This window comes from Prionailurus bengalensis, chromosome B2 (genome assembly GCF_016509475.1).
Source record: "Prionailurus bengalensis isolate Pbe53 chromosome B2, Fcat_Pben_1.1_paternal_pri, whole genome shotgun sequence".
Lineage (NCBI taxonomy): Eukaryota > Metazoa > Chordata > Mammalia > Carnivora > Felidae > Prionailurus > Prionailurus bengalensis.
In genome coordinates, this window is record NC_057349.1 from 34,568,666 (window position 1) to 34,629,613 (window position 60,948).

General features: G+C 40.1%; 1 protein-coding gene across 2 annotated transcripts; it reads left to right on the plus strand.

Annotated features, from left to right (window-relative positions):
- Positions 1 to 22,398: 22,398 nt before the first annotated feature.
- KCTD20 (potassium channel tetramerization domain containing 20) lies at positions 22,399 to 60,399 on the plus strand. Of its 2 annotated transcripts, none has more exons than XM_043592988.1 (8): positions 22,399 to 22,571; positions 45,097 to 45,302; positions 47,916 to 48,189; positions 50,986 to 51,088; positions 51,445 to 51,565; positions 53,074 to 53,271; positions 55,060 to 55,170; positions 56,469 to 60,399. In XM_043592988.1, the coding sequence occupies exons 2-8, from the start codon at positions 45,143 to 45,145 to the stop codon at positions 56,759 to 56,761; spliced, it is 1,260 nt and encodes a 419-aa protein (XP_043448923.1). In that variant the 5' UTR covers positions 22,399 to 22,571; positions 45,097 to 45,142; the 3' UTR covers positions 56,762 to 60,399. The 2 variants fall into 2 exon arrangements, with proteins under 2 accessions (XP_043448923.1, XP_043448924.1); XM_043592989.1 differs by having other exon boundaries at positions 22,437 to 22,571; positions 47,942 to 48,189.
- Positions 60,400 to 60,948: the final 549 nt, after the last annotated feature.

The following is a 60,948-nucleotide window of genomic DNA, read 5'->3' on the forward strand; positions in this document are numbered from 1 at the left end:
CGCGCGCGGCGGCCAGAAGCGGTCTCCCGCGCGGGCACCGGCGCGCTTTGTTCGCTCAGGGCGACCGACCAGAGCGTGTGACCAAGAGACTGGGCGCCCGGAACACCCTGCCGGGCACCTCTGATTACCCTGCGGCGTGGCGTACTTGACGCCGTACTGACACCTCCGTGTCCCTCTTACACCGCCCCCTTCAGCCTGCACACCCCCCTTCTCTAAACGCTTCAGCGTTTGGGGGAGAAACGCGCTGCTGGCTCCTGGGCCAGGGAACGAGCGGAAAGGACCTGGGAGGCTTGGGCCTGCTGCCACCTCACCCTGAGCGACCCCTTGTCTCCTATTGTTTGGCAGTCCTTGGACGCACACCGGTGGCCCACCAGGCTACAATACTTGTCACAAATAAGATTTCACAGTCATAATAAAATGAGAGTTCTAGGCACGGAAACAAACACGTAGATTAGGTTGTTGGCTGTTACTCTAGAAATCAAACTTAGTAGCTTTATTAATTCAGCCTCCTTATGCTTTCGAGGTGAAACTGATGAGGAAAACATCTTGGGTAAATGTGGCAACCGCCCACACGGCACCTCTGAAGGTGCTTGAGGAGGAAATCTGCGAGGATCAAGTGGCATAGCGAAGTGTGAGAACATACCGAGAAAAGTTTACAGTAAAATATACGTTCCAGAACAGTGATAACTTTAGGAATATGCTAAAAACCACTGGATTGTGCCCTTTAAAAAAACTTTTTTTTTTCAACGTTTATTTATTTTTGGGACAGAGAGAGACAGAGCATGAACGGGGGAGGGGCAGAGAGAGAGGGAGACACAGAATCGGAAACAGGCTCCAGGCTCCGAGCCATCAGCCCAGAGTCCGACGCGGGGCTCGAACTCACGGAGCGCGAGATCGTGACCTGGCTGAAGTCGGAGGTTTAACCGACTACGCCACCCAGGCGCCCCTGGATTGTGCCCTTTAAAAGGTTGAATTTTATGGTGTATGGATTACATCTCAATCTAAAAAAAAAACAAAAGATACGTGCCAGAAGGTATTCCCAGGTGACAGAATCTCAGGCTCTGAAAAATTATTGTTGACATCTGCACAAATCAAAATTCAATATTTTAGTCAATTTAGTTCTTCCTGGAAAACAGATACCATGTCTGATATGGTGGCTGGAGACTATCAGCCTGAAATGTCCACCTTCTCAGTGGCATATAATTCTTTTGAAACTGGATAATAGTTTGAGATTTGCTTTAATTCTTCCTTTCGGGTGTCTAGCATATTCTTTTTTTTTTTTTTTTTTTTTTTTGATGTTTATTTATTTTTGAGAGAGAGAGACAGAGTGCAAGCGGGGGAGGGGCAGAGAGTGGGAGACACAGAATCTGAAGCAGGTTCCAGGCTCTGAGCTGTCAGCACAGAGCTGGACGCGGGGCTGGAACTCACAAACAATGAGATCATGACCTAAGCCGAAGTAGCACGCTTAACCCACGGAGCCACCCAGGGGCCCATGGCTAGCATATTTTTAATCTAAAAGTCTAAAACCCCATAAACTTAACCCCAACACTCTCTAATGCCCCTCAAAACGTAAAACTTTAATTTTCCAACATTCAAGGGCATCTAGGAATCATGCAAATTTTTGCAAAACAAAAATGCAAGTTTATCTTTCCTTCATGTTCTTTCCTACATCGGCAAAATCAAAGAGGAATCGAAACTGAATTTTCCCTGCTTAACATTGCCGGGTCAAGTTACAGACATGTTTTCGTTAAAGGACAAATTGGATCTGTTTTAGTTAATTTGCGATCATCTTCATGAGTTGTCGCATCAACAATTCAGAACTAATAGAAACTAAGAGATTTAATACCATGAAGCAAAGTCAGTTTTAGATTTTTGCCACCTAAGAATATTGATGAATAGATTTACCACTATCTTCTCACAATTAATGTTTAAGTAATCTATTTAATGTCCAATTTTATGTCCTCAACACCAAGAAAAATATTTATCTCAGCTTAAGGCAAGTAGTATCTTACCTGGGCTTCTTGACATGGCTGAAACTGGCTGGGAGCTAACAAGTCGGGTCATGTACTCCTTCTGAAAACTGTATTTCACCACAGGGATTTGCAACAATTTGTTACTTTGGGAGAGGGATTCAGAAGTTCTTTAGGTTCACAAACAATGGCATCATGTTTTTCTCTGTTGAAAAATATATCTTCAGAGAATTTCCCCCATCCGTATATATTCAGTATGTTTGATGAATATTAATGTTCCAACATTACAAGCAGCCTTTATTCTATGCATAAAAGGGTTATGGTTTTGAGTGGAAAATGGAACAGGGTAATTAAGGTCTTTTTCAACTTAGATAAACATCTTTCTATGTTGTTCGTCTTTAGATCTAACACCACCCCACATTCTCATCTCCAAACAGTTTTCCTTCATCTTTTCAACAGCCACATTCTACCACGACAGCAGTCTAAATTAGTATGCATAGATAAAGGGAGACGAATTAGTGTAGCCAAAAGAAAATAGATTAAAAACCTAGAGATGGGGAGGATTGGAGATGAAATACATTTTGTCCTACTACCTTGTATGTGTGTGATTTTGTATTATCTCTTTAATTCTCCATATACATGTAGTCCGTCCCTACAGACACTAATGAAGACTATTCTCCACCCCCCCGCCCCCTTTTTTCCAGTATTGTAGCACCAATCCAAAATATTGAAGAATTGAACTGAGATTTTCATTGTTTACCAGTACACTTAATTCTCTTGACTTAAAGGTTGGCCACAGAGTTTCACTTTCTAGTTTTTTTATTTTACCTTCCAAATCTAAGCAGTTACGGGAAAGGGAAGGAATGGTTACGAGAAGCCAGACAATAAAGAACAACCAAAGAAAGTAACAGGAGAGGCCTTCAAGAGCCTTAGATCAGTGCTATCCAGTAAAAGATGTGAACCACATATGTAATTTTAAGGTTTCTAGCAGCTACACTAAAGTAAAAAGAAACACGCAAAATTTATTTTAATGATATATTTTTTAACCAAATATATCCCCCAATAAATCCAAATGTTCTCATTCCAACAGGTGATCAATACACAAAATTATTAAAGAAATATCTTACATTCTTGTTAACGTACGTCTTCAAAGTCCAGTATATATTTGACACTTACAATACATCTCAACTCAGACTAGCCACGTTTCCGGTGCTCAGGAGCTACATGTGGCTAGTGGCTGCATTGCAGCTTTAGGCAAAAAATCAAGAACTAAAAAGAAATGACTGAAAGTAAAGCAATAGGCAGCTTTCTGAGCTATGCAAACCAAGAGCGGGTGGGAATCATCAAGAAGAATTCTGACTCAGTTTTCAAATGTACTACATTTTCCAGTGCAGAATGCTGCTTGAATATTGTGATTTTTGTAATTTGGGCCAGGTTACGGAAGAGGGAGCTATGGGTTGGAGGGTTGTAAGTGCCTGGGCATTTTTGGTATCTTGGGCAGCTGGACAGTATTTTTTAAATCTCTGTGACTTACTTATTTTGTAACTGAAAGTTTGTACGTCTTCATCCCCTTCACCTATTTGAACAGCTTGACATTTTAACTATATTCATTAGGCAAACTTCTGATCCTAATTTGACTTCTCAAGTAAACTTTACATTGGAAAAAGGACATGCTCTCCAGCTAATGCATCACGGCCAAATCAGCCCTGAATAAAATTATTAAATTAGTAATTAGTCGAAGTTGACAGTCAAGATACAGAGTGAGGTTCTTATCTGAAAAGAGCCAGATAGCCTTACCCATCAGTCCATTGCGAGATTGTCATTTTGTACTATGTATTCGTATGACATTGCTAGAGAACTCAGAATAAAATATGTAATTGTGACCTTTTAAAATAAACAATCAAAATAAAGTAAACAATCAAGAATGTTGGAATTGAGGGGCGTCTGGCTGGCTCAGTCAGTTAAGCATCTGACTTCGGCTCAGGTCATGATCTCACAATTCACAGTCTGTGGGTTCGAGCCCTGCATCAGGCTCTGTGCTGACAGCTCAGAGCCTGGAGCCTACTTCAGATTCTGTGACCCCTACTTTCTGCCTCTTCCCTGCTGGCGCTCTGTCTCTCTCTGTCTCTCTCTCTCAAAAATAAATATTAAAAAAAAAAAAGAATGTTAGAATTGATTTTCCCCAAACAGGTTTTCATTATCATTTTCCCCAAACAATTCTGCAGGATGTTGAGAGCTTATTTATTGAAAAATAATCCATAGTAATTATATTTTTCATCCAAAATATACTTTTAAATATATGTAAGAAAAGCACTATGCTCTTTTATAATTAGATAATTAGATAATTGCCTTTAGGAAATAGTGTGCCTACCTGAAAACACCAGCAAATCCCATGACTCATGAAAGCATGATAATGGATTTGCACATGGAAGAGAAGCAGCTACTGATCTGATGTATGTTGTCTATTTAATAATCATTGGTTTATGCTTGTCTTATTATTTCAATAAGCATTTAGATATTTTTCACTCAATAAATTATTTTATCTACTTTGGAAGCTGTTCTGACTTCAAGTTTAAAGTACATATGAGACTAGAATTTAAATTAAAAAATGGGGGTGCCTGGGTGGCTCAGTCAGTTAAGTGTCTGACTTCAGCTCAGGTCATGATCTCATGGTTCATGAGTTTGAGCCCCGCGCTCTGTGCTGACAGCTCAGAGCCTGGAGCCTGCCTTGGATTCTGTGTCTCCCTCTCTCTCTGCCTCTCCCCTGCTCACGCTGTCTCTCTCTCTCCTTCAAAAATAAATAAACTTTAAAAAAATTAAAAATAAATGGGGGTGCCTGGGTGGCTTAGTCGGTTGAGCATCTATCTGACTTCGGCTCAGGTCACAATCTCGCGGTTCGTGGGTCTGTGCTGACAGCTCAGAGCCCGGAGCCTGCTTCTGATTCTGTGTCTCCCTCTCTCTCTGCCCTTCCCTTGCTTGTGTTCTCTCTCTATCTCTCTGAAAAATAAGTAAACATTTAAAAAAAATTAAAAATAAATACATAAACATTTTTAAAATTTTAATAAAAAATGAAAATAAATCCTAAAAAATAGGTATGAGTGAAGTTTTTATCATTTCTTACAGCAAGTAATTCATGTATGGATTTACTCGTTTTTATTTTATTTGAGAGAGAGAGAGAGAGCATGAGCAGGGGAGAGGGGCAGAGGGGGAGAGAGAGAATCTTAAGCCCAAAGTGGGACTCTATCCCACGAGATCATGGGATCATGACCAGCCTGAGATCATGAACTGAGCTGAAATCAAGAGTCAGAGGCTCCACCCAGCTGCCCCAGGATTTACATTTTGCTGCCTATGTATGGTAAGCTGAATAATGGTCTCCCAAAGATGTTCACATCATAATCCCCAGAACCTGTAGCTATTTCACCTTATACAGCAAAATAGATTTTGCTGATGTGGCTAAATTAAAGCTGTTGAGAAATACCTAATTATCATGGATTATCTGGGTAAAACCTAATCCTATGGGTCCTTATAAGAGGGAATCAGAAAGGTCAGAGTCAGAGAAGGAGGTATGACAATGGAAGCAGAGGTCAGAATGATATGAGAAAGAGTCTATGAACCTACGAATAGAGGAAGCCTCTGGAAACCAAAAAAGGCAAGAAAAATGATTCTCCCCTAGAGCCTCCAGAAGGAATGCAGCCTTGCCAACCCATTTTATATTTCTGACCTCCAGCACTATAAGATAATAATAAATTTGTGTTTTGGTCACTCAGTCTCTGGTCATTTATAACAGCAGAAACTCATACACTATGCTGATCTGAGTGCACGTTACTATCAGTGCATTTTAATTTTACTTTTTTTATTGTTGTAATGTTTATTTATTTTCGAGAGAGAGAGGAATGGGCAGAGAAAGAGGGAGACGGAAGATTCTAAGCGGGCTCTTCGCTGACAACAGAGGGCCAAATGCGGGGCTCGAACTCACGAACCATGAGCTGAAGTCGGATGCTCAGCCAACTGAGCCACTCAGGCACCCCTAGTACATTATAATTTTAAAAGTGTTCATTGTAAAATAAGTTTGGAGGGGCGCCTGGGTGGCGCAGTCGGTTAGGCGTCCGACTTCAGCCAGGTCACGATCTCGCGGTCCGGGAGTTCGAGCCCCGCGTCAGGCTCTGGGCTGATGGCTCGGAGCCTGGAGCCTGTTTCCGATTCTGTGTCTCCCTCTCTCTCTGCCCCTCCCCCGTTCATGCTCTGTCTCTCTCTGTCCCAAAAATAAATAAACGTTGAAAAAAAAATATTAAAAAAAAAAATAAGTTTGGAGATGGACAAGAGTCCATATTATAGTATTTCTGTAACAATAATTGAACAATCATAAAAACTAAGATCGTTAAACTCTAAATAACTACTTCTTGGTTGGTAGTAACTGTGAATCCAGCTATAAATCTTTTTTTTTTTTTTTAAGTAATCTCTACACCCAACTTGGGGCTTGAACTCACAACCTCAAGATCAAGAGTTGCATGCTCTACTGATTGAGCCAGCCACATGCCCCTAGCCACAAATTTTTATAATGAGTAATGTATGTTGATTAACAATGAAAAATATATATATTAATCCCTTACTAAATGCTAAGTATTGCACTATAGCAGTCAGCAAGACAGAAGTGGTACCTTCCCTCGTGGAGGTAACAATCTAGCAAGGGAGGCAGACATATATATACTTAATTAGAATCAAGGTAGGTATTGTGAGAATATACTATAGAGAGTGGACCTAACCTAGTCTGGGGGGTCAGACAGGACTCATCTAAGAATGATGTTTAAGCCGGGATCTAAAAGATGACATGGGGTGGGGGGAGGGGGGGGCGCCTGGGTGGCTCAGTCAGTTGGGTGTCCGACTTCAGCTCGGGTCATGACCTTCCAACTTGTGGATTGGAGCCCCGTGTTGGGCTCTGTGCTCACAGCTCAGAGCCTAGAGCCTGCTTTGGATTCTGTCTCCCTCTCTCTCTGCCCCTCCCCTGTTCACACTCTCTCTCTCTCTCTCTCTCTCTCTCTCTCTCTCTCTCTCTCTCTCCTCTCACAAATAAATAATAAAACATTAAAAATAAATAAATACAAGATTACTTGGAATTGGCCAAGAGGGAAGAGGAGGGAGGGAAAAGGAATGTGTCAGAGAACCAGTACACCACATGCAAAAGCCCAAAGGCAGTCAAGAATTCAAGGCACTTGAAGAACTAAAAAACAGTGAAGGCTTTTCAATTCAAGATAGCAGAGATCTTCCCCTATCACTTCTCTCAAAAATAACAAGGAAGAGGGGCGCCTGGGTGGCTCAGTCGGTTAAGCAGCCGACTTCGGCTCAGGTCATGATCTCGCGGTTCTTGAGTTCAAGCCCCGCGTTGGGCTCTGTGCTGATGGCTCAGAGCCTGGAGCCTGTTTCAGATTCTGTGTCTCCCTCTCTCTCTGACCCTCCCCCGTTCATGCTCTGTCTCTCTCTGTCTCAAAAATAAATAAACGTTAAAAAAAATTAAAAAATAATAACAAGGAAGAAAAGGAAAAGACAGAGTTCATTTTGATTGAACTGGTAGTCACCCCAAACTGCAATGCGTGAAAATAGAAAATGGAGGATTTAGCAGATGCAAAGAAGGTCAAGCCAAAGTGGTTGGAGAAGGAGAAACCAAGGAGAAGCAAAGGCAAGTCACCCTGAGAAACCCTGGGAAGACTCAAGAAGTTAGAGAAATGGAGATGGGAGGAATGTAGTGCTGAAAAGGGAGATTTGTTTGAAAATTTGTTTAATAAGTGGACAGATCCCCACATCCCCACTCCACCTGATATCATCAGGCTATTCCTTTTACCTCCACAGGAAACAGGAAATGTCACCTCTGGAGAAAGCAAACCAAAGGAGTTCTAGATGCGGCAACACTAGACATAGATCAGAGTAAGAGGGAGATATCGAGAGGAATGAAGTCTGAAACTGAAAATGAGACACCCAGTCTGTTTCTTCTGCTCAGATACGGACGTTTGCAGCCAAGTGCTACTGTCTAGCAAAGAATAAAGGATACATCTCAGCAAAAAATGAACCATGCCAGAAAAAAAGAGCCACAGATACTGACATTTGGGGGTTCCTAAAGAAACAGCCTTTAACTGACAAGACTCAAACACACACTTGGGGCCTCCAATCAACTTTTAGGACTTCACTCTTAATATATGAATGGACAAAAATCAACAGATTTTCTCAACAGAGAAAAACCTTCAACACGAGAAAGTAAAAAAACCTCCAATATGTAAGAATCAGGAAAAGGAATCACAAAAAACAGAGACAACAGGGAGCATAAAAATACTTCCAAGAAATTATAGAATCATCAGAAAAATATTGTATCCAGGAAACAAGACCAGGATCCTAAAAGAGGAAATAGTCTAAGGGGAGGAAAGAACAACTGAAAATTACAAATATTAAAACAAATTAATATTCAGTAAAAATCATATATTGAAAGATAAAGACAAAGAAATCCTCTGAAATAGAATAACCTTGGAAATTGTTACAAGTCAGAAAAAGTCATGCGAACATTCTAAAAAATAACTGACTAATCTTTTTAAAAAATTAGTATTATAGACAGATAAAACGGTAGGCAGATGGGGAACATTGCTCTAGATTTAAAAAGACTAAAGAAATAAAACAACAAAGCGCAATGTGTGAACTTTGGATTCTGGCTTTTTTTTAAAAAAAGAAAGACTGCTATAAAAAAAAAATGGTATTGAGGAACTCATGTTACTTTTCCTGAACACAATAAAGCTATTACAGGAATACAGAGATCGCCCTTATTTTTATTTATTTAATTTTTGCCCTTATTTTTAGGAGTTACATTTTAAAATATTTGGGGGGTAAAATGTCAGGTTGTCTGCCACTTACTTTCAAATGAGTCAGTAAAATAGTTAAATGAATAAAGCAAATATGAGGAAACGTTGACAATTTGTAATGTAAATAGTAGTTATACGCGTGTGAAATATACTACACCCTCAATTTTTCTTTATGTTTTAAATTTTTCAGAATAAAAACTTAGAGATAAAGTCATGAACAGACCTAAAATTTAGTAGACCTTTGTGTTAATTCATAAGAGTCGTGGCCTCTTTGGAAAAGAGTTCAAAATGGAATGAAACAGTAAATAAATTGGCTGAATCCAATCAAGTGAGGTAGCTATTATAAGTTCTAATCAGATTAGAAAATTAGTTCATGATATAACTGAAATCCTCCTTAGTTTTGGTAGAACAGTTTGGGTGTATAAAGGCCAAGTGAAACCAAACCTATATTTGCGATATCCAAGAGAAACTGGCATACGAGAGAACTAACAATCACTCATATTTCTGAAGGAGTAGAGCTGATTGATTAGAAAACAGGATGATAGGGAGATGCCCAGGTTTTTGTTGAAGCAGGTAAGTCGATTATGGTGGCAGTTACTAAACCAGAGAACTCCAGCACAGAATTAATACTTGGCCTTGTTTAGTGGTAGATTTTATTTTGGGAGAGGGGTGTTGGTGACAGGAAATGGTAAATTGAATATATTCAATGCTGTCCCTGAATGAAAGTCATTCAAGTGAAGATATTAAGTGAGCATTTGCCAAAACAAATTTGGAGCTCAGAAGAGAGATCAGGGCTGGAAATTTAAATTTGTGAGTCATTATCCTAGCGAAGATGAAAAATGCTACGTAAGTAAAAAGAACACCCTTGTGTTCAATCACTTAAGAGAATATTCCTTGAATTCCTACTATGTGCCAGGTTCTGTGCTAGATGCTAGGTTACAACAGTGACCAAAAACTTTCTGGTACAGAATATATAGGTGGACTCCACTGTGAGCAGTACCAGTCCCCACGGGCTGTTGTTGAAAATGTTGTTGTGTATTTGTATAGTGATATTAGTAGAGGTTTATATTCAGATTTAACAGGGCCAATCAGGTACCCTAGACCTACTCCAATGCCTGTCAAGATTCTGCCCGCCCCCCCGAAAATTGTACTGCAACCTGTATACTATATTTACGCTGTTCCTCTGGCTATTCACAAAAAATAGGCAAAAAGCCCATGTATAATTATCTGAGTTTAGAACTTAAATCCGTTTCACACATAAACCCCAAAATTATTTGTGTGGGTTTTACATACACCGGATTTTCTAAGAATTCATCTACAGCATAAATCCAGAGAAATCAAGAGAAACATACTTTCACTGTTATTGTTTTTCTGAACTTTACCAAAATGTGTTTGCTATATCCGAAAATCAGATCATAGACTACAGCGCCGCACATGGTAATTGAGCTCCTAGTTTAACATACCTTTCCAGACTGTATTTGTGGCTGTCACATTCCCAGTGATTCTATATATAAGTGCAACCAAATGACTACTTAATTGAGTCTTCTCTTGTATTAAGCCTGAGTATTAGCACACTGAAATATGTACCATTTTATGATAACTGCTATTGTAAATTACTTTCCTCTCATTCTCCTCTATGAGAAGGGCGTTATATAGATTTTTTAAATTGGATTTGTACATAGTTCCTATGAACCATGCATGTCATTCCAGGAGAGAAGAGGAGGTGTGACAACATAGTTGTTTTAAAAAGTGACTTTCAAAGTGTTCTATGGTCCTTGCATTGTCCCAGAAGAGGTAAAAGTACACACATAAATTTATGTTGTATCTAGGAAGCTACACTTTTTATATGATGTAAAGTTAGATAGACCCATACGATTATTGGCCCCATGTTGCTTCAATGGCTCCATGAGATGGGGCAGTGATGACAGTGTGCTAGTTCCATCCCGGGCTTGAAGGGGCCTAGTGTGCCTCTGCTTACACACTTGCCATCTCCAGGAGAAGAGTGTGCCCCGGGGAGCTGCTGCCCTTCAAACCGAGCACCAGAAAGAACATGAAACAAAGACAGTAACATATCAATAGGCTAGAGTTAGGGGTTCTTTTTCCCTCTTTTTCCCAGAGGAAGAGAATTAGAGACTCTTTATTCCACTCTCTATTCTCCAAATTTTCTAAATGAGCATAGATTACTTTTCATTCTCAGAAAAAGAAAAGGTGCTTAGAGAAATGAAATCATTAACTCTCTTCCAGTAGAGTGATACATAACTGGTTTCTCCCAGGACATGAATTTACCAGAGTGCACACAGTAGGCAATAAACGTTTGTTGATGAAAAAAGGAACACTCCTAACTCTTCTCTCCTGGCCTCCACTGCGAATCTTCTTTGTTCTTAGTCTTTCTCTCCTTTCTAAGACCAGATTCCTCCTTTCCTCCACTTCCAGTTTCTCTCTCCCTCTGACTCTTCCTCCTTTGCTAACTCTTTGTCATTCTTCTTTCTTTGCCTTCTCTCCACCTCTAACTTTTTCTTCCCATGTTTCTCTCCCTTTTTTCTCTTCTCCCTTTTTTCTTTCAATGTAGTATATCTCCCCCCTTCTTTCTTCTCCTTCCATCAGAATTCTACCTCTCAGCCATAATAATAATTACTTATAATGTTTATTGAAAGTTTATTATTTACAGAAATTTATCCTGTTTTCAGTGTTTGGATAATTTTTTTTAAATGTTTATTTTACACACACACACACACACACACACACACACACACACACACACAGAGTGTGAGTGGGGGAGGGGCAGGGAGAGAGGGAGACACAGAATCCAAAGCAGGCTCCAGGCTCTGAGCTGGCAGCAGAGTCCCAGTGAGATCATGACCTGAGCTGAAGTCGGAGGCTTAACCAACTGAGCCTCCCAGGCGCCCCTAGTGTTTGGATAATTTTAAAATGTAAAAATATCTCTATATTTGTGCTTACTTTTTAAGAATTATTTTAATGACACATTAAGATTAATTATTTTAATGACGCATTAAATTAAATTGCTTTTTAATTATGTGTGACTCTTTCTTGACTTTTCAGTGGTGGGTGATTCTAGGCAAAAGTTTCACTACATCAATTTATACCTCTCCAAAGAAAAGGACCATCCTCCAGTGACCTTCGAGTCTTGGAAATTCTGCTTATTTGGACAGACAATATTTACACACATACCAAGGTCATTTTTAAGAAGCTTTTGGAGCCCAGGCCAAATTCCACTTTCTGAGATGCCTGGATGGTTCAGTCAGTCGGGCATCTGACTCTTAATTTTGGCTCAGGTCATGATCTCGTGATTCATGAGACAGAGCCCCGTGTTGGGCTCTCCCCTGATAGCACAGAGCCTGCTTGGGATTCTCTTTTTCTCTCTATGCTTCTCCCGTTCTCTCTCTCTTCCTCTCACAAGAAACATTTAAAAATTACTGAATTTCATATTAAAAAATAAAAACTCCATTTCCTGACACACCTTCCTATACATATTTCTACCCACGTAGAATCAGGTTACAATGAGCATTACAGGTAAACTTGAAAGAGGAAATAAATCACAACCATGGGCTGGTCACTCATCCTCTTTGGACCTTAGATTCCTTTTTAACAATCGAAAACCCTGACATTAATGATTTCTAAGGCCCTTTCCTTAGAACGAAAGGCATTTTGTGACTGAATCCCAAACAATGAAATTTCTAAAAGGGAAACATGAAACCAAAGGGATAGATTTTCTCAGTAAGCCTAGAATTTCTTTTCTTCCTTTCTTTTTTTTTTTTTTAAGTAGCTCCACGCCCAGTGTGGAGCTCAACAAGGGGCCTGAACTCATGATCCTGAGATTAAGACCAGAGCAGAAATCAAGAGCCGGACGCCCAACCAACTAAGCCACCCAGGTGCCCCAGTAATCCTAGAATTTCAAAGCTAAAATGGCTCTATGGAGTTCACCTAATGCAACCTGAAATAACTTCATCTCTTTGAGCCTTGATTTCTGTATCTTTATTATGGGACTATGTCCTGCCAGGCTGCTAGGAGAATTAGAGTTAATATCTGCCTACTGTTAAAAAACAAGACAACAGACCCAAAATGGAATTGCTTATGCTATGCTCCATATCACCAAATGGAAACTTAATTACAGGTTTGGCTCTCTCAGAAATGGAACCTTAAACCAGTCAATCAGGAATCACTGATCAGCACCCATTAGGTAATTTGTCTAATAGACCCCTGTAATCCCCTAAAGGAAGGTAACTTTGCAATAACCAACCTGCTTTTTTGCCTAGCAATAACTTCTTTGTTCCCACTCACTTCTGCCTATAAGTCTTTCCTTTTTACAACTCCTCAGAGCTCCTCTCTATCTACTGGACTGGATGATGCCTGGTTCAAATCAGTTTTTGCTCAAATAAGCTCTTCATGTTTTTAGTTTTATTTATATTTATTGAAGAATAATTGACATACAATATTGCTTTTCCAGTGTACAACACAGTGATTCAATATTTATAGATTTATGAAATGGTTACCACAGTAACTCTAGTTACCATCTGTCACCATACAAAGTTGTTATAATATTATTGACTATATTCCCTACCTTGTACATTACATCCCGGTGTCTTCTTTATTTTGTAACTGGAAGATTGTACCTCTTAATCCCTTTCACCTATTTCATGCATCCCCTCCTCCCCCGTGGCAAAAACCTTCAGTCTGTTCTCTGTATCTACGAGTATGTCTCTGTTTTGTTTTGTTTGTCTGTTTCTTAGTTTCCACATATGAGTGAAATCATACAGTATTTCGCTTTCTCTGTCTGACTTGCTTCACTTAGCATAATACTCTCCAGGTCCATCCACGTTGTTGCAAATGGCAAGATTTCACTCTTTTTTATGACTATAAACTCTTAAAGTTTTTAATATCTTTTATCAATTTAATATCTTTTAATATCAGTTTATCTCTTAACACTACCATATGGAAGGTAGTCAATAAATGGCAGCTATCATTTGATCTAAAACTTCTAACTTTTGGATAAAAAGAAAAAAAAAATCAGACCTAGAGGTGATGACTGCCCTACAAGTGACCAGGCTGATACCAGATGCCTGGTCTCGTTAATCCCTGTTCAGCCTTTTCTCATTTTACTCCTCCTCAAAGTCAATTTCTTTATTTTTTTCTTATGTTTATTTATTATTGAGAGAGAGTGAGAGACAGAGCATGAGCAGAGGAGGGGCAGACAGAGAGGGAGACACAGAATCCAAAGCAGGCTCCAGGCTCTGAGCTGTCAGTACAGAGCCCAAGGCGGGGCTCAAACTCACAAACTGTAAGATCATGACCTGAGCTGAAGTCTGACGCTTAACCAACTAAGCTACCCAGGCACCTCTCTCAAAGTCAATTTCTAAGCACAGGTATCCCCCACTACCCGAAAGTAGAGCGTTCTTATGAAATAAAGATAAGAAGAAGAAATCTCCAGTAATTATATGGAAAAAATGTTGAGCATTCCCAGACCCAAGAAAATAACCTCTCTTAAGCCTCTCTGACACCTTAAAGATACATCTTGCTAATAAATACATGACATAAATGGAGATAAAGCCAGATGCTCTTAGACACAGTTCGAAGCTATGGCAGCTTGATGCTGAGATGCTGAGTGTGGTTCCGGGGGAAGAAACTTGTGCTGAGTGTATACACTGCCTCTATAACAGTTTGTTGCAAAACAAATGCTGAACACGATTTCTGTTTTTTGCCTTTTTAAAAATAAAAACAAAATTCCTCTTTGGAGTTCTTTCAATTGGTGAAAACAGGTACTAATACAGGTTTTTTGTAAAAGCAGAGTAGTATCACTCAACCTTTCAAAAACCAAGGGATACTTGTATCTGATCTCGATCCCCAAGCCTGAACATCTCATTTTCAGCATCTTAGGGCCTACCTGCATTTACAATAAAGAACAAGAGGGAATAACCCAAATTGCTGTTTAAAGTGCTTCAGAGACTCAGAGCAAGAAGAGAAACATTCTGAAATTGCTCTTTTCAACCTTGTTTTTACGTTGCTGTCATGTTATTAAAATTCAGAGTGGTTGATGGGAATGCAAGCTGGTGCAGCCACTCTGGAAGTATGGAGGTTCCTCAAAAAACTATTTTAGTATATGTGCTGCCGAAACGATCACAATTCCTCAAAAAACTAAAAACAGAACTACCCTACGACCCAGCAATTGCACTACTAGGCATTTATCCAAGGGATACGGGTGTGCTGTTTCGAAGGGACACATGCACTCCCATGTTTATAGCAGCACTATCAACAATAGCCCAAGTATGGAAAGAGCCCAAATGTCCATCGATGGATGAATGGATAAAGAAGATGTGGTATACACACACACACACACACACACACACACACACACACACAATGGAGTATTACTCGGCAATCAAAAAGAATGAAATCTTGCCATTTGCAACTACGTGGATGGAACTGAAGAGTATTATGTTAAGTGAAATTAGTCAGTCAGAGAAAGACACAAATCATATGACTTCACTCATATGAAGACTTCAAGAGAAAAACAGATGAACATAAGGGAAGGGAAACAAAAATAATATAAAAACAGGGAGGGGGACAAATAGAAGAGACTCATAAATATGGAGAACAAACTGAGGGTTGCTGGAGGGGTGGTGGGAGGGGGGATGGGCTAAATGGGTAAGGGGCATTAAGGAATCTACTCCTGAAATCATTGTTTCACTATATGCTAACTAATTTGGATGTAAATTTAAAAAAATAAAAAATTAAATTAAAAAAAATTCAGAGTGCTTGGGGCACCTGCCTGGCTCAGTCTGTACATACAGCAAGAAACCCTTGATCTCAGTGAGTTCAAGCCCCACTTTGGGCATAGAGCTAACATTAAAACAAAACAACACAACACAAAACAAAAGAACAAAGAGTGGCTAAGGAAGGACTGAGTTAGTAGTTTCCCATAATTTCTTCAGCCAGGTGTGTATGTATATGTGTGTATTTGGCAACCCTTTTAAAATAAGAATTTATGAGGACACTTACTTGCTGTACCATTAAAAAACTGCACTAAAGACACATCAGGTAGAGAACCAAATGCCCTCTTAAGAAAAAAACAAAAGAGGGGCGCCTGGGTGGCTCAGTCGGTTAAGTGTCCGACTTCGGCTCGGGTCATAATCTCGCGGTTCGTGAGTTCAAGCCCTGCGTCGGGCTCTGTGCTGATGGCTCAGAGCCTGGAGCCCGTTTCGGATTCTGTGTCTCCCTCTCTCTCTGACCCTCCCCCGTTCATGCTCTGTCTCTCTCTGTCTCAAAAATAAATAAAGGTTAAAAAAAAAATTAAAAAAAAAAAAAGAAGAAAAGAGGCACTTGGGTGGTTCAGTCAGTTAAGCAACCAACTCCTGATTTTGGCTCAGGTCATGATCTCACAGTTCATGGGATCGAACCCTGCATGGGGCTGCATGCTGGCAGCAAGGAGCCCGCTTGGGATTCTCTTTCTTCCTCTCTCTCTGTCTCTCGTCCTCATGCGTGCACACATGTGCATGCCCTCTCTCTCAAATTAAACTTTTTAAAAACTACAAAAATAAAAGTAAAATAAAATAGCAACTCGATTGTTACCAATGATTATGGATAAAAGGAGAAAATACTGAAACTATTTTGTCACTATAACATAGTTTTATTTTATTTTATTTTTATTATTTTTATTTTTAATTAAAAAAATTTTTATTTATAGCTAGGTAACATATAGTGCAATATTGGTTTCAGGAGTAGGATTCAGTGATTCATCACTTACATACAACACCCAGTGCTCATCACAAACATGGCTTTATTTTCATTCAAACTGCACAATGTTGAGGAAAGCAGTATATTTTGATATAAAAACAACTTATGGTTGACATTAAGGAGGACAACTTTATCTCATTGGGTGTTCCTTTTAAAGATAATATTTATTTGGGGCGCCTGGGTGGCTCAGCCAGTTAAGTGTCTGACTTTGGCTTAGGTCACGATCTCCCGGGTCTGTGAGCTTGAGCCCCACATCGGACTCTGTGCTGACAGCTCAGAGCCTGGAGCCTGCTGTGGATTCTGTGTCTCCCTCTCTCTCTGTCCCTCCCCTGCTCACACTCTGTCTGGCTCTCTCTCTCTCTCTCTCTCTCAAAATAAATAAACATTAAAAAAAAGTATTTTAAAAAAAGATAATATTAGTTTGGATGGAACATGTGCATATGACATTAATAGTCAACTATACTTCTATAAGAAATTGTTTTAAATAAAAAAATAACAAATACTAAGAGTACCTCAAATTTCTCTAGTGCTTTCAATTATATACTCTTGCATATATTTTGATTATGTTTTCTTCCTCATAACAAGCTCAAGGAAAACATGTTATCATGTTACAAATTAGGAAACACAAGCTTGTGTGTGACTTCCTCAGCCAGTAAGTGTTGGAAGAGCCTTAACCTGAGGTCATCTGGCTCTTTTTCCAATGTCTTTTTCACCACATCACACTGCCTTAGGAATCGGATACCACTTCATGTGTTTGTACTTCCTTTTTCATGGAGTTTGTACTGTCACAAGCACGGTGATGTACTTCCAAGTGGGCATTGCTACTCCGAATAAACAAGAACACTCTGTTTGGGCTCCTGGTTAACAAGCAGAAGAAACCTTCCTGAATCTCCCTACTTCCCATCATTTATCTTACTGTTCATCTGTTTTTCATGATAAAGTTTCCTAAAGAGTGAAGGTAAGGGGCCAGGACACATACTTCAGTAAACAGATTCTGCCTTATCTCAGTTACTGAAATTTTGAGGGAAAGAGCAGGTATGGTTTGAGCAAGGTAAAAGAATGTCTTGGTTTTCTGTGGTGGGTCAGTGGGTAACTGGAGTCTCTTTTGCAAGCCTAAAGTTTACTGGTTCAAACCTTAGTTTGAAGAATATATATTTAAGGGCCTATTTGTTTTCTTTTTCAGATGTAGTTCATTTAAAACTCTTACAAAGTTGGGGCGTCTGGGTGGCTTAGTCGGTTGAGCGTCCGACTTCAGCTCAGGTCACAATCTCGCGGTCCGTGAGTTCGAGCCCCGCGTCAGGCTCTGGGCTGATGGCTCAGAGCCTGAAGCCTGCTTCCGATTCTGTCTCCCTCGCTCTCTGCCCCTCCCCCGTTCATGCTCTGTCTCTCTCTGTCTCAAAAATAAATAAATGTTAAAAAAATAATAATAAATAAAAAAACTCTTACAAAGTTAAAAAAAAAATTCCCAGCATTCCCAGTATTGGGTTCAAGTGAGACTTCCGTGTTCATAAACAGAGACAATGTGTGCTATCAGAGCTGGTGCATGGGATTTGGAAGGTCAGAGTCTATAAACTGTAACACAAGTAATGAGAGATAAACATATTATCAGTTTACACCCAGCGTCTGCCGTAGCCCCAGGCTAACGTATTTCTACATTTTCTGACTCTCCTATTCTGGCTCCCCATAGGACTTCTATTTACAGAGGTTTATTTGATTCTTGAGTCTCAAGCTAAGCATTCTATGCCCTTTTAAAAAGTTCAAGAATTCTGAGATGAATTGTCCTCCCATGTGAGAGAGCGAGGGAGGGAGCTCTTGCCCCTATCAAAATCTCCATGGGAAATGTTATAGATTACTCTCCTGACCATTATAGGAATCTAACCATTAAGTTTCAGGGAACTGTTCCTTATCTTTCATCATTCCATTTACCTTTTCTCTAACACTCAAAATATACTCTACTACCTACTTATCCCTTACCGTCTAAAAAAAGACAATAACTCAAAACTGTATTACAACATAGACTGTCTTCCCAAGGATTTGGGCTTTTTTTTTTTAAGCATTTTTCTTCTTTAAATAATTTAGCCTTAATAGTGTTCCAGGAAACCAAATGGATACATTGGAAAATAGCTAGGTATGGAGAAAATACATTTCAGCTCTTGGGTAGGACTGGCCTGTCTCTCCAACCTTTTTTTCCTTTTAATCTTTTTATCATAAAATAAAACACAGAGGGGCGCCTGGGTGGCTCAGTCCATTAAATGTCCAATTCTGGATCTCAGCTCAGGTCACGATCTCATGTTTCGTGAGATCAAGCCCCACACTGGTCTCTGCGGTGAGCGTGGAGCCTACTTGGGATTTTCTCATGATCTCTATGCCCCTCCCCCCTCAAAATAAATACATTAAAATAGAATAAAATAGAATAAAATAAAATAAGATAAAATAAAATAAAATAAAATAAAATAAAACACAGAAACAGAAGACACTATAAAGGAAATATTTACCTTAAATTATTCTAAGGCAAACACCATCCCCAGGTGAAGAAACTTTGCTACCTACCCTTAGAAGCTCCTTCCAAGGGTCCCTTCTCAATCATTTGCTACCACCAGCACCTTGTAAGTAACCATTATCCTAACTTTTATAGCATCACTTTCATTTCCTTTTTTCTTTAATGATTTTTCCACCCAAATGTTCACTCCTAGACAGTATAGTCTCTCCCTTAACACACAAAACACAGTTAAAATTTTTTTTTGATATATCTTTTAAGTCATTTTTTTTTAACTCTATAATCTTGAAGAACGGAGGCTCTTTGACTTGTAGTTTCCCATAGTGAGGACTTTGCATGATCATGATACAGTTCAACATATTCCTGGGTTTCCTACAAACTGGCAGCGGGATCTCAAGTCTATATCAGATTCAGGTTTGATCTCTTTAGCAGCATTTGAAGTGGTGGTGTGGTCTTTCCTCAGGAGGTACATAATGTCTAATTCTCTTTTTACGATCCTAGCTGTTAAGGCCTAATGCCTATATTAATTCACAGGGAGTTAACGAAACTGGGATATTCCATCATTTCTCTTTTACTTAATAGTGGAATACTCTTACCCGGATTCACTTTCCCTTATCTCTTACTTGGTTACCCAAATAACCAAATTTAACTTTTTAAAGTTGAAAGCCTGCTATCCTCGGCTACATAATTCTCCTGAGATCCTACCTTTGAGTTGTGGCTACATGTTTTGTTGAATTTGTAGATGAGACATTGTGAGACTAAAAGGCTTACCGAAGTTGTATGTAAGGCAGATATATACTAATAAAGATCCAGTAGCAAATTCCAGCCACTAAAAACTTAAAATTCATGATTCTTTGGTTGATTATGTTTTCAAGGTCCACTCTTCGTTTCCTTTGTGACTTTCATGAAGAGATTGTTAACAAAGGGGAACTGATAGAAGTGAAGGAAAAAGGATTCTTGTGAATATATTTTGGGTTAACTGCAGGGCTCCAGCCCCTCTCCAGAAAGTCAGAAATTAAATAGCTATTTACATCTACATTTGAGCCAATTTTGGACTTACAAATGAAAGTGATTAGTCTTTTAAAAAGTCTCCTTTTTTTTGTACGTCCACAGTGATCTAGAAATCATACAACCTAAATCATTTAGTTTTTAACAATGCAAATATAATTACTTTGAGAGTTCAAAAATCTTGGGATTTTTGCATTGTTTTTACATTTACTACATACGATGCACTATGTAAAAAGGATAATTAGTTTCTTATACAATAACTGATAATAGTTATTGCTTTGAAAATATTTTCATTCTGAGATACAATCAACCTTAAACGGTTCGGTGTTAACAGCTGAAGGCATTTAAGGTGCTTCCTAGAGGCACTGAGGAGTTCAACTGGAGGCAATTATTAGACAGAACTGCCATATGCTCAGTGGATGCTGAGCAAGAATTTGGGGGGCAAATGATCTAGATTCTCAGCCCACCAGCACCACTTCATAGTTTAATGACCTTAGATTCTTGTTTATGTCTTGTTTTCCTCATTTGTAATCTGAGTAGTAAAATCCATCTCCCAGAGTTGTTGAGAATTTTAAGCAATGTAAAATAGTGGAAAAGGTGCTTTGTAAAATTTGCTGGTAGTAGATATCATATTTAAGGAGACTCATCACAGTTGATCAGATAAACTGTATCGCCTTCTGAATTAGCCATTACGGAAATGGAAAATTCCAGGTCTGCCAATGTGACATTAGAAAGGGTTTTCAGCTTCAGATATGAATGCTTCTGAGAGATTCATGTTTGGAGATACATTAACTTATAAATAAATGATAAAAATCAGCATAAACCAGTGCTTTCTGTGAATATACGTTTCTCATTTTTCACCTCCTTGGTGTCTACCCCAAAAAAGTGCTAGATCTGATATTCTATTCATTATATGAAATTATAGGCAAAAAGAGAACAATTTAGTCTTAACTATTAATTAAAAGATGCAGTCATTAGCCTGTAATGACTTGTCTGGCTTTTGTGCTAGATTTTTGTATATTACAAGTCTGCAGAAAAAGTTTTCCAGAAAGGAAGCATAACATTGTACTTTATAGAAATGGAAATAAAGGCATTAGTTTGAACAATCCTCTATGTTACTTTGGTTGTAAAGTTCGGATCCTAAGATTGTCTAAGACCTCTAAGATCCAATTATAATGAAAAATGTATAGCTTCGGTTTTCGAAATTAAAGTTATTGACCCTGACAATGCAATTTTGCTATACAAGTATCCAGCAACCATTTGCAACCTATTGGAATGAGAATCAAAACAGTTTCCTCATATTCCTTCCACTTCAATTCTAATCCTAATCTGTAGCCCCAAATTAGTTTCCAGAGACTTTTGTAACAAAAAAAAGTTGACTCAGAATTTAAGAAATCATGCTATTAACGTATATGGTTTTCAACAATTTTAAAATAAAGCAGTTTGCATAATCAATATAACTTTATAACTTTTAAAAACACAAAAGCCACTAGAAACGAGGACAATAGGGGCACCTTGGTGACTAGGTTGAGCATCGGACTCTTGGTTTCTGGAGGGGTCGTGATCCCAAGGTGGTGGGGCTCTACACTGAACATGGAGCCTGCTTGGGATTCTCTCTCCTCCTCTGGCCCTCTCCCCTGCTCTCTCTCCCTCTCTCTCTCAAAAAAAAAAAAAAAAATTAAAGTCAAGACAATAAGGATTGATGCTATTTCTTTCCTTTATGTTTTCAGCACCCGTTTTATAGAACACGGACCATACATTGCTTTTCGGGTGTTGAAATATTTTACTAGCACAACCAGTTTTCCAATAATCTGCTTCGGTTGATTTAATGTTTATTTTTGAGAGAGACAGAGTGTAAACGGGGGTGGGCAGAGAGAGAGGGAGCCACAGAATCTGAAGCAGGCTCCAGGCTCCCCCCCCCCCCCCCCGCCTTTCTTTGGCCAGAACGTATATCCAGGATAGTTTTTAAGCAAAACGTGTTTAAGGACCTCCGTTACTCTTGCTACGTACCCCCTTCCCCCAAACGCTCGGAGAGATCGGGGCTCCACAATTCTCTTTAAGTATTGCTGTCCTGGGGCTTTGCGAAGATTATTTAACAACCCAGGTAACTAGTAACTTTCCGTTTTATACCTTTAATAATTGAGAGGGGGCATCCGCAGCTCAGAAATCGAATCCACCCCAGCTGCGCTGGAGTGAGAGCGTCCTCCCACGGACGGGGGTGGGGGGGGGGGCGTGTCAGGAAAGAAAGAGGACACCTCTCCGCGGCCGCCCGGGCGGCGGGCCGGGAGCCCGGCCTTCCCGGCGTGCCCCGCGCGCCGTGGGGACTCTTAATGTGAAGCGCCGGGTGACTCAGCCGCGTGGCCGCGCCGGCCAGGGCGGGGGGCGCGCGCCGCTGCGGCACGGCCGGTCCCCGCGGCGGCTCCTCGCGGCGGCTCCTCGCGGCGCGGTGTGCGCGCGCCTCCCGGGCGGGTTCGGGCCCCGAGCGCGAGAGCGCGGCGGGAGCGTCAGGTAAGTGGCGGCGCGGGCACCCGGTAGGGCGAGTGTGGCGGCGGGCAGGGCCCGGACTCTGCCTTTGTGGCGGGGGGAGGGGGGCATCTCCTCGGGCCGCCGCTCGGGCGGACGCCCGCCGAGTCGGACCCCAATTGAAAGGCCGCGGGGGACTGAAATCCCCGCGACGAAAAATGTCCGCAAGTGGGTTTCGGGCGCCGGTTTTCGTGCTTAGGATAAAGTCTTACAGTCCGCGGAAGGGGGTGGCACCTTCTCGGGAAATCGCGAGCACAGCCGCGGGGACAGCTGAAGTGTAACTTGACTGTTTTCTGCAGGCCCGCGGTGCTTTCGTCCCGCCGGCAGAGAAATGACGATAAAGCCCCGAGTGTTTACTGATAACGCGTTTGCAGACGCGTTTTTTGTTGGTTGGTGGGTTGGTTTCTGGCAGTGAGTCGAACTCTTTACAAATTAGGTAGTTGGTCGCACTTCTTATCAAACTCTGCCTGAAGCGGAGAGTGCGTTTTGCTCGCACTCCACCCCTGCTTCGGAGTCTTCTCTGCCGCTGGCTTTTCGTTAGTAGCTCTGAGTGCAGAAGCGCCGGGCAGAGCATCTGGGTGATCTTTTCTTTCAAGTGAAACCATGCTCTTTATAGCAGTGACTTCAGGTTTACAAGCCTCGTTCTGCACTACCAACAGACCTCTTCGATTTTGGACTGTGTGATTCTTAATTGAAAAATTCCTGCGTTGAACCGGTTTGTTTTTAAACGCGAAGCCAGTGAACAAACAAAATGGGATAAACAAGGCCGTGGAGGAACTGGTTAAGCAGTTCGTGAAAATGCATTTTCCAGGTCCTTACGTTGTGCCCCCGTTAGCTGTTGAGCAACTAGCTGCAGCTGCGTTAGTTAACCTGCGAAACGGAGGTGTTTTTTTTTAATGGTCCCCCAAAACAAAGTGGTGTAGTCGAACGTAAAGAATCCGGAGTCCAGAGAACCTCACCCCAATCCCTCCCACCCCCTCATCCCCCAATTCTGGGGCAATAGTTCACTAGTGTAAGTTTGCTCATAAAAATGCCAGTACCACTCCCAGAATTTGGGTTCTAGAGATCTGTGATGGGTCCCTGAAACTGCACTTTAAGCAGGCACCCCCTTCCTTGGTCTGTTATACCACACTTTAAGAAACACCACCGTGGGGCTGCCCTGAGAATTTTTAGAACTGCCCAACTCCCTTACCCCGTTGTTGATTTACTCTCCCTTCCCCTCCCACCAGTCCTAAGCCAAGAAGCCGGCTTCTCCAGAGGGAAACTTAAGAAAAGGTAGTGCTTTCTTGGACTCTGACACCAGGGTAGGAAATGACTTCCATACATATTCTGATACTGCCTTGGTGGGTGAGAGATAGCCAGCGCCTATTAATCTGTGCTTTTTCCTTCTGGGGGCGGCTTCGAGTATCATCAGAATTTAAGCGACACCATTAGGCCACATCTTCTCATCCCAGTCTGACCATTAGAACCAGGGCAGCCAGTGCCATGTAATTCCTGTGGCCTTGAGCCCTCAGAGTTCATGGTACCTAGCAGTACTGGTAGCATTTATGAGGGCTTTCAGGTCAGCTGACCTCTAATTCAGTCATCAGATACCCAGGTAATGCCTGTTTTGTGCAAAGCCCTGGAGGAGGCCACTTGAGCAACAACATTGCAAAGGTGGCACACAGTTGCATTGCTTCCTTGAGACGAAAATGAGGACTGAGTAACCTGTGCTGCTGAAAGCTTCTTCTGTTTCTTAGATCCTCCTGAGATAGATACGAAGGGGTGAGGTTAGAGTTAGGTGGTTTGACATTTTTCTGTTTTGGGTGTCTTTTTTTTGGTCTCCTCTCATTAATCTCTTTCTGCTGGCTTACAGAATGTCAGTGTCTTTCCTTCTATAGCCCTGGGCTTCCTGATTACCGTGCCTTCCCTCTGCCCCTGAATCTGACCATGCCTGTCCCTACATGGCTAACTGGAGTAAAAAGCTTAGGGAAGTTGTTGGAATGCTGAATGACCTCTTGCGGGAAGACCCAGAATCGTGGAAATCAGAGGCTTTGAGATCTAAGGAAACCTATTACAAACTTACATAGTGGAGTCCTCATCTTTCAGGTAAAGAATCTGAGTGATGAGGTGGCAGAGGAAAGGACTCCTGGCTCCTAGCTGAGTGTTCTTCCACTAAATCATCTCAAGACAAATGCTTCAAAAATGGAAAAGGTTGAGAGAAATTCAGTTATAAGTAGATGAAGAAAATGGAAAGACTTCCACATGACTACAAAAGTAGTGTTTGCTGGAAAAATGGAGATTGAACGAGAATGTGATCTAAACATACAAATCATGAAGAGTGGGAGTACTAAAATAAGGACTCTGAAGCTGGAAATAAGTAGTAAAAGTTCAAATAAAAGCAAAAAGTTACCTTGTACTCCCCAAAGACATTACAAACTTAGTATTTTTTTTTTTTTTTCAACGTTTATTTATTTTTGGGACAGAGAGAGACAGAGCATGAACGGGGGAGGGGCAGAGAGAGAGGGAGACACAGAATCGGAAACAGGCTCCAGGCTCTGAGCCATCAGCCCAGAGCCCGATGCGGGGCTCGAACTCCCGGACTGCGAGATCGTGACCTGGCTGAAGTCGGACGCTTAACCGACTGCGCCACCCAGGCGCCCCAGTATTTTTTTTTTTTTAATTCAGTTAAGCTTAAGATACTGGTGAATTTTTATTAAATAGTAGATGTTTGAGCAATGTCCAGAATGTTTTGAAGTTGTCACATAACTATACTGTTGTCCTTATCAAAGTTACTCAGTATTCTGCGGGAGACAGAATATAAAACTGATATAATCTGGTTAAATATATTTTCATGAGGGAAATGAGGTTACTGGGGTAGTATATGCATTTCTGGAAGGTAGAAGGAAAGAGGTATGTATGCAAAAAGAGAACCTTTTGATATTTTTGCTTGCAGTCCCCAAGTTAAATATTATTGGATTGTCCTTGTATATTCATGAAAGAATTAGAAGAGTCAGTGCTTAATAATTAGACATTATTATGTGCCAGACACTGTACTAAATGCTTTTACATCCGTTCTTGTATTATCTCCATTTTATAGTCAAGGAATCTAAGATACAAACAGCTTAAGTTTGCCCACAGTCTGTTCAGACTTAAATCTGCCTGCCTCCAAAGGCATTAAGATTTATGCTCACTTCATTGGGTAGTAGTTAAGAATGTGGTAATTGAAGCCAGGCTTTCCTGGGTTCAAATCCTGGCGCCTTTATTTACTAACTTGTATAAAATACTCCTCAGTTTCTATGTCCCTGAAATAGAGATTGTCATAGGTACCTACCTCAGAGGGTTATTAGGGATGAATTAATTTATGTAAAGAGCTTAGAACTGTGCCTGACACATAGTAAATTCTCAGGAAATAAATGTTGGCTTTGGTTTTGTTTGTTTGTTTGTTTGTTTGTTTAATTTTATTTCAAGGTATTCTTTAGATTCAGATTGTGCTTTCTACTCAGGCTTTATGATAAGTATAGATGTAAACTTTATCTCTGTTCTTACTAAAACCGGGGGAACCTTGCTAAAATTTTAGAAAATACTAGGTACAAATAGTGCAAAGATCTGTGACTGGGACCAGAGGGTTTGGTTTCTATTTGTTTCATAGAGAAGGTTGTAAGGATCAGATGAAGTAACAAATACAAATAAAATTTAAATTGTATATGCTATGCAAATGAGAAATACTGTTATTAAAATTAGAGAGCAAAGTTGCAGTATATTATTGAGATTATTAAAAGAACATTTAACTTCCTTAAAACAGGTAGTGATCTATAGCTCTATATGAAGATCACAGTCTGTACCATAAAATCATCTAAGATTCCTTCCATGTGTTTGTTCTAAATCTCTTTTTGGTGGTAGAGCATGAAATAGAATTTTTGCAGTTGTTTCTGTATATAAGTTTGGTAGGACTACCTAAAAAGTACCACAGACTAACTTAACCAACAAATTTTTTTCCTACAATTCTGGAGGCTGGAAGTCTGAGATCAAGATGTCTGCAGGATTGGTTTCTTCCGAGGCCTCCCTCCCTCCTTGGCTTATAAATGGTTGCTTCTTACTGTGTCTCCTGTGGGCTTCCCTCTGTGTATGTGTCTTCATGTCCTCTTCTTAAAAGTCATACTGAACTAATGACTTCACCCTAATGACTTCATTACCTCTTTAAAATCTTACTTTCCAAACACTCACATTCTGAGGATTTAGGAGTTGGGACTTCAACATCAGAATTTTGAGGGGAACACATTTTTTTAGCTCATAACAGTCTGTTTAGAGAATTATATGCCAGGTAATCACAGTGCTCCATTGCCCTCATTGTTGAGCACCCAGTGCCCCGGGGCTGAAGCAACATCCTTTATCCTGTGCCTGCCTACCTATCCTACCTTCCACCCGTTACTTAGAACCATGCTTGCAGTTGAGTACCCTAAGAAACACATGCCTCTGCATGAAATCATTGCATTTGGATTTAAAGCAAATTATTGTCATCCTGTCAAATAATCTGCTTAAGAAACTATTCCACATATTTTAACCTAATAAATTCCTTATTTGTTTCATAAGCGTATTTGTTCTTTCATCTAAATTGAAAAATTTCAAAATCTCTTATGTAGTAATATTTTCTTTCTCTTAAACTGTCTTAAGCTTTAAAAAAAAAAAAAGTTCTGGGGCTCCTGGGTGGCTCAGTCAGTTAAGCGTCCAACTTCAACTCAGGTCACGATCTCGCGGTCCGTGAGTTCGAGCCCTGCGTCGGGCTCTGGGCTGATGGCTCAGAGCCTGGAGCCTGCTTCCGATTCTGTGTCTCCCTCTCTCTCTGCCCTTCCCCCATTCATGCTCTGTCTCAAAAATAAATAAACGTTAAAAAAAATATTTTCTTGAGGAGTTCCCTGTTTTTACAGAGAATGTTTTCCTTTTTTCCCATTTTAAAAGTAATAACACTTATCTTAGAGACTCAGAAGTATTCAATAAAATACAATTTAAAAACACATATGATGAGCCTACAATTAAGGGAGAGTAATGAATATGTTCAGTCTTTTTTCCATGAATATATTTATTCTAACCTGCCTTTTTTAAACCTAATAAATCATACTGTTTACTGCTGTTTTAGTTATTAATCTAAAACATTTCTTATTAGTCTTTAATGTGGTAAATTATATTTTTATATTAATTTTAGAATGTTAAGCCAACCTTATAATGTATTATCCCTTTTTATATATCTGGATTTGATTGTTTTTAATAACGTTTAGGATTTTTGTGCTTATGTTTATAAGAGAAAATAACCTCAGAAGATGAATTGGAAAATATTCTTCCTTTTTCTATTCTCAGGAAGAGTTTGTAGAAGATTAATGTAGTTTCTTCCTTAAAGATGTGGAAGAATTTGCTAGTCAGGCCATTTGGTCCTAGAGTTTTCTTTATGGAAAGGTTCTAGTTATGGATTATGGTTCTCTATGTGTATACGTGACAATAATATATGCCATCTATATATAAATACATATATATGTTAAGATAGTTATCATGGAGTTGGCCTATAGGATTGTGGCCGTCAGGAAGGGCAGGTTGGAATTCTGAACTGTTGAGGCTGCAATCCACAGTTGAATTTCTTCTTTCTCAGAGAACCTTAGTTCTGCTCTTACAGCCTTGCAATTGACTGGATCAGGCCCACTCAGATTATCTAGGATCATCTTCCTTAATTGAAGTGATTATAGACTTTAATCACATCTGCCACATACTTTCACAGTAATACCTAGATTAGTGTCTCATTGACCTAGGACTGTAGGCTGAGCAAGTTTACATATGAAACTGACCATCACAGCTTCTCTCCGGTCTAGTCTTGGCTCCCTTACTAATTATTTGATGCCTTCAAGCAGTTGTTTTTTCTGCTTTACCCATTTTTCTGAAGGGTGTATTATTCCAGGGGATAGGACTAAAACTAAGCATGGAAGACATGGTGGGTGTGGGGAGGAAAGCAGACTTTGGCTCAACCCAAGAAGAAGAAAAATGTTTCCCCAAGGATTGCTTTCCAGCTTTTGAGTGAGCAAACCAAGAGACTTTTTATTTTTGGATATTTTTAGTTAGGTTACACTGAACTGGTAGAAGTGTTTTTTAGTCCTAGGTGATTGAGATCCAGATTTTTTGAGATTCATGATTGGTAAAATTATGGGGGAAGAGATTGGAAGCCCATTTAAAAAGAAATCTGGCCATCATTTTCTGTCACCATTCTTTCATAAAAGAAAAAGCATTTAATATCAAAAAAAGAATTACAGGTGTAACTTAGGTACAAAGGATAGTCCTTCTCAAGAAAACATAACACTAACATATACTGTAATCCTTCACATTTCAATATTTTTGAAATCCTGATGTATATTAAAGTCACATATGTATCTAATATGCTAGTGTTTCTTTTTCCTAAAAAGCTATTAGCAGATTGATGATGTCTCAGTCAGTGTCAAGTGTCTTTGAACTGGAGTAATTTTGTGTGTGTGTGTGTGTGTGTGTGCGCTGCACTGTTATCATTTCTGCTAAGTATTCAGTGAAAACTTTGACACTAATTGGTACTGGGCCTTGAACCATCTTCTCACACAATGATTTTGGATTGTCTCCAGAGTTTTCAACATGATCTATAGCTACAGTACTGATCCATGGGTCTGTCCCCAAGACCTTCATATACACACTTTCTTGCCATACACACACTTAGCTTTTTCCTGTAAAATGGCCTACTCTGTTGACTAATACATCTTTAAATTTTTTAATTGCACTGGCTTGTACTGTTCTTTTCAAGACCTTATTGCTAATAGCATATTGCTTTGATATTTCCTGGAAGTTTGTATAAGTAATCTTTAACAGCTTGTGTATCTCTTCCTTTATAGGATTTTAGGTTTTTAGCAAGCAGAAGAGTGTCCTGGACATTAGGGAACTCACCCCAGAGATTCTATAATATGTTGACTGACTTCTTCTTAGGAGTCATAGACTTTGCCTGATCTGTTATGTGCCATGGATTGTTCTTAGCATAAAGGTGTCACTAGCATGACCATAACTCGTTGAATCCAATCAAAAGATGGAAACACCATGTGTAGAAATGACAGAATTTCATTTATCCAGTTTTTAGGTAATATAGAAGTCCTCTCCTAGCAACTATTTAAACAGAAAAGGTGCTAGATATGCCCATTATTGGCACAGAAAGGTTGTATGCCCAAGCCGTAGATCTTGGGCTTGGAATTATATTTCTAAACCTATACAGTTTACGTAGAAATCATGAAGTAAATCAGCCCTATAAGGAGAGGTAACATAACATGATGGTAACAGTAGACTGTGAAGCCAGAAGCCTGGGTTTGAAGCCTGGCTTCACTATTTATTAGCTGTGTGACTGTGAGAACTTTCCTTAGCCTCTTTCTTCCTCAGTTTCCTCACCTATAAAATGAGGGTAATAATGGCACCTACTTCATAAAGTTCTGTGACTATTAAATAACATTTATAAAGGACTTAGAACCATATGTGATACGAGATATGTGTGAATAAAGTTTATGGCCATCTGTACTTAAGATGTAGGGCTTGTAGTAATTTGACATATTGAACAACCTCAGCTGATTAATTTGTGATCCTAATGTAAAATGTGTTCTTGAGTCATTAGGTTTTAGATTCAATTATTAATTTAAGGATGTAAGAAAACTTTGCTGTTTGAAAAGAGTGTTGAAATATTTAAGAACTTCTTGAGATACACTAGAATTCATCAGTTTCACTTTTTAGATTTACCAGTTTTTTCATTACTTGAAGATTTGCTTGGTAGGCAAAGTGCTAGAACAAAAAAAGAAAATACGTTAAGATTGTAGATATAGTTTGAAATCTTTGATGGAAACACAAAACTTAGGATAGTGGTTATAGGGGATTCAACTGTATTGTCATATTTTGTATTTTAAACTGGGTGGTAAGTATAGATTTTTTATTATATTGTTTAAATCTTTTTGTTTCCAGTATAGTAGTTTTTTTAACTTGATAAATTTGTAACAGAAAGTAAGGGCAGTCTTAGTTACAAGTTGAACACAAGGTCTTAAGTCTTAATTTAAATCCAAGTAACTATAATATAGCCTCTTTGTGCATAAAACCTGTTCTTGGACGTAAGGTATATTGACAAAAAGGTACCGAGGGCAGTAAATTGGGGATGTCAAGTAGAAAAGACAGGAAAATCTGTCCGAGCAATTACGATCTTGTGACTACTGTCGTGCTTTTATCTGCCTGCCTGTTAGCCTGGCCTCAGTAGTTCATAGGGGAGAAGGAAAGAAAAGGGAAGGAATCAGCTCCAGCCTTTCCATGGAATTGGCATGTCCTCTTCTCTCCTGCATGTCTTCTCTCATTGTGGCTTTCTTCCAAGATAGAAGAAATGAGGAACAGAAGTGGTTCTGCCAATAGACGTCTTTGAATTTTATGTCTTCTCCAACTTGTGCGGTTTTTTGCCTTAAATTCTATTTTGTAAGCTATTAATACAGCTTCACCAGCTCTCTTTTGGGTATGTCTCTCTTTCCATCCTTTGCCCATTTTTCTGTTGGGTTAGTTTCATGCATTTTTATAACCCCTCATTGAATATTGTGATAACTCTGTGTAGTATGTTGCAAATACAATTTTTCAAATCTATTTTTTATAGGATCTCTTGCCATACAAAAGTTTTTAGTTTTTTGTTTTTGGGAGGGGGTTTGTAATCACATGTGTCTTTCTCTTCTTTTTTAGCTTTGGGGTTTTTGGTCCTGATTATAAAGGCCTCTCTACCCCAAGATTGTAAGTCTCCTAGAATATTCTTCAAAAAGAATATTGTTGTGCTTCAGTCTCTCGTCCATGAAATGAAAGATTATACTAAATCATTTGTTCCCAAACATAGCTAGTCTACAGGATCACCTGAGGAGCTTGTTAAAAATTCATTCTCAGATCCTACCCTAGACTTACTGAATCAGAATCTCTGGGGAATGGGGCCCAAGAGTATGTTTTTAACAGGTTCTTGTATGTAACTCTATCAGTTAGACCTGAGAACCACTGGACAATATAATCACTTAGGTCTCTTATTCCAAAAATGCCACTTTTCTGTATTGTATAACTCTCGTGTTTTGATTTTTCTCAACTAGATTGTAAGCTCTTTGTATGAAGGGAGGACTATGTCTTAAGTACTACCCTTCTTGACAATAACCTATTGAGATCCTGTTATTTCACACTTAGACAATTCCAATAGCCTCTTCTTTTAGCTATTCCAGTCCATCTGTGGCTGTATTTATCTTGAAGCATTTATCTTCAAACATATTGAACATGAGCCTTCCATATGTAAAAACTTTGGCTACAAGACAAAATTCTATTTTACTTTATAATTCAAGGCCCCCATAAGTTGGCTCCATCTTGTTTTTCAACTTCCCCAGGGCCAGTATGTATAGTTATCTAAGTTGTGCATTGTATAGCTTCTTAGATGATGGGGTTCCCTGGAGTTGTATGATATGATGGTGAACCTGATTTCCCCACCCTTTCACATTAACCCTTCACTCTAGCCTGATTAGTCTCCCACCCACCCCATTTTATGTAGTGATAAAGCCTTGTTCACTTTTACTTTCCTGCCTGTTCTGTGCCATCTGCACTATCTGGCCTGCCCTTTCCTCTTTTCTCTACCAAAGTTCTACATATTAACATCTGCAGAGTGGAGTATTACATAGTTATAAAAAGAATGAGGGTGGTTTCTAATCACTCGTTTGGAGTGAATTCCAGGATATATTGTTAAGTAAAAATCGCAAAGGACAGGATTGGATATGTTGTTCCATCTTTTGTATAAGAAAAAGAGGAATTAAGAATTTATATGTATATACACATTTTATCCTAATTTCTTCAAAGAGAAACATGAAGGATAAACAGAAATTAATAAAACTGGTTATCTGTAGGGAATAGATAGGGAAAGATTGGAGGGAAAAGGGAAGGGAAAAACACTTCTCTCAGCATTCCTTTCTTGTAACACTGTAACTTAAACCATGTAAATGTTTTACATAGTAAGTGTAGAGAGAAATAAACCTAACCTATAGGACATACAGAGAAAAAATAACTTGAACATATCATACTGATAATACATCAGGCAAGAATCATCAGTAGATTGCCAAAAGGACAAAAAGAACTGCCCCCCCAGTAGACTTAAAACTTAGTATGTTTATTGTGAGTAATAATATTGATATTATAATTTTGAAACTAGTTTATGAACCAAGATTTTCATTGTAAGGGAAAAGATGCTAATATAAAGAAAAACTATAGTGTTGAATTTGAGTTGAAAGTATCAGTGTAAATTCTTGCTTGTTTTAAAAAAAAAAAAAAGTCCCCAGCTTTATCTACTGAAATGGCCTAGAAGCAGTGACAACCCAGTAGCTGTGAGGACAGTTAGTGCTCAGATCCTGATTTATAAATGCCATTGCCCACTAAAAGGAACAAAGGCTCCTGGCAAAGTGGCTGATTCCAGGTCTGGGGCAGAGATGGTAAAAGGTGCGCTTGGAGAAATCTTATGCCAGAAGTAGCCTCAAAAGCAAATAGAATTGTGTTAAAATGACAGACAATGGCTTGAAGAGAACCCCACTAGCCATATTTGGGACAGTTTAAACCAAAAATTGGGGGCAATTTTTTAAAAATCATGGTAATGGATTATTGTAATATACTAGATTAAAACAAATCTTTGAGTTCATAATGATACTTAAAAGGGAGAAATAAAGGAAAAGTGTAGAAATAGTTGTACTTCATGGAAGGCTGCTATACAGTAGATGTAGGAGGAACAACACAGTTAGAGAGCCCTCATTTTGTAGTCCCAAATGTAATAACTGACTCAGGCAAGAATCATCAGTAGATTGCCAAAACCACTGGGTGAAAGGTTATTGGGAGATAGAGTATTACATCTCTCTTTACAGCGGGGAGAGATCTATAGTCACCATTTAACCAAGTGGCCAAGCTTTTCCCCTATAGTAGGGTATGGTGGCATTATGTCTCTAATGTGATGGCATTTGGAAGGATACAGCTGCCATCTATGTAGTATTCTTGTTTAGACACATAGGAGAAAATTTTTTACTTGTGTGGAAACACTGAGATCCAGGATGTTGGAACTGACCTAGTCTCTTTTAAAATGTAAATTTCATTTTAAAAATAGATGGAGAGAGGGACTATACGAGATTTAAAAATTTGGAACAACTAGGGGCACATGGGTGGCTCAGTTGGTTAAGCTTCTGTGCGGCTCAGGTCATGATCTCACAGTCCATGGGTTTGAGCCCCGTGTTGGGCTCTGTGCCGACAGCTCAGAGCCTGGGGCCTGCTTAGGATTCTCTCTCTCTTTCTCTCTCTCTCTCTCTCTCTCTCCCTCTCCCCCCTCTCTCCCTCTCCCCCCGTCCCCCACTCGTACTCTGTCTCTCTCTCTCAAAAATAAATAAAACATTTAAAAAAAATGCAAGAAACAAGCCTTAATTATGGATCCCCAGAAAAGTCTATAAAAGAAAATATGAAACCAAATTAGTAATTTGATTATGGATTATGTGTTGAGATTATGGAATTGTCCATTTTCTTAGATGTGAAAATGGTACTGTTGTGTTTTGTAGGGGAATGTTGTAATTCTTAGACTGTGCATACTGAAGTATTAGGGATGAAGTGTGATATCTGTCATTCTCAGGTGATTTGGAAAATCTGTGGAGGGGGAAGGAATGCAAAGTGCACCCCAATGAGGCAGGATGATCATTGGTAAATCTGAGGGGTATACACCTGTGTACTGATTGTAATGATTTTTCTATTTTCCTGAAGATTTGAAGTGTCCAAAAACTGGGGGAAAAATCTCTTCAGAGCCCTGTGTAGATTTTGTCTGATGAAGACTTCCTTTTCCCAAGCACACCAGCTAGAGGTGATTTTCTCATATGAATTTTTATGACTTTTATGTTTCTTTTATGATTCCCAAACCTAAATGCATATGAGAGCTGCCTAAGTTGACTTTTTAAATTTTTTTTTTCAACGTTTTTATTTATTTTTGGGACAGAGAGAGACAGAGCATGAACAGGGGAGGGGCAGAGAGAGAGGGAGACACAGAATCGGAAACAGGCTCCAGGCTCCGAGCCATCCGCCCAGAGCCTGACGCGGGGCTCGAACTCACGGACCGCGAGATCGTGACCTGGCTGAAGTCAGACGCTTAACCGACTGCGCCACCCAGGCGCCCCTAAGTTGACTTTTTAGAAAAAATTACGAACTGCTGGACCCCACAATGAGCCTATGTTAATATACTCTGGGAAGATAGGCCTGACAATCAAACCAAGGCTTAGGACCGCTTATTCTGTATGTATTAGTTAAATTTATCTTTTTCACATATTCCCACCTAACCAGCATGGGAGCTTAGGATCAGCCTTGTAGGTGTCCCACAGTCCTTTGCCCCTTTTTGCTGGCACAGTGTTATGTGTGTTCCACACAGTAGATGTTTGGTAAATACATGCTGACTATATATGTTCGCTAATTTGTTGACAGTCTGAAGAGGTTACCAGAAACGTCTCTAAATTCTGAGAGATTAAAATAACCTAGCTGATAAAAGTGCTTAGTCAATTCAAAAGATTCATTTGAAAGCTGTCTAGGTTTTAGTTATAAAATTACAGGTTTGGTTTACAAAAATAACATGCCTGTTATCGGTAAATATTTGAAATTAAGAGTTACCAGTGGAATCATAAATGAATTTCATTACCTCTGCAAACAGACATATTCAGAATCCAGTACTTAACAAAAAAATACAGATACGCAGATAAATAAAGGGGTTGTTAGTATTGGAATTGAGATGAGGGATAATGTGGTAGCTAGGTAATAATGCAAGAAAGGAGAAACAAGCAGAGATTAAAACTTTTATGAGTATGATTTTTATAAGCTTGAAGCTAGGTTTGAATATATGAATAATAGTAACAGCTAACAATTTTTCAGTGTTTACCATATGCCACAGATCGTACTTGATCTGAAGTATTTGTGATCCCTAAAATAGCTCTTCCAAATAGATGGTATTATTAATTTACAGATGAGAAAATGGAATCTCAGAGAAGTTAGTCATGTGCCCAGATTCACGTAGCTAATAAGTGGTGGAATCACGAACCAAACTATTTAGTCTAGCTTCAAAGCACTTGCTGGCAAATACAGGAGAAGCAGGATAGGGTATGGTTAAATATAGCTTCCCTTAATTTGAGACTTTGTGAAGAAATGGTATGGTAAATGGGAAAACATTTTATAGCATCAGTTCTTTGAAAAGAAATCTAAACAAGGGGCGCCTGGGTGGCTCAGTCAGTTGAGCGTCCGACTTCGGCTCAGGTCACGATCTCGCGGTCCATGAGTTCGAGCCCCATGTCGGGCTCTGTGCTGACAGCTCAGAGCCTGGAGCCTGCTTCAGATTCTGTGTCTCCCTCCCTCTTTGCCCCTCCCCTGCTCATGCTCGCTCTCTCTCTGTCAAAAATAAACAAACATTAAAAAAAAAAAAATTAAAGGGGCGCCTGGGTGGCGCAGTCGGTTAAGCGTCCGACTTCAGCCAGGTCACGATCTCACGGTCCGGGAGTTCGAGCCCCACGTCGGGCTCTGGGCTGATGACTCAGAGCCTGGAGCCTGTTTCCGATTCTGTGTCTCCCTCTCTCTCTGCCCCTCCCCCGTTCATGCTCTGTCTCTCTCTGTCCCAAAAATAAATAAACGTTGAAAAAAAAAATTTTTTTTTTAAAATTAAAAAGAAATCTAAACAAGATAAAGCAGTTAGGGGAGAAGGGTTGGTGTTTACTAGGGGTTAAATAGTTGCATAGGCTCATAGGGAGAGTATATAAGAAGGGCATGTACTGACCAGTATTCAAGAAGTACAGTATCATAAGTTCTTTTTCTGCACAGAAGCAGTCTTCTGGTGTAGCTGCAATATTAACCTAGACTGCATAATCTATCTTTAATCCACATAATGTATTTGTATGTGTTAAAATAGCTGAAGTAAACTTAGTTTTACTTTTGAATTAAAAATTTGATTAAACATTGTCTCAACAATAAACAGCAAAATTAGTATTAATAGTTTCAGTTATCCATACATTTTTAATATTTCATTGGAATGAGTTATGGCAGTTATCTTTTTAGGTAAAGCAAATTTTTACTTCCTATAAAAAAAAGAACAAACAGGGGCACCTGGCTGGCTCAGTTGGTGGAGCATGCAACTCTTGATCTCAGGGCTGTGGGTTCGAGTCCCACGTTGGGTGTAGAAATTGCTTAAAAAATGAAATCTTGGGGCGCCTGGGTGGCGCAGTCGGTTAAGCGTCCGACTTCAGCCAGGTCACGATCTCGCGGTCCGGGAGTTCGAGCCCCGCGTCGGGCTCTGGGCTGATGGCTCAGAGCCTGGAGCCTGTTTCCGATTCTGTGTCTCCCTCTCTCTCTGCCCCTCCCCGTTCATGCTCTGTCTCTCTCTGTCCCAAAAATAAATAAACGTTGAAAAAAAAAATTAAAAAAAAAAAAAAATGAAATCTTTAGGGGCACCTGGGTGGTTCAGTTGGCTAAGCATCTGACTCTTGATTTAGGCTCAGGTCATGATTTCATAGTTCGTGGGTTCGAGCCCCATTTCGGACTCTGCCCTGACAGTGCAGAACCTGCTTGGGATTCTCTCTCCCTCTCTGTCTGCCCCTCCCCTGCTTGCTCTTTCTCTCTCAAAAATAAATAAATAAACGTTTAAAAAATACTAAAATAAAATCTTTTAAAAAAAGGAACAAAGCTACATTCTGGGTAACAAACTAGTACAGAGAATCTGTGTACAACTTCTATCCATTAAATGTAATGTTCTAGGACTCTTATCACAGTAATTCTAAATTAATAAAATATATTACTCATTGAAGAAAAAACATAAATAGTTAAGACATAATTTTAAAAGTCAGAAGAAAGCATTTCCCTGTTGACAACTTAGAAATATCATTTTAGAACTTCCAGATAAGTGACATAGAAAAATGATGGCAAGATTGTTAAACTGAAATTATACATGACATTGGCACAGAAATAGATGGATCAGTGGAACAGAGTGTAAAAACCAGGTCAAGCATTTATCATATGTCAGTATTTGATGAAGGTGACACCTCAAATCAGTATGGAAAAAATGGACTCTTCAGAATACATTAACGCAGTTAATTGGTTAACCATTTGAATTTCGGTAGATCCCTATCCCATGCTATATACAAAACAGATTCTATATGGGTTAAAGATTATAAAAAAAAACAATAAAACAAAATCAGTTGAGTGAAATTTGGTATAACCATGTAACAGAATAATATGTACCATTGAAAATGATGTAAGAGTGTGATTATTGACCTACAGCCAAAATCATGTTATGTTGAGAAATGCAGCATAGTATTTACAGAATTTCAAATTGTGAAAAATAAAAAAATATTTATGTGTTTATGCTTAGGAAAGTCTGGAAGAAGAATTATGGGTGATTTTTGTCTTTTCGGTATTTTCTGCCAGAAACAATAAACCTGTACTACCTGCGTGCAGGATTATTCTTTGTTTTTTAAAATTCTGCAGGACTAAAAAAGCTAAAGAAAAGTTTGACGATAGAAGAGGAGGATGTGGTATCTTCCTGAGGAGAAAAATGGAAAGACACAGAAGGTCAAGTGCAAATGAAGTTAGGCAACGGAGGCAAAAAATAGTTTGTAGAATTCCAGAAACAGTACACGGTGTGATTTCACTGAATCAAAATGACAAAGGTAACTGAAATCAGTAGAATCATACAATAAAACATAATAAGTATATTCAAAAGTGGAGGATGAGCATGATGAGCTTAGAGAGCTAAATAAATGCTAACTAAGCAGTTGTTCAAGGGAGATTTACACCAATCTCCCCGTTTATCACTTGTCTTTTGTATAGTGCTTTGTGATTTTTGAGAGCTTTTCCATGCATCCTATTTGAGAAAGGTTTGTCTAGCTTCGTAATGGCAGATACCATCCTCTGTTTTTATGGATGAAAACAGTGAAGCTTATAGAATGTTTTGGTGACATGGCTAGTTAATAATGAAGCCAAAGTCAGAACCTGCTTTGCTTATCTTGTGGGTGGTCTTGTACGATTATACCTTATTCTCTCACAGACATCCAGGGAAATGAGAGCAAGTCATGGGAAATATCCAGTGATTCTAGTCAAGCCTGAAAAACTGGATGTGAATAGATCATGGCTATTACCTAATACCTACCCAGCAGGGTTGTCTTTCCCCACCCACTCAAAACTTTTAAGACTTTCAAAGGTGAAATTTTAGAAGTATCGATGAAAGTTTTAAGTGAACTATGATAGCTCATTTTAATGTAATTTTATTAGATTAGCAAAGATGAAGAAAACTGAAACGCTGTTAGCAAGGGTTCTAGAGAATGGATGCTCCATGCTGCTGGAAAGAGTTTAAACTGGTATATTTATAGAGGACAGTCTGGCAGTACCTATCAAAACTTAAAAATTATTTACCTTTTTCCATATCTGTTTTACTTCTAGGAGTTTATTCCAAGAATATAGTGGGAAGATGCCCAGAGTTAACATGTGCAAAGAGTTCACAGCTTTGTTGATTTTTAAAGTATTGCTGTCTTTCTATATTGGCTGAAATTTTTTCAGTGAGTACTTAATGGCTTTTATGAGTAGTGAAGTACTAACAATGCTATTTCATGGAAAAATATAACCATTCTATTACAGGATTCTTACATTACTACCATAACTCCTACACGTTAAGAACAGCAGCTATGACCCTGGATATTACTGACTTTCTCTTTCATTTGTGACAAACAATAGTTCTATAATCAGTAATGGATGAAAGGCAAGATGGTTTGGGGGAAGCAGTGTGATTGGATGGAAAGAATATGGGAATCCAACAACCTAAGTTTAGAATCTACCTTTGCCCCTTAGCTAGAGTTAGGATTTGGGGCAAATTGGCTAACCTCTCTAAAACTTGATTCCCATCCCCACCCCCAGTTTGAGTGAGGATAATTAAAGCATCTCTCCTGGGGTTGTTTCTGTACCAAATAAGATTAGGTTTGTAAAATTTCTTTGTAGACTCCCTGATTTGGGAATAAAACAATAATCAACATTTATTGAATGTTACGTGCCAGGCATTGTACTAAGTGCTGATTTACTCCTTATATCAACCCGGTGTGGTTAACAGTTACTTCCTTTTTGTCAAGTGAGGAAATTGAGACTCAGATTTAGGAACCTGCACAGGGCCACAGTTATAAAAAGTAGAACATAATGGAAGATCACACTTGGAGAGAAATGTACCAAGAGATCTCTAAGAAGTTATTCATGCCTCACCAGTCTGCCAGAGTTCAAGGAGATGCATACATGTGAAGGGAGGACCCAGTGGAAATAATTTACTCACAGGGGTCTCTTTCTTTGCTCATGTAAATAGCTAAATTCTTATGGGTTGAGAAACAATGTAGGAAACTCTGATATTTAGAATGTTAAGAATAGAGTTTATATGGGCTTGAGACTGGAATGGTCTTATTCAGTATTCTTAGAAATAATCTGGAAAAAGGAAAACCAGAATTCCTTAAATAGAAGACTGAATTTCTTCTGAGATTGGAACATTAGGGTCATACTTGCAAAGGGGGTGAATAGAACATGACAGAAAAGCTTCAATAGAAGTTGTTTAAAATATATATATACCCAGAGGGGCATCTGGGTGGCTCAGTCGGTTAAGCGTCCGACTCTTGATTTCAGCTCAGGTCATGATCTCGCAGTTTATGAGTTCAGGCCCGCATCCAGCTCGGCACTGACAGTGCAGAGCCTTCTTGGGATTCTCTCTCTCTTCCTCTCCTCTGTGCCCTTCTCCGTGCGCGCGCGCGCTCTCTCTCTCTCTCAAAATAAATACAAACTTTGGGGGAAAAAAACATACACCCAGAGTACATTCCGAAAATGGTAACCTCTTTGCTACCAGTTAATGATATCTTAGAAGGTGGTCATGTAGATATTTTAGATTATCTTCTACCTCTCTTGTCTCCCACTGCCCTCACTGTTACTTTTCTGGCTATCACCCGAGAATATATGTGAAGCAAAATGGAAAATCTGTTCACCTTTAATAGAAAACATTAGCAGGGTTATTACTATGTATAAGTAGAAAAACATAATGTAACTAGGCCAAAGTCAATGATAGGTGATTAAAATAGTTAAAAGAACATAGTGGTTTTTACATAAGAATGGACACAGGGCCTCAGTCGGGTTAAGCCTCCGACTTCCACTTCGGCTCAGGTCATAATCACATGGTTTGTGAGTTCGAGCCCTGTGTCGGGCTCTGTGCTGACAGCTTGGAGCCTGGAGCCTGCTTCAGATTCTGTGTCTCCCCCTCTCTCTGCCCCTCCCATGCTCATGCTCTGTCTCTCAATGATAAATAAACATTTAAAAAATTTTTTTTTAAAGAACAGATGGAAAAGACTGGGATTTGTTTGAAATGAAGGTTTGGCACAGATGTGATTACTTTCTAAATCTGATTTCTAGAGTACAGATGAAGGGTACATTGGTTTATGTAGCAAATTCTGTGGCATCCTGCCTTATCACCACCCAGATTACTCTGAAGTTATTAAAAAAAAAAAAAAAGGATACTACCTTTTAAAAGATCATACCCTTGTGGGATGCCTGAGTGGCTCACTCAGTTAAGTGTCTCTTGATTTCAGCTCAGGTCATGATCTCCTGGTTTATGAGATTGAACCCCTGTTGGGCTTTGCACTGAAGATGCAGAACCTGCTTGGGATTCTCTCTCTCTCCTTCTCTCTTTGCCCCTGTCCTGCTTTGCACACGTGTGCTTGGATGCTCTCAAATTAAAAAAAAAAAAAAAAAAAAATCATACCTTTGTACCATTAACAGTCTGAAAGCATTATGCTTTTGAGATAGATCCATGTTAGGGTTGTTTGCCCCTGACCACTTTACAACTAGATTTTAAAATCTATTCAAAAAATGTTGAATAGTTCAGTGGCAAGATATTGAACTTAATGGCACAGTGATCCATGTAATTATCTTACGTTCTTCAGAAATAATTGGTTAGAGGAAATTGCAAGTAAGAAAAAAATACATAGACATTATCTAGAGGTTATTTTGGATTAATACTCGAGATGATTATGTTCTAAGGAGAAACTGTGGTGTGTCCATTTTAAGGTGTAAGGAATATGTGGAGATAGTTCCACCATCAAAGATTGTATGTAAATTTTCCAAGATGGGAGATTATGATGCTGTTCCAGGTCAGCAAAATGAAGACTTAACAAAGAATGGGCCTTCATGCGAGGTCTATGATATAAATAATAAATATATTTGCGTAGTTCTTTACAGTGTATAAAAATGCTCTCCCATACTGTGTAGAAGTGAAGCTTCAGCCAGCTTGTTGGATGTTAAGTTTTCTCTGCTTAATGGCTGTATAGTCTGAATTCTGTTATTAATATATTTCTGACTCCTAGTTCTTTTCTGAAGCAGTCTCTTCATTTACTGTTAAGTGTGTCAGGGGGTGTCATGATCCTTTAGTTTTCGTAATTGTATGTTGCTGTGACTTTAGGACTGTGTTTTGACCAAAGATAGTTTTGTAGCAATAGAGACTATATTATTGAAGTTCTTTGCTTATTTATTTTTTCCTTTTTCCTAGATCTGTTCTAAGGACCAGGATTCATTTGGGAGATGGTTACAGAATTGAACCATGATAGGCATTGAAAATATAAATTCAAAGTTGAATGAAACACCAATCCTGAAAGGGGAGTAGTAGTATGTTTAAAGTGGTTGCTCTGGTGTATGTTGAAAACTTGGTGTTAGTTAACTTTTCAGGTTTCAAAGTTTTGTTCTGTCATTCTAGAATTACAGAGGAATTACTTCATAGGAGACTTTGGGTAAATGTTGCATTAAGTAATTTCTTAGTGTGTGCCACTAAGCTTTAATCCTGAGATGATTTCTTGCAAAAAGGAGTTCTGACGCCAAATACATTTGGGAAGAGTCTGTAATCTGGGTCCTTTCTTGGAGTTTCATAGTATACTCTAATCTTGTTCGTTGAAGCATTGTTTGTAATAGTTAAGAAACAGCTTAAATATTCATGGATAGAAGAGTGGAATCAGACTATTTTACAGCAGTTAAGAAGGAATTGGGGCACCTGGGTGGCTTAGTCAGCTGAGCATCCGACTCTTGATTTCAGCTCACGTCATGATCCCAGGGTTGTGGGATCGAGCCCTGCATCAGGTTCCATGGTCGATTCTCTCTGTCTCTCTCTCTCTCTGTCTCTCTCTCTCTCTCTGCCTCTGCCCCTCCCCCTGCCCCTCTCCTCTTTCCACTTCTCCATCTCCCCCTTTCTCCCCCTTTCTCCCCCTTTCTCCCCCCTCCCCCTTCCTCCCTGCCTGTCCCTCTGCCCCTCTCCCTCACTGGCTCTCTCCCTCTCTCTTTAAAAAAAAAAAAGAAGAAGGAATGAACCAGATCTTGATCTTTCAACATGGATGCATCTCAAGAACAGTAATTTAGAAAAACATTACAGAATGAGAATGATGGATGTATAGTATATAGTCTGTGTGTTCTTTTGAAACCATATGCTTTTACCAGCATATCTGTAGAGTATGAATTCATTTTTGTAAAGTCAAAAGGATTCAAACCAGCAAGGTGTGATATGGAGAAGTGATTGGGATTGGGGATGATGATCAAAGCATCCTTTTTTTTTTTTTTTTTTAATTTTTTTTAACGTTTATTTATTTTTGAGACAGAGAGACAGAGCATGAATGGGGGAGGGGCAGAGAGAGAGACACACACACAGAATCGGAAGCAGGCTCCAGGCTCTGAGCCGTCAGCCCAGAGCCCGATGCGGGGCTCGAACTCACGGACGGCGAGATCGTGACCTGAGCTGAAGTCGGGCGCTTAACTGACTGAGCTACCCAGGCGCCCCAAAGCATCCTTTTTAAGAAGGGAAATAGCCATGTATTATTTGCAATAAAAATTAAATGCAAGTAAAATGCCTGTTCAGTGCTCAGAGGGCTACTTTCTTTTACCTCATTGGAGATGCCTAACTTGCTAAGTTTCAATTCCATCCTGCTGTGTATTAATTCAGTTCATTATATACAAGTTAAACTTCATTTTGAGCCTCGATTCCACTAGGAAGAAACTGTTTTCAAACTATTCCATTGTAATGTGACTGTTCTTCACACATTTTAAGGAATAAATGAAGTAATTGATACAGTGTAGTCTGTGCAGATTCTCAAGAGATGGATTTATTCAGGCTTACCATCTTTGGTCCAGGAGGTCTTTAGGAGAGCAACAAAGAGAAGTTTGAACTTGGTTCTTGAGCCGCTAGTGGAAGAGCTGAGAAGCAGTACCTGTACTGCTGAGTGGAAACATTGCCATTCAAAACCTGTTAAGCTTAAAGAAGCAAACCCCCCTTTTGGTCTTTCCATTGCTGGCAATAATGCTCTTCCCGGTTCCATATCCTTTCCTTATCCTGTTCAGTAGACCTGATTTTGACCTTTCTGAGTCAAACTTGAGAGCAGTGGTGGTTTTATTTGAGTTTACCAGTCCCTGGGGATCTGTTTTAACCTCTACATGTTACTGCCTTTAGTGACCTAACTTCTTCCTGAACCGGTGTTAGCATGCAGTCCATTTGCATAAAAATTGGTAGTGACGTAAGAGGATTCTTCCACCAGAACACCAAGTGGAAATCAGTACAGTATAAACTAAAAATGCTAATAAGTAGGGTGAACTTCAGAAATGTTTCAAGTAGCTGGGCATCCCCCAAGGATGGAAGGGCTGCAGGGCTTGATTATCTGGAAGAAAGGTATGAAGCCTCCTGAACTGCCCTCCCCCGCGCCCCCCCCCCCCCCCCCCCACTTCTGCCTGATCAGCAAATGCCTTGCACGTGGCCGTAGCTCATTATGTGTTCTTGGTCACGACTGTGCACTGCTTGGGAGAGAGTTAGCCTTATCGCCAGTGACGTCTTCATGTAATTTTGAGGTGGGGGCTAGGGTTGAAGATAAGGTGCAGAGAGAACTTACAAAGAAGAACTTGAGCACGATAAGTCAAATTTTGCTTGAGTACTCCCATAATACTCCATGAGTATTATGGTTGGTTGTTTTTGTTTCCTAGTGCTTAATTGTTGCAGGAACATCTGTGTCTCAATTGTTTTTGAATAGAGGCAGGTTTTCTTTAATTGACCAGTTGGATTCTTCCCCTCTTTTGTGTCTGTGATACAAACATCATCAAATTATTGCACTACCATTTACTTTGTAGTATTGATCAAGATTGTGGCCAAAACTGTGGATTTGATATCTGTTTTTGGATACAGCTTAAAATTACTCCCAAGTAACAAGTTTATCAACATGCTTATATTCTTAGTGATTTGATAAAGACCATTTAAATAAGCTCAATTCCTGTAAGTATAAAATTACAGAAATGTTTAAGATGTCATTTCTTCTCAGAACAAGACTGAGAGCTTTTGGTGAGTTCTCTAGTTTGGCTTTCTTGCCTTGGAAGTCCTTGGAAATCTGTTTTGAGAGCGTTCTAAATCCTGCATATTCCTGTCTTCTAGGATTTTTTTCTGGTCAAGCAGACAGTTCAGGATACAGAATCCAAGGATGAATGTTCACCGTGGCAGTGAGAGCGACAGGTTATTGCGGCAGGAGGCTGGCTGCCTAACGGATGAAAGCCCAGCTGCGGCACAAGAGAAAGAAACAAATAGCCCGGCTTCTTCTGGTCTTCAGAACCTTACTTATCCTCTAGGCCCCAGGAGCGATGGTATGACGCTTAAATCTTGACTTCATTTGGTGGGCTTTCCAACATCTGAGCATCCACTCTACCCAGAAGGCATGCATATTCTTTACCCAAATAAAATATCCAGCCAATTGGCTTAGCTTACATATCACAGCTCTATACAGCTGACCATCACAAAAAATCTCCACTTAATCAGTCCAGCATATCTAATGTGGCAATGATAGTACAAGAAAAATTGTCTTGGATTCCGAGTCAGAAGACACATTCAAATTCTAGCTCTGCTCCTATCATCTGTAACCTTGGATGAGCTGCTTAATCTTTCTGAGCCCTGCTTTCTTAATCTGGAAGACAGGGATATTAATAATCTTCTTACTTCATGAGACCAAAAGACTTTTTAGTTATTGGACGTGCCGGCTCTTGATAAACTGTTAGGTTCTTCTTAATTTTTAATAAAGACAGTGGCAACACTAATAATATCAGTTACGGTTTATTGAGCATTCACTGTGCTAGGAACTTTACATACATTTTTTTTTTAATACAGGGTGGCAAATCTAGACCACTGCCTGTTTTTGCAAATAAAAATTTTAAATAACAGCCATCATAATATGCCTATTTGTTCACATATGGTCTTTGGCTCCTTTCCTGCTACAGTGACAGAGACCATGACCCACAAAACCCAAAATATTTAGCTTCTGGCCTTTACAGAAAGCTTGCTGATCTCTGCTTAATCCTTGTACAGATGAGAAAAGTGAGGCTTCAGGAGCTTAGAAAACTTGTTCCGGTTCACACTGCTGGGAGTTAGGGGACTGGGATTTGAACTTGTGTCTTTCTGACCAGGGCCGTGCTCTTCTACATATTTTAGCTGCCAGAGGAGCAGAGTGTGCCTGCCATCCTAGAGTGTACCGTCAGGGAGAATTTGTGCAGGGCGTTTCTTTTCGTACTCACCCGTTTATGCTGGGTGCAACTTGAGGTGTCCTTCAGGAATCAGCCCAAGTTAAATTGCTTCATTGCTGGGAGGGGGTGCAGGGGAGAGGGCAGCGGGCGGGGAGGGAATCAAGCATTCTAAAATCTGAATTTGTGGTGTAGGTACCTACTTTCAGTTTTTAGAACAGCGCTGTGAATGTGAAAGCCTGTCTTGGTGATTAAAGTGTTCTCTTGTTGTAAGCTTGCCTATGGATTTTGTGGAAGCTTGGCTCTTGGTATGCAAACACAGGGCCACATTGAAAATTTGTCAAAAGCTGTAGGACGTGAATCCTCAATAGGTTTTTGGTCTAGATTTTGGTTTCCTTTTCTCTAGAAGCAAATGGAGTGGGGGTGGGGGGAGTGAGTGTTCTCTAGGTCACAATTTATTTGGTTATCTAAGTGCCCAAAGTCAGACTCATTTCCCAGAGATCATGGGCAGTAATCATGTTCATGAATTATTGTGTACAAACTTAAAGTACATGAGGAATGGGAGATTTGGGGGGAAAAAAAAGATTTGAAGAAAATGTAGAAAAGTGTTAATTAAGTTTGTCAAATCTAGGTGTCAGGATATGCATATCGTTAACTCTGTGCTTTGGTATGTTTGAATTTTTCCTTAAAAAACTTTTTTTTTAACTTATATTAGGAGAACTGCCAATTTAAAAGAATCCTGTGGTAATCCTTTATAAATACTTTCCCCTGATTGTCTTCTGTGTACATCCAGATTTCAGCTACAGCATTTAGTTTTAAGCCTTTTTTGCATGATACAGTATTAACACACTTTGAAGTGCTCTCACATATTTTATTTCAGTTGATAAAATAATCCTGTGAGGGAGGTGGCGTGAACATTATTTTCATTTTACAGAAATGAACAAGGTTTGGGAAATTAAATGAATTACTTAAAATGACTCTTTGGTGATACTAGGATAGAAAACTGAGGTTCTGGGAATGAATCCTAACCCAAGGCCACTTGCAGTGGAACCTTTCTGCTGAGGGCAAGACTTGCCTTTACAAAAAATGGTGTTGACAATGTTAGGATTCTTCTGTGCATAGTGAAAATGCATTTTTATGTGAATTTCTAGCAAAAGTAATGCATTAGACAATTAGAGACTATCATCCCTTCTGGGAAGTAAAATTTAGAAACATTTAGAAATTTTTGAATGTGGAAAATGAAATCGTTCCTGTACACAGAGGCAGCAGTTTCCTTAAAAAAAAAAAAAAGAAAAGAAAAAACAGGAAATATAAGAGTATTATTTAGAACTAGAAGTGGAAACGGAAGTAAAAAGTGATTGCCTCTGTGAAACAAGACAGGGGAGGGCACGGAGTGTGGTAGGGCCTTGCTGGTTGTCCACAGAAATTCTTGAGTGTTTAAATTTTTTAAAGCCGTGCACATAGTTTACTTTAAAAATTTTTAACCATTTTATTATAAAATGGGCATTATTGCCTTCATTCTCTCCTCCCCAACATACAAACCTGGAGAAAAGCTCAGGGTGATCCAATATGAGTTTCTAGTTTATTTTTCTTTGATTTGTTCGAGGCAAGAATTTTTTGCTTGTGAACACCTAAAAATGGGGGGTGGGGGGTAAATTGGTTTTTTAAAGAAGAGCAGTTTTATTCCCCCCCCCCCCAAGCCTTTTTGCTGTCATGTTATTTTGGTTTGTTTGTATGATCTTTTAGACCTTTCACTTGACTATGCCTCTCAGCCAGCAAATCTCCAGTTCCCTCACATAATGCCGCTTCCCGAAGACATCAAAGGCTCCTGCTTCCAAAATGGGAATAAACGGAACCATGAACCCTTTATGGCTCCAGAACGATTTGGAAACAGCACTGTGGGCTTTGGCAGTAACGTTCATTCCCAGGCGCCAGAGAAAGTGACACTTCTTGTAGATGGCACACGTTTTGTTGTGAATCCACAAATTTTCACTGCTCATCCGGATACCATGTTGGGAAGGTAATTGATGATAATTTCCTTCCAAATCCACTCTGTTCTCTATGAATAGAAATACCTGCTGTTTATCTTGCACTAGAATGAGGAAAAGAAGCACTGATTGCTTATTTTTCTACCTTCATACTTGTGTGAGACAGGGAGGGCAAGCTTGTAAAACACCTTATATCTGTTGATGATTTGGGGGATGTACTTAATTTCTTTACAAAGCCAGTACAGTAAAATGAGCCCCCACAACTACCTGAGCAGTCAGAACTGTGGAAAATAATCTGCTGAGTAGCATTCCTTAGTCCTCAATAAACTCACTCTAAAGCAGAAGTCAGAGACCTGATTTCTATTACTCCATAGTTTGTATACCTCACAAAAGTAATAATCTTCTCTGAGTTCCACGTCAAAGATCTAGAGTTAAGGTGAGATCTAAGTTGTTTTTTTTTCCTTTTGCCTTTTAATAAAAGATAGAATTAGACATGGGTTCCACATGACATAAGAACAAAGGCATTTTACTAAAGAGCATTTCACCTGCCATCCATTGCCCATTATGCTTGGCAGGAGGATTATGCTGTCATTTTCTAATGTCTCCATCACTATTCAAGTTTTCCAAAGCCAAATCTTTATATCTGGCTCTTTCGTTGTTTCGTGATTGAGCTCTCTTTTCTTCATGTTCCACCCTCTGTGCTGCTTTTAGACTGTAGTCTTACCATCTCCTGCCTCCAGCATTTTAGGGCTAGAGTTTAGGAAATGGAAAGAGCCTGCCAAGGAGGAGCACTGTCCAGAAAGTATTCTTGGAGCCTGGGCTGGGAGTGAGGAGATTCTCTTTCTGGCCAACCACAGACCTTAACATGAGGAAGAGCAGATTGGGATGGGAGTAAAAACAATAACTTGTATGTGTACACACAAACACTTGGCTTTTGAGGGTTTTTATCTACTTCAAAGTAGATCTTATTTAAAGATCTAATCTCACTCAGGACTTTGATTTAGAAATCAAAACGGACCATACTCATTTGTTGAGTTTTAGGCTAAATGGAATCCAGCTATTCAAATATATTTATATTTGAACATATACGTAGAGATTCATGATGAACCATTTTTAACCAGAATCAAACTTGTATATTTCTCAGACATCTGAATTAAGACTAAACTAGGACATTAAAACATTTTCCAGATTGGCCCTATAGTTTATCAGACTTGACTTCCTGTCCTCGGTCTTGGTATCACTACACTATTGCACCCCCCTCCCCCGCTTCAAAGTCAGCATTAGCCTCAACACAGGCTGCTCTTTGAGGTAGATTGCCTCTAAAAACAGTGATCAAGAGAAGCAAGCAAGCATTTTCTGGGTAATAGATTAATAGACTCTTGGGTGACGCCCTTTGAATCTAGGAATGAGTTGTCCCATGACAAGAGAGTGATTCTTTATCTGGGTGGTTCATCAGCTGAGTCAGCTGAAGTTATCTGTTCTGAGAGTTACTTGGGTCTGCTCTGTCCTGAGGTTATATACAGTGTGCATAAGCCTAGGCAGTGAGCTTACAGGTGTGGGCCAGTAGTCACAAGGGGGACAAGCTGAGAGATTGCAAATGGATTAACATTAACCCATGTCACTACCAGATAGAGAACTCTGAGCTTAGGTTCCGCTGATGATACTTGGGGGGCGGGGAGGGGGGGTGGATTACATGGCATGTTGACTATTTTGATTCATAGCTGTCTTGGCTAAACTTCAGCCAGAATGTTCCCCAAAAATGTCAGCATTCTTTGAAGACACTTATCAAGATGGATTTCTTCTGTATGGTATAGTGGTTTGAAAAGCATGTTATTTGGAGTCTTTTTCAGACCTTTGAAAAGCAGCCAATTTAGGGTGGCGGATAACAGTTTTGAACGTTGAACATAGGGGTTCCCAGCAGATTCAGGAAGGAAGTGGCAGTGAGGCCCAGTTGGAAACTTAAATCAGGCTGGCTGAAGATCCTGACTGCCTGCCTTGTCCCTCACTCTGGTTTCCCATTCCATAACTCAGATGTACAGTGGGAGTGGTGGAAGTCATGAGTCCAGTTTTACTGGAGGGAGGAAGGATGGGAAAAGAGTAAGAAAAAGGAAGATCCCCCTGTGCGCTCATGACTTCTGAGTTCATGCGCAGAGCAGACCCCTCTGAACTAAGTCAAACCACTGATGAGCCTAGTATCTACCATCCCTGCCTAGTTGACCTGAAGTTCCCATCTTTAGAGCTACTCCTCGGATTGAAGAGGGGCATTTCCCCCAGAATTCCAGCATTAAAAAAATGTATCAGGAAAGGGAGAACTTTAACATCTACACCTAGCGCTCTGGATTCATCTATCACATTAGATGTCTGAACAGCAAAACTCAGAAATACTGAGGACTGGCATACTAGATAATGCTAATTGAGAGAGGAAAAGAACAGGAAGGGTCAGGAGCGTGAGACCCCCTGTCTTCTTGAGCTGCCAGTTTATAGGTGGGTTCTTCGGTGGTGGGGAGGGCTTGAGAGGCAACCCTCACACACTCCAGAGATTTTCCAACTTGATTTGCTGTCCCAGAAGCACCACAGGTGAACCTGGAGGACTTGCTGCTTCATTTCTCCTTTGCTCAAATGCTGAAAGCAATTGCTGCCACCTTTTCTGTCTGGAGGGAGCTTCTTAATAGGGGTTGGATCCCACCACTGTGTTTTTAATTTATGAGTTCTTAAACTATGGGAACGTGGAATGGAGTCTTACTGAATGAGGTGTCAAGGGGTCAGCCTCATCTGTGAAGAATCCAGCTGGACTGCGGAAGGTAACATTGTTGCCTGGTATCTTTCAGAATGTTTGGACCAGGAAGAGAGTACAACTTCACTCGGCCCAATGAGAAGGGAGAGTATGAGATTGCTGAAGGAATCAGTGCAACCGTATTTCGAACCGTGCTGGTGTGTAGGAGCCTTTCTGTTACCTCCTCTTCCCCAGGGGCAGGCGCAGACTCAAGTCAGAAGACTTGAGGTCTCCATCAGATTGTTAACTGACTTTCGGTCTGTAGTTCCATTACTGCCCTTCCCTCTTTATTTTCTATTGTGGTAACTTTTAAGTACTTCTTGCCTGTCAGGTACCAAGTTGGGTTTAAACATGCCAGGAGAGCCAGGAGCCACTTGGCCATCTGATAAGTCATCCAGCTTGGTGGTAGTTCTAGTATCCTATCAGTTTAACAGAACCAGGAATGAATAGGGGGTTGAGGAAGTAAGTTTTCATCTTGTTCTTCGCCTTCATTTCTTATTTTTAATGTTTACAGGATTATTACAAAACTGGTATCATTAATTGTCCGGATGGCATCTCGATTCCAGACCTTAGAGATACATGTGATTATCTCTGCATAAACTTTGACTTCAACACTATCCGATGTCAAGATCTGAGTGAGTACAGGAGCACTCCCAGCTGCATTTGAGCCACTGAACTTTGAGTTTGCTTGAAATTGACTGGTAACTTTTTGTTACTAGAGTTTCAAGCCTAAATTGAAAATCATCTGGGGAGGCAGGTACTGTGATACTAACCCATTCCCTCTCTCATACTTCAAAGCACTGTGAGGAAGTAAACAAAAGAGAACATGTGTTCGGTTCTAAATCTAGCTTGTCAAGTGAGTCACCAAGCTAATTGCTTCCCCTCCAAGGACTTGGTGTCTCAGTTCTTTAATAAATAAGGATACTGATTCTTGGACATGAGTGAGCCTTCCTTCCTAAAGTCAAACAGCATAAATTGGCTGGGTTCTTCTTAGAATTATTTTTATCATTTTTTTTTAATTTTTAAAATTTCTTTTAATGTTTTCTACTTACTTTTGAGAGAGAGAACATAAGCAGGGGGAGGAAGAGAAAGAGGGGGGAGACACAGAATCCAAAGCGGGTTCCAGGCTCTGACCTGTCAGCACAGAGCCCGATGAGGGGTTCGAACTCACAGACCGTGAGATCATGACCTGAGCCGAAGTCATATGCTTTAACCCGCTGAGCCATCCAGGTGCCCCTTAATGTTTGTTTATTTTGAGACAGAGAGCAAGTGAGGGAGCGGCAGAGAGAGGGGGAGAGAGAAAGAATCCCAAGCAGGGCTGGACTCAGGGCTTGATCTCATGGACCATGAGATCATGACCTGAGCTGAAATCAAGAGTCAGATGCTTAACCAACTGAGCCACCCAGGTGCCCTATTTTTATTATTGTTATTGTTTACTAATAGCTTTATAACTGTGAACTTGCTTAATTCTTACAACAGTTAGCCCTGAAAGCCAGGTGATAACCCCATGTAACAAATGAGAAGACTGAGAAATCAGCATGTTCAAAGCTCTAAGCATTAAAGGTGGCATTAGAACTGATTGACTGCAAATGCCATTTTCTTATCATCTCCTAGCCTTCCTGAAGTTATTTTAAAAACTATTCTTTGAGGTTCATGATACATTTCCCTGCATACTCCATGAAGTTCTCTAGACTTGTGGTTTCCCTACTGAGTTTAGCACACAGTTAGAGCAAGTCCCTTGGTGTCATTAAACTTAGATTATTCCTCTTCTGTGCTACTGTAACTCCATGCAATTGGGGTCTAGAGCATCTTGAGAAGAGGTACTACAGTCATCCCCAGACAGCAGTTGTATCTCTTATAGAATTAATGTTTATGGTTTGACCTTGTACAGCTAATAAAACCGCACTTGTTCAGAATGCTCAGGGATTATTAAGCATGAGAAAGTTAAAGAGTAATGGAATGTGAAACATTTAACAAAATCAGCTTAATTAGCACTTCAGAGCAAGAAACAATTTCTGCCTTTAAAATGGGCCACCTCTCCGGAATTTATCAGTGACAACAGCCATTACCTCATAGTCTTTTTCACTCCAGTAATCTCTGCGCTTGGGCAGATAGGACGTTCACCTGCATTTTCTCTCCCCAGGCGCTTTACTGCATGAACTGTCTAATGATGGTGCTCACAAGCAGTTTGACCACTACCTCGAAGAGTTGATCTTGCCCATCATGGTGGGCTGTGCCAAGAAAGGGGAGCGAGAGTGCCACATCGTCGTGCTGACGGATGAGGATTCTGTGGACTGGGATGAAGACCACCCCCCTCCCATGGGGGAGGAATATTCCCAAAGTAGGAGCCCCCTGCACGGTGTAGATGGTTTCAGCGGGAAACATGCTGCCCAGAGTAACAGCTGCATCCTGTAACCAGCATGACTGTCACTGTTAAGCTGGCAGTGAGCACACTCACCTGGTGCAGTCTAGTGATGCACATCTAACTTTTATGCGGCTTATATGACATTGTTATTCCTCCCATTCCTGCCCCCGATGTCTGATACTGTGGCAGTGTGGTGGCGATACCGAGGCCATTAATTGGTGGTGTCATTCTTCTCTCCATTTGTGTCATTTTTAAACCCTTTAAAAAAAATTTTTTTTAACGCTTGTTTTTGAGAGAGAGCATGAGCAGGGGAGGGACAGAGAGAGATAAGGAGACACAGAATCTGAAGCAGGCTCCAGGCTCTGAGCTGTCAAGCACAGAGCCCGACACGGGGGGCTGAAACTCACAAACCACGAGGTCATGACTTGAGCCAAAGTCGGATGCTTAACTGACTGAGCCACCCAGGCGCCCAAATCCTTTTGAATTGGTAACAGTTCAGAAAGTACAAAAGGTTATACATTGAAAAGTCTTGATCCCATCCCTGCCTCATCTACCCAGTTTTCCTTCTCAGTTTCTTTTATATCTTCCCAGGTGTATTCAGTGCACGACCAATTACATACATGATTTTTCCTTTTTTTTTTTCAAATAATACCCTATTCTACAGACTGTCCAGTACCATGTCTTAACATAAAAACCTTCCGTGATCTTTTTTTATGGCTGTATGGTATTCTACTACATGGCTGTGCCATAATTGATTTAACTAGCTGTGTTGTTGATTTAAGCTAGAAATTATAAATGATGCTGCAACAAATATCCTTTTAAACATAGTCTTTTCACACACATATATCTCTATGGAATGATATTCCTAAAGGGGCACCCGGCTGGCTCAGTTAGTAGAGCCTGCAACCCTCTCATCTCAGAGTTGTGAGTTCAAGCCCCATGTTGGGGTATAGGGATTACTTACAAAAATAAAATCTTTATTAAAAAAAGTTTCCTAGAAATGGAATTTCTGTGCCAAAGCTTTGTTCCTTTATAATTTTGGTAGATGCTGCCAAAGTTTCCTCCACAAAGGTTAAACCATCTCAAAACAACATATGACAGGTTTGTTTCCCACACCCTCAGCAAAACAGCGTTTTATTAAACTTTCATCTTTGCCACTCTGATAGGTAAAAAAATAGCCTCTCATTTGAATGTTTCAATCTGCATTTCTCATTTCATGATCAAGACTCACCATCTTTTCGTTTTTAAGAGCCATTTTAATTTCCTCTTCTATAACTTTATTTGTGCCTTTTGCCCATTACAGAATGGATTGTTAGTCTTTTACTTAGTGATTTGTGAAAGCTCTGTGACCACTCTTTATATATTAAGGAAATCAGCCCTTTGTAATAAGAGTTGCAGATAGTTTTCCCAGTTGGTTGTCTTTTTAGTTGTGTTAATGGTGATTTGGCTACACAGCAATGTTTTGGGTTTTTTTATGTAGTTGAATATATCAGTTTTTATTTTGTGGCTTCTGGCTTTTATGCCGTACCCAGAAAGGTCTTCCACACCCTGAGACTATAAAAATTTCTCACGTGGTTTCTTTCTTATGTTTGATCTATTACTTAGCATTTAATCTGTGATCCAACTGGATTTTTTTTCTTTTTTCTTTTTTTTTTTTGGCATCAGTGTCAGATATATCTTTCATTAGTCTGATTCTCTTAGCTCATCTCCCTCCTCTTTTGGAAGTCTTCACTCCGTGACTAACCCAGTTTTTCTTTTTTCCAGTTCTTTATAGCTCCAAGCTCTATAGATTTTTCAAATATATCGAGAATCGTGATGTCGCTAAAACAGTGTTAAAGGAGCGGGGCCTGAAAAACATTCGCATTGGAATTGAAGGTAATAAACATCCCAGTTAGTATACAGCTTGCTTGGCTTATGGAGCAGGTTGTATCTATGGGCACAGCTTCGGTCCTTAAAACTCAGCTTCCAGAGGACCTAGAGAATAGGCACATATGCAAACCACATTCCTACCCCTTTGAAGGATTCCTGTTTTTTTGTTTGCCCTTACGTTTCCTTTTCATGTTGTATCTAGTTGTAAATGCTTTAAAACAGCTGCAGGAAGAAGTTCCAACTTAACTGTTTGGGACAAAGAGCAGTGAGGACTAAGGACACTGGTGGGCTCACCAAGTGCGAGGGCCATTCCTCCAGGTCTTGGTGAGGATCTTTTTGGGATCTGGAAGGGTCCTTCTGAAAACTATAGCTTGGAGACTCAAAATTTTAATTTTTTCCACCACATACCTTGGAGGAATGTCTGTATGTGTTGATAGAACTGCTTTAAATGATCTTGAGCAATGACTCCCAACCGGTGGTCTCATGGAGGGGTCTTAGACACTGATTCTTAGAGAATGCTGAAGCTATTCTGGTCACACCTCCACGAGTGTTTTTTTAATCTCGCTGTCTCAGTCTTGCCCACGTAGCCCATCAGATCTTCACTGTGTCTGACTCAGGTTGGAATTTCAAGTTGGAAGAGATTTTTGAGATCTGTTAAATCTCTTTCCACTGCGTCATTCTTTGGTAACTGGAAACTCCCGGAACAAGGTGATAAGGATTACTCCATTTCCCAGAGAAGCCCATCCACTGTTCTACCATTAGAATATTTTTCTAGTAGATCTAGTAGATCACTTCCTCTGTCGTCTTCTTTCTAGTTCTAGCCTCTGAAGCTACTTTGAGTAAGATTTCTCCCATTTCCATGTGATAGCCTTTCAGATTTTTTAGGCAACATTCCTGTTTTTTTCTTGAGGCTACACATTACACACCTTCTTAACTGCTTCTCTTACAGCGTGTTCTCTACGCAGTAGAATTAGAGGACTGGAGTTAGCCATGGCCTAGAAAGACTTCTCTGGTATTGCTGCCAGGAACTAACAGCTTCTGAAATTATGCACCCTGCCATTAGAAGGGATAGAATTTTTGTTACTTCCTTTCTAAGGGATAAGACCTATTCACCCGGATAGATGGGAAGTGCGCGTGTAGGTGACTGGGAGTGGCAGAGCATGGTCAGGGGTCATTTCCCCAATAGTTTTCATGCACAGTCTTTGAATTTGGGAGACAATTGATGTGGTGAGGGAAGGGAAAGTATGGAAGCTGGAGTGAGCAATTTGCTGGAGTCATGGGAATGGCCTTTTGCTTTATTTCAGGTTATCCTACCTGTAAAGAAAAAATTAAGAGAAGACCTGGTGGCCGATCTGAAGTAATCTATAATTATGTGCAGCGCCCCTTTATCCAGATGTCATGGGAAAAGGAAGAAGGGAAGAGTCGCCACGTGGATTTCCAGTGTGTCCGAAGCAAATCCCTCACTAATCTGGTGGCTGCTGGAGAAGATGTCTTAGAGGACCAGGAGATATTAATGCACCACCCACCCCAAGTGGATGAACTTGACCGGCTGAACGCCCCACTTTCTCAGATGGCTTCTAATGACTTTCAAGATTAGGGCCAGCTGTGGACCTACCCCTCTTCGGAGCACTTCTCTGTCCAGAATGTCCACAGCCAGTCCTCCCATGGTTTGTCTCACCCTGAATAGGAGACATGCTTCTCCATCCTCTCCCTTTCTCCCACAAATAACCTGTGTCCTTTTCATTACTGAGAAATCTGTGCCTCCGGCAGGGGATGAAAGGCACTCACTGGTAAATAAGCTACCAGCTTGGCAGTGGCCCTGGTAACTTGAAAATTTGGGGTCTGGTGCTGTTTACTCAGTCTTTGCATAACTGCAAAAAGCAGGAAAGGAAGTCAAGACTCCTGTTGCCTCCTATTCATCAAAGCAGTCCTCATCCTTTACACTTTGTTCTTGGCTTTTGTTTTGTTTGTTTTATACCAGGCGAAATGAATTACTGAGCAGCAAAGGGACCAGACTTTAAAAAGAGACAATCTATCTCTGGCTTCCACAACCAGGTACTAATGGGAGTCTTATTCAGGATTTAATGAAGATGCCATTCCTGGTGGCCTCTGTGCCCAGATTGCATCCGGAAGACCTAGGCTGTCATCAAAATGTCCAAAAGGAAATTTCTTAAAGAGTTTAAATTCAGCTTTGTTTTTCATTAATGCGACGAATAATTCAAAACCATACAGATTCTTTGACAGGAACTCTAGTAATAGCGGAACAGTGTTTATGAAACCTTTTTAGGCTCAAGGTTTTTGAGCCTACACAAATCAGTTATTTGGAATGATCATTTGGAATGAAATTCACAACTCAAGTACAAGAACCTCTCCAAATCAGGCCACTTTGATCATCCTGTCTCGGAATCTGGTGTGAAGCCTTTAGGTCTTCACCCTAGGGCAGCACATTGCTATGGGTGTGGCTGGGAAACCTCAGTCGATACGGTTTAAAGATTTTCAAGAGATGAGCAGAAATTTCTCACAAGTGCTTGGTTTCTCAACAGAAAGACTTCTAAAAGCTCCTGGGAAGGGGACATTTGGGGTGAAGCTGAGTGCGGAAACATCACCTCACAGGCTTTGTCCCAACGCAGGATTTTTCTTTGTATGTTCTTTTCATACTGTGGAATTCTTTTGGATATCAGGATATTTGTTTTTGAAGTAGCCAGTTACACAGCTCACACTGCGTAAAAAAAACCGTACTACTGTCATCCCCAAAGGAAGGATGAGTTGAAGGGATATTACACCTAGTAATTTTGTTTGATCTGTCGACTCTTGTGTTAATAATGCATTGGTGTAGGACAACCGAGATCACTCCCCCCAAGTACTAAACCATTTTCCCTTATGTCCCCATGGCTATTAGCAGAGCTAAATTTCAAGTCTAGAGCCAGATGTTAAGTGTCTGGGGATAATTTGTCATTTTGTGGTAAAGGTGGTCGTCTTATCACCTACCCAGAACCTTTACTCATCACAAATTTCAAAGAGGTACATGGTTTCCTTAACATCTTTAAGATAATGTGACTAGTTTTCTTAAATTCCATTCCCATAAGATACCATAGGACAAGTTAGTGGATTCCTTTTTTTTTTTTTTTTTTTTTTTTACTGTTTATTTTTTTGAGAGAGACAGAGACAGAATGCAAGGCGTTGGGGCAGAGAGAGAGGGAGACACAGAATCTGAAGCAGGCTCCAGGCTCTGAGCTGTCAGCACAGAGCCTGACATGGGGCTCGAACTCACAAGCTGTGAGATCATGACCTGAGCCAAAGTCGGATGCTCAACCTACTGAGCCACCTAGGTGCCCCAGTGGATTCCATTTCATGACTGCCCTAGTCCTAGTCCTCCAAAAGTAAAGTCAGATGGATGTCAAAAGCTGCTCTTTCCAGGCTTGAAGAACAAGAATGTTCTTAAGAAGTGTGTTGTCTTGTGCATGTGACCAGCAGCACAGTGGAAATCAATGCTCTGTTCATTACTCGTAAAGAAGAAGTAAGGGGTTAAACTGAGCCATCTCCCACCTACAGAGTTCTTCTGACTCCCACTGGCATCCAGTTTGTAAGGCTGATGGCAAGGGTTAAAGTTTAGGATTAGTGTTTTTTGTAGCCAGAGGTTACTTTTAGGTCTGTGAAACTCATGGACTCATTTGTCAGGTTTGGCTTTAACCTTACCAGCCCTACACTCATACCCACTAACTGACCAGCCCAGATAATTGTTTAATGGTGCTTTATGCTTATCAGTTGACTTCCGTGCCATCACAGAGGAAGTTAGAATTAACTGTGTGGTCTGGTAAGTATAACTTCTGTTGTACATCTTACGTATTAACATTTAAGTATAAACATGCCGCAGCTAATACTCTAAAACTTATTAGTTCTTGCTTAGGTAAAAAGCCAGGTATGAAAGTATGGCATGTACTTAATAACACTTTGTTCTGTGTAAATGATTAGTTTCCTCAGGCTTTCAAGGAGTAGTTCTTTTTTCCTCCCCAGAGTGGGTTCATGTGCATTTGGCCCCAACCCATAGGGTGAGTGAGCTAGAAACCTGTACAGGCAAATCTGCCAGTGTCCCTAGATGATGGTGACAAAGGGAAAAGTGGGGCTCACAGGTCCCTTCTTGTGGAGAGGGAGGTTTCTTCTGCACCCCCACCCTCCCAGTCTGGAGCTCAGCATCACTGTAGTTTGGTGGCTCCCCTTAGCCATAGCTGCTTGTTCCTGGGGCCAGGACATTCCATAATGGCAGGACCATGCAGTCCCCAGGGGGACAGTGGCCGGGTTGCCGTCATTCCCTTCAGAGTCCGTTAATGGCCAGCTGGGTAAGAGGTATTTCTAATAAAGGTGGAACTCAGGTTTGGTGTTTTGTTTTTTTCTTTTTCTAAGTGCCTAAATAAGTAAGCCAGGCTGTTTATACAGAACCATCTTCAAAATAAGATGGTTTTGCTCAGACTGTCTTACTCAGAGGTATCTCAGCAAGCCAAGATAAACCTGAATTTGAGGTTTAGAATCTGAGTTTGTTAATGCATCATTATCATGTATCGTTAACTAGGAAACATTTGGCATTGAGCTGGAGAGTGGGCAAAGAGTGTTAACATGTGTCTGGTGAGATTACTTAACGGTTTCTCCAAAGAGGAGGGAAAGTATCAGAAAAAATGACAGCAAAAATGGTAAGGAAGCTAGAAAGTAGCTAGACTGACTGCACAATTTCTAACAGCCAATATTATTTTAAGCTAAATTCCAAGAAACCAATGTGGTATCTAATGTATACAAGTCTACGAAAATACTGTGGAATAAGCCCAGGAAGGATGGATGTATTTGCAGAAAACAATCAGAGCACAGGCTTTTTAACTCAAATTGTCAAAGTGTGATATGGAGTCTTTTTTTTTTTTCTATCAAGTCAATAGAAAGTTAAGAACCAAGGGATTTTAGTAATTTATTCAATGCCACTTCTTGCCATTATTTTGAGATTGTTAAAATGGGCATAAGAGTTCAGAAAGGGAACCTGATGCCGTCACTGGTAGAGACGGAGCCACGTTCGTGCTGTGGGTGGGATCACCTCTGCGGAAGAACAGTACATTTTCTCTTAAAGGCAAGATGCTTATAGGTTTTACCTCTTTACTTTGTATTTACTTTGAAAGTTGCACTTGTTCACCTACCAGTGTTTACGAAATCCTGTATTTGGGATGCTTTTTCTATAATAAAATATGATCATTTGTGTTCGTGTTGTTTTTTAGCAGAAAATAAAGTTGGAAGTCAAGATATTAAAGGGACTGAAAGAAGTAGCACCTTGACTGCCCAGAACAGCCTCTTCCTTTCCTGTGGGGCTGTCGGGTCACTTTGAGCCTGTGTGTGCCTTTCCCACCCTATTTCTTTGTAACTCCGAGGTTTCCAGAACCCTAATAGTCTGCCTTCTTGAGTCCCTGGTTAACTGGAATTCAAGACCTCCTGAATCCTCAAATCCAACCAAGTAGGACCCCCCCCCACAAAGCCAAATGTAAGTTTGAAAGGCGAGAGAACTCACGGACTTTTCTGTTCTGGTTCTGGTTTAAAGCAAGTGAGGAACCATGGCAGGAATGAAAGGTCCCCTAGAAGCACTGCTGTAGAGCTTCTGGTTTCTCCTTTGGTCTCTGGTTTGGCCTTACTCTAGTCCGGTGTCTACTTAGAATTTCCTCAGGTCACTTAGCCTGGGAGCTTACTGGTGGTAAAACTCAAAGTGGGGCTAAAGCCAGCACCTCCCTAGCAGGTCTGCCTTCATTGGCACAGAGG

What these genes read in the sequence shown, in the direction of transcription:
- KCTD20 (XM_043592988.1), top strand. Translation starts at nt 45,143, where the DNA reads ATGAATGTTCACCGTGGCAGTGAGAGCGACAGGTTATTGCGGCAGGAG. An exon ending in CCGGATACCATGTTGGGAAG is followed by an intron (nt 48,190 to 50,985) that starts GTAATTGATGAT and finishes GGTATCTTTCAG; the next exon opens with AATGTTTGGACCAGGAAGAG. An exon ending in GGGGGAGGAATATTCCCAAA is followed by an intron (nt 53,272 to 55,059) that starts GTAGGAGCCCCC and finishes TCTTTTTTCCAG; the next exon opens with TTCTTTATAGCTCCAAGCTC.